This window comes from Lactuca virosa, chromosome 8 (genome assembly GCF_052849685.1).
Source record: "Lactuca virosa cultivar CGN04683 chromosome 8, Lactuca_virosa_CGN04683_v6, whole genome shotgun sequence".
Taxonomy (NCBI): domain Eukaryota; kingdom Viridiplantae; phylum Streptophyta; class Magnoliopsida; order Asterales; family Asteraceae; genus Lactuca; species Lactuca virosa.
The window spans coordinates 6073752-6145840 of record NC_136433.1 but is presented as its reverse complement, the minus strand read 5'-3'; the positions used below and the strand labels follow the sequence as shown (position 1 = coordinate 6145840).

Here is a 72089-nt window from a genome sequence, read left to right as displayed (position 1 = left end):
ATAACAAGTCCTTAGATGAGCTCGATGAAGAACTTCTACTGTAAAGGATACTTCTCTGTAAAAGCTTTAGCAGAGCTTGATGAAAAACTTCTACTGTAAAAGCTATCTTCATAATTCTACCACAAGCTTTATCAAAAATCTTCAACTTTGAAAAGTCACAAATCCAATTTCGAATGGCCATACCAAATTCTCCCCCGATTTATAATCAAAAACATGATTATAAATTACACTTCAAATGGTCATGAGAATGATCTTGAATGGATAAAAATTTACTAAGCTCCCCCGCGACAAAATGATATACACAATGAAGTATAAAATCCGAAAAAGTCGTGAAAAATTTGACGTTATCACGAAAAACGACTTTCCGAACCGCCAAGACTTGATGGAATCTTTATTTTGCTGTTCACGAAAAAATATGTGCGTTAAAGAATTCAAAACTGTTCACCAGCCCTTAAAATTGTAATCTTTTTCGAAAAATGGGCTGAAATTGTCACTTGCTGAAAGTCAGGGGACTAAATAGTAATTCTGCATCATTTTCCCTTTGATTTGCAACAAATTCTGAAATTAAACCAAAACTGCCAAGTTGCTAAAGTAATAGGGACCAATAATGTATATTTAAGTCATCTTCCCCAATTAATCAGACAAACGCAAACGGCAATTACCAATCGTTAAACATAAAATGAACCCCGAATCCAAACAACAAACAACTCCGATCAAACCTTCTTTCCGAGCATAGGTTCGATTTTTGATGTTCGTGGGAGTTACGAATCCGAGACCTATCACATTTCTTGTAACACCCCAAAAATTCAAGCCAATTTAAAACTTTTTAAAACACTTAAAACCATTAAGTCATTACAATTTGTTTTCAAAATAGTTTAGACATCAGAGTATCCCTAGAATCAATCATGAACATATAAGGAGGTGCACGATCACGCCTTCGCCTTCCCGCGATCATCAGAAATACCTGAAATAAAATCAACAACTGTAAGCCCGAAGCTTAGTGAGTTTCCCCAAAATACCAACGCCATACAAACATAACCATATCATATAACCAATACATAACAACATGCATAATGAGTCATCAGCCTGACTGGACCGCCTCACAGGCCTTCAGTCTATCTGGACTGCTCTTCGAGCCTTCGGCACGTCTGGACCGCCACGCAGGGCCAACAACCTATCCGGACCGCTCGTCGGGTATGTTGGCCTACAGCACAAAGCAGGACCGCCTCAACCCAACCCCCAAACAAAAAAACATGTGCACATAAATATCATATGCTAGCTCATTTCATATAACAGTCAAACCGATCTAACAGATCACCAATCATAGCAACATCCCAATAACCGGGATACAGACCTAACCGGTCACTAACATAGCATCATCCTATAACCAGGACAGTCATGTGCACATAGACATCATATAACACTAGCATGTATATATATAACAGTCAAACCGATCTAACAGATCACAAAGCATAGCAACAATCCTATAACCAGGATATCGACCTAACAGGTCACTAACATAGCATCATCCTATATACCAGGATACTGACCCAACCGGGTCACTAAAGCATAACATATCACCATCCTAACTACCAGGATATAAATCAGTATGCATAACATGCAATAATCCGAATACAATCCATAAAGGGTCGGCCTTGGTGCCGTAGACCCTGTTGATATAGTGAGGAGAACTCACCTGGCACTACTGAAGTCCCGCCGATAAAACTCCAACTGCTGGTTGACAGATTCCCAAACTGTCAACATCAAACAACACTCAATTAATAATTGGGTTCCAAGCCCAAAGTCCAACTCACACACTAAAGGCTCAATAGTCAAGTAATGGGCCAAAGCCCAACATATGGCCCAATTTTCCAAATTGGGCCCACACGCTCATATGGGCCTTACCCTAAGCCCATCAACATATTCTAGTCTATATGATTATTCTTGGATGGCCCATTAATAATCTGATTACCAAAGCCCAAAGGAAAGGCCCAACACGAAGCCCAAGTGAAATTAGGGTTTCATATAAAATGAAAATTAGGGTTAAGTGTTTCTCACCTAACCCATTAAGGACTTAATCCATTAAATCTCTCACTTTACTAAATAAATCATATGGTGTGATTGGGCTTAATACACAATTCCATTCCAATGGCCCAAATGTGGGTCCTAATAAATTCAAGCCCATAAATCCAATATTAAGGTTTTCTAAACCCTAATTAGGGTTTCCAACCCCATCTTAGCCCAATAGGCCCAATTGATATGTCTTTTGATCAATTAAGGTTCATTAGACTCATTAAGGTTTCACTAGGCCCATTAGTCATCTGTTTGGGCTTTTAGGTCCATTAATCTTCATTGGGCCCATTAGGGTTTATTAAGCCCATTAAGCCTCATTGGGCCCATTAGGGTTTCTTAGTCCCTTGTCCAAGCATCCAAACGAGTCAAAACACCATCAAAGCACACCGCCACCCGACACGGCGGCCGGTGGCGGCAGGAGGCGGCAGCCACCACCGTAAGGTGGTGGTTTTGAGTTTTTCTATTATAATTTCGGTTACAAATTACAAGAATACACACAGTGACCCAAATTACACTTCCCATAATTACACCCACCACCACCCTGTGGCGGCAGACGGTGGTAGAGAGTGGCAGCCACCACCCCAACGTGGTGGTGGTGGCCCTCTTGCGACTCCGGCCAAGGTAATAACACACACGACACACGCTCTGGTTGCAAAAGAACTCAGCCACCCACCTGGTGGCGTATGACGAACCGGCAGCGACAACACAACGGCAAATGGCGGTTTCTGGGACGTCATCAATCGCCGGCCGCCCATCGCATCGACTCTTTAGCCTCCTCAGCCCCGATAATCCTCCACCGGTCTTCATCCTCCGTCGCAATAGCAGTGGCGACACCTGGCCTTCAAAGAAAACGGCGACTGCGACTCCACAACGTTACGTCGGCGGCGGCAATAATGTAACATGACGAAGCAGCAGCGTCCGGAGGCTGTCGTCCACTCCTTGCTGGTCTCCGATGTTGACGGTAACGAGGCTGTCCGGTGGTGCTAGTTGATCGGAAAACAACGAACGGATGGTGGCCATAGGGTAGCGGCGGAAAGAGTGAGGGTGGTGAGATGACGGCTGCGCATATATGGTCCTTAGGGTTAGGGTTACGGGACCCTTAAATACCCGCTTCACTTAAAAGTTTCCCATAAAGACACAATTGATCCCTCTTTCCCTCTTTTCTTTCAACCTCAGTCCGAAAATTACCAAATGATCCCTCCTTTTCAAAATTCTTTCATCTTAGATCCATAACTTACTTTTTAACACCCGGCTTCTATAAATCTTTACAAAATAAATTCCGAAATTACACTTTAACCCTCGGAATTCAAAATTATATCATTTGGCTCCCCGAAACCAACACTCCACTAATTATTATACGATTTTGGGCTATAATAATATAATAAAATAATAAAATTACTTCTCGGGATTCCGGCTTATTATTTTAATTATAACATTTTAAATGGGCTGTTACATTTCAACTGCGAGCCCGTTCCTTTTGAATCGATCAATTCACAGTGCCAATTCCGAGCCGTATTCCACTTCCGAGTTTAGCAATTCAATTCCGATTCCGAGACCGTTCGTTCCGAATCAACCATCAACAAACGTTCGCAGGAAGACGTTCTCAGTTGTTCACCCTGATTAATTTTCGATTCAGATTTCATTTGATCGCATTACACATCCAAAAGCGAACGTTCGCAGGTGAGATCGTTCATACCATGAGATACACAATTTTGACTTTTCTGTTGACCACCAAGAACGTCCTTAAATCAATCAGGTTTCATTCGTTCGCAGGTAACTCATCATTCTTTCGATTTTGACAGTCTTCGTTTTTCATCACAATCCTTCTTGTTCCGATTGTAATCACGATTTTGATTCCAAGGTAATTCCGACTGCGAGACCCACTTGGCAACAAAGATCCGAATATAAAGCCTTTTTCAATCAGGTATCTGAGTTCCGATTCAGAAGCCTTACAAACACCCAATCGATTTACATAAAGCAATTTCCATATTGAACTCATTAGGTCAAACTTGATACAATCACCATCGTTATCTGTTCTTGATGTTCGTCAAAGCACACCCAATCAAAGATTCACAAATATTGTTCTCAAACAAATTGATTGAAACAGATTGGTCATTCAATCACAAGATTTTACAAGAAATAACAAGATTGATCGAATATTGATTACAGAATGAATCGAAAACATGAAACACGCAATAACACGAACTCAATTATCAAGAAGATTAAATCGATTGAAAGAGTTTGCGATCAAAACTATGGAAAACACGAACTTAACTTTGAATCGATTAAAATACAAGAACACTTAATCGAAACACATTATTTGAATCATGAGTTTTGTTTTGAGAATCCAGTACATGCGATATTGACACCCATATAATTTCTAAAGGATGAACAGGGATGAAAAAATTGGGCTTATTGAGTGAAACTAATGAACAGTAAAGAACCAGATCTATAGGCTAAAACGAATGAACTTGATCCACGAAGCAAACAATTGATTTTGGACTAAGCAATGATCAGATCCAACTATCAGAATGAATAAACAATACGAGATGGATAAAAAAAATACCCTGGTGAACAGAAAAATACACCATAAGTCATCATGAACAGTAGAACAAGCAAGAACCTTGATGCCAAAACGTCAAAACACTAAAAATCTTCAATATCTTGTGCATAAAATCATCAAATCAAGAACCGATACTTCAAAAATCAATAGATCTTCAAAGACCCGCTCTGATACCACTTGTTGGGATTAAAACCCTAATTGTGATTTGATGAACAAGATGCGGAAAATAAGAACAAACACAAATATGAAGATATGTCGAATGATCGCTCGATTTATTCAATTATGAGGAACAAATTACACTTTAAGGAGTAAGAATCTAACTCTACAAGAAACCTCACAACGTGGCGGCTACATTTTGTCTCACTCTTAACCCTAATTATGAATAATACATGACTATTTATAGGGAAAAGACAAGTTTTGGGCTTTTAACCTACACTTCATCAAGGGGGCCCATTGTCATCATCCATGGAGTACTTTGAAACCCTACACATAGATATGACCTCCTTTAGCTGGATTATCATGTAAAGTTGCCAACTTTACATCTATATATCACTAAATGAAGCTCTTAAGCTAAAAAGGGACTTAATAGGGGACTTGAAGCATGCATGACACCATTCTTCACATAAATCTTGCACCTTTATGCTCAAGGACACCAAAACAACCCATATCTGAAAGAACAAGCCCTTAAACAACCCCACTCATCCAAAGACCCAAAAAGGAGACCAAAATCATAATAAACTAGCCATGAAGAGATCTAATCATACACAAGCCAATATGCAAACTTGATACCTCAAAGAGACTGCAAGAAGTGGAGAGATTTTAGATCTATGATCTTCCTTCCAAGCTAAGCACCTTCAATCTTCAAAGCTTCCTTTGGAAACGAGCAAAATAACCACAAGAATCCACTCAAGGCTCAAAAACACCACCAAGAAAGTTTGAGGGACGAATTAGGGTTTAAGTGGCGATGGAGGTTGGTAAGGAGACCAGCCCTTGGGGCTTAAGGATATTATATAGGGTGCAAATTAGGGTTTCCTTCCCTCCTTCCAACACGCCGTGTTTAGACACCAACACGCCATGTTGGTCTTAATGATAACCGCAACTGTCCTTAAGTTAGACACGTCGTGTTGGTTCCTCCAACACACCGTGTTCCAATCCCCTAAAGGGGATTCATTCCGTACAATTGCTCCTCAAGATTTCGGTTGTTACAACAACATAAGAAAATATTATGCATTCCAACTCATTTTGACTCCTTATTATTTTTATATGGCCATAAATAATTTCAATATCATTATCATTTATTTCCTATTCTGAGGAGGTTATGATATTAAGTGTTTCTTTAGGAATACTTTTCTTATGATTAAACATATTTTTTGTTTTTCTTCTTTTCCGAGGATTTGTATCCTTAGAACCAAATGGTCTTCCACGCTTCAGTCGTGTTTTAGACTCTTGAGTAACTTTATCATCAGATTGTTTATCTAGAATTTCAATTTGAACTGGAGCGTTGACAGCTGGTATATATGATTTAGTTACCCTTTTCATGTTAGTAAATGCATCAGGTAATTGATTTTCCATTTCTTGGAAATGCATTATCTTTGGAACTTCCAATTCACATTGCTTTGTGCGAGGGTCAATATATGATAAGGAAGGTTCATGCCATGAAACATCATTTTCTTGGTTTTTCTTTTCTTCTCCTAATGGTAGGAAATTTGTCTCTTTAAATTGGCAATCAGCTAGGTGTCTTGTAAAAACATCACCTGTTAATGGTTCAAGATATCTTATAATAGAGACTGACTCATAACCAACATATATTCCCAACCTTCTTTGAGGACCCATTTTTATCCGTTGTGGTGGTGCAATGGGGACATATACTGCACACCTAAAAATTATAAGATGGGAAATATTTGGCTCTTGGCCAAAAGCAAGTTGTAGGGAGAATATATATGATATGAACTTGGCCTCATGCGTATTAACGATGCATCATGTAAGATTGCATGACCCCATATAGAAATAGGAAGTTTGGTTCTCATTATCAATGGTCTAGCTATTAGTTGGAGACATTTAATCAATGATTCAACTTAACAATTTTGTGTATGTACATGAGCAACTGGGTGCTCAACTACAATTGCTACAGACATACAATTGTCATTAAATGCATGGGAAGTAAATTCACCAGTATTGTCAAGACTCACTCTTTTGATAGTATAATCAGGGAAATGTGTTCTTAGTTTAATAATTTGAGCAAGAAATTTTGCAAATGCCATATTACAAGTTGATAATAAGAAAACATGAGACCATTTGCTTGATGCATCTATCAAGACCATAAAATATCTAAATGGTCCAGATGGTGGATGAATCGGTCCATATATATCACCTTGAATTCTTTCAATAAATCTAGGTGATTCCCTTTCAAATTTCATTGGTTGGGGTTTTATAATTAATTTTCCAAGGGAACAAGATGTACATGGTATTGTGTTACCTGATTGAGGGAACTTATGGTCCTTCAGTGAATGCCCATGTGTATTTTCAATTATTCTTCACATCATTGTTAATCCTGGGTGGCCCAATCTGTCATGCCACAAACTAAATGTCCCAGGATTGCAATATTTTTCTTTTACTACCATATTTGATTTAGTCATATGTATATATATGTAATATATGCCAGAATCAAGTGTTGGTAGTTTCTCTAGCACATGGTTTTTATCTATAATAAGCATATATTTTTTATTTCCAATGGTCACGGTTTGAGTGTCATATCCTTTGAAATATATTTCATTGAAACTCAATAAGTTTCTATTCGACTTTGGAGAAAATAAGGCATTTTCTATACAAAAGCTTGTACCATTTGGTAATGTGAAATGAGCTTTCCCAGTTCCCTCTACCAAGTCTGCAGGACTTGATATTGTATGTATGACTGCTTTTGTTGGTATCAATTTTGAAAAGTATTTCTTAGATTTCAGGATAGTGTGTGTAGTACCACTATCTGCTATACAAAGATCTCCAACATTTTCTTGGTGTTGTGCTTCTGTTGAGCTCATATCGAACTTCACATATAAAAGAAATAATGATATTATAAATATAATCATAATTATTATTATAATAAAGAAAGTTATTTATTGTAGAAAACACATTTTATGAAAACAAAAGGAAGGAAACACAAGTTTATAAGGAAATAATAAAAGTTTTAATTTGTGTCTTCCATGTCGTTGAAGAAAATCATAAGTAGTTAACTTAGTGAATTCAACATTATCAACGATGTTTGCTTCTTTTTCCTTTTCTTTTGTGGATTCCTGATAAAGTTGGCAAAGATGTGCAGGTGTGCGACAAGTCTTTGACCAATGACCCGTGCTACCACATCTATAACATGAACCTCGAGGGTTATGTGATGTTCCAACATCATGTCCCTTATTACTTGGTTGGACATTATTACCCTGTGGAGCATGGTAATTGTTATTTATTTGACCACAGTCATGATTATAATGATGACAACGTCCATGACCACGAGTATTATCACGTCCAAGATTATTGTTTTGGCTAAAATGGCTACGATCACGTCCATGACCGCGACCTTGTCCTCGTCCACGACCACGTCCCCTTATATGGATATTATTCCTAGGTTCATGAGTATTAGTAGCATTTACTTCAGGAAGTGTTACTGAACCTGTTGGACGAGACTCGTGATTTTTTATCAATAACTCATTGTTTTGTTCAGCAACAAGGAGAAACATATTACGTTCATAATACTTTTTGAAATTTTCTAATCAATATTGTTGTTGTAAGGTTATATTTGATACATGGAAAGTAAAGAGAGTTTTCTCTATGTTGGAACCTGAAAGTGAACCTCTAGCAATCATAAGTCCAAACGTCAATTCTGAAGTCAGCCAATGTTTCGAAGTGAAGAGTAGTCCGAAATCTGTCCAGACTTGGAGAGAAGAAGATGAGAAGTTTAGAAGTGAAGACATTCCGGAATGGATGTTGTGTCTGGAATGTGTGCTGATCCGGAGTCACTGTTTTTGTCTACTTGTGTATTAATTATTTTTGTCTCTTTGCATGATTAGACATTTCATAGGACTTAGTATGTTTCTCAACTTGGACAATCAGTATGTAAGAATCATTCCTTTTATCCTATCCTATGTATGTTTACCAGTTTGTACCATGTTTCATACACTCCTATTTATAGGAGCTTTCAATGAAATGTTAAGAGACGGATCTTTCACTTATTTTGGCATTTACTAAGTTACTTCAATTCCCTTTCAAACATTATTCTTGTTCTTCATTTATTAACTTTACTTTGATCTTTATTCTCATTCTTCATTTATGGCTTGATTATTTGTTAAATGCATTAACTCAGACTTGACTGGTCTATCCAGGCTTGACTAGAACATTTATTAGCAAGCAGACATTGATCTTAAGCATTTACTCAAGGTTTGAGTTTTCAAACCTTGTCCTTGTGCATCAGATCTATTTTTTCCCACAATTGGTATCAGAGCTTGAGTGGTTGTCCTTTGAATCCATAAGATCAAATTATAATTGGTTTGAAATTACTTTGGTACTTCAACCATTTATGTGTTAAGGATAAAAGTTCTTCTATATACCACTTTTGCTTAAATATATCTTAACTTCAATGGCTGCTTCTAATCCTCAACAAATGATTTCAATGCAAATCGCAAATAGCGTGGGTGGCCCTACACGTGCCCCATTACTAGTTGTGGAAGAATATGATCACTGGAAAGTTAGAATGGAAAGATTTTTACTAGCTAAAGAGAAAGGTGAAGAGATTTGGAGATCCGTCAAAGAAGGTCCTCATGTTCCTGTAAGAACGGTTGTGAGAGATGCTGCTGCTCAGCTTATGGGTCAAGATGAAACTCGTTCAGCTCCTCTAACTGCAGATGATATTGAGAAGTTGCATGCTGATCAAGTTGCTTTCTCAGAAATGGTGTTTGATGTTCCTCCTTCACTCTTCGAGCACATTAAACTGTGCAAATCAGCAAAAGAGATTTGGGACACTCTTCAAGACCTGATTGAAGGTTCGTAAAATATGAAAGACAAGCATCTCACCTCAGTTGTCAATGATTTTGACACCTTCACTACCATTCCTGGTGAATATGTAGCCTCAGCCTCTAACCGTTATCGAATCGTAGTCAACAACATGACTGCTCATGGGATTGTTCGAACTCCCTTGGAGTATAATCTAAAATTCATAAACAGTCTCGGTAAAGGTGGAGAAATGTGAAATCTTGTCTCCAAAGTAATGGTTCTTTGAAAAAGTTAAAGCTTTATCAAATCTTGGATGAACTTCAAGACATGAATCCAATGTTGCTCAGACCATAAGGGAACTCTCCGGAGGTCCTCTTGCTCTTGTCAGTTCCTTTGAACCAACCCTTCCGAACACATCCACCTCGGACCTTTTCAAACCGGTTATTACATCTGTTCAATCCTCCTTACCTATCTTACCCATACCAAACTATCCAGTCGATGATTCCGAAGCCATGGACTCTGAACTCCGTTTCCAACATGAGTTTGCTCTCCTCTCCATGAAATACAAACGTCATTTCAATACCTCTTACAAACCATACCAAAATTGGTTCCATGCTCCTCACCAAAACAATCCTCAAACATACTCAGCTCCGAACCACAACCAACTCCAGAAAATCCTCCATCATACAAACCAAACATCTCAAAACCAAACTCTACCTCGGAACCACAGCAGAATCCAAAATATGACAAACCAAAAATTATGTGTCACAAGTGTGGACATGAAAATCACTTTGCAAAAGATTGCTTGGCTGAAGCTCCACAAAAACCAAAGATCAAGGACTCTGCATACTACGCCCGAAGAGCTCAAGAAATGGCTGAAAGTGAAAAAGCTTTCGTAACAACTATATCAAGAGATGTGATGGGTTTTGAGCATTCTAACACTCCTAAGTGTACATTCAACCCTAAATACCTTGGATCTATGTTTTCTCTATTATACATGCAATTATGAACTTTCCAAGGTATTACCCTATCTAGCATACAATACTTGATACTTGGGTAATCAAATGGATAGAATACATACCTTTGTTTGATGTAGCTTGTTTCCATGAAGCTTGAGTGCCTAGTGCCCCAAGTGTGACACCTCAAATGGTTCACACAACACCAAATGCACATGGAATGACTTGAGAGAAATGGAACACTCCTTGAAATCGTCTAGCCCTCATATTCACACATTAGTGCACGATTTCTTGAGCCATGGGATTCTTTTATATGGTGGCTATTAGGGTTACACCATGTAACTCATAACTTTACCCATTCCTTATGCTCCATGGATTTTAACCTCCATGGAGTATCCATGGGTCACCCCGTGGACTTAGTCCAACATAAGGAATCTTGGATCACAAGCCCACATATATAAGAATGAATGATTTACACAATCAACCCATATATTTAATTAGTCTCCTTTTGATCACTTAATTAATTCCAAATTAATTCTTGATCAATACTAATTAAATAACCTTATTAATATATTAGAACTTATAATATATTAACCAACCTTAAGTGTTATTTCTCTCATTATAGTATATCCAAATGCATGATGTCATGCAACCCAAATGCACCATGTCGGGTCGGGTCAAGTCTTACCAATTATAGTTATGGACTTAGACATTAATCCAACAGTCTCCCACTTGGATAAGTCTAAAACTATTATTGCGTATGACTTCAGGAACCGATCAGCAATCGTAGCTCTCAAAAGCTTCTGTCGAACTCTGACCTTGTCGATGAACTCTGACCTTTGTCAATGACTTGTCCATTAGATAAGGGATCATATATTCCTCCATTCTAGATATCATATGGACTGAGACATGGATTATCAATCATTCTCTCTGTCCATTTGTTGTTTCCCGATTTCTGATTCATGATGACTGACTGATTGAACAAATCAAATCAGTCCTGGCTTGGCCAAGCACTCACATGTATCATCTTTAAATCATCGAGGGGCCCACAGATATCGCTTTTATCCCGAAGGTAAAAGGAATGGATAAACTTCGACTCATATGGCTTGTTCTACTACTTGTTGAATCATACACAAAGGCACGTTTTATAACATCGAGTTACCAATGCGTTTTTATGCAATCAATGTATAACCAACTCATGGTAACAACTCATATCTCTAGGTTTGAAGAATATAAGATATTATCGTCTCATGATCACTCGTGATAAAATCCATGAAGTGATTCAAATGAGCGCGGGTTGAATCCAATACTCAGAACTTATGAGCACTCATGAGTGTTGTAGCACCACTTTGTCCACCAACTTGGACCTCTACAAACCAACCCATGACAGTCTTGATTCATATCTACTTCCAACATATGACCGACTGTGGATGGTTTGAATAACTTAATCATTCAGGAAGAGCGACTTAGTTATTCTGGAAGTCAAAACATGCAAAGTGAAACACAAGAATAAATGAATCAAATATGGTATCAAACCCTATGAATATAAATAAACACTTTTATTTATCACCATACTGATTACTCATTATTCATTGTTTCGGTTTTATCAACTTTATACTTGAATTAAAAACAATAGTTGTCCCATGCTCCAAGCATGTACACTATGTTTTTCTTAAACAATAGCTTTGCCATACACCAAGTATGCACTCTATGTTTGTCTATGATCCTTACTTTGTGAAATAAACCAATTGAACATAATTTCAATGATTCTAATTTCACACTCCCAAATCCTTATCGAAAAATGTGAGAATTTCAAATTCCTATCATTTATCGAAATCTGTTTAGATTTTAAACTTATATGCACTGACCCTCCTGTAATGAATATGTACAAAGTCACAAAGACTTGTCAACAGTCATTATAAGGTATTCCAATGGAGATCAACTCCATGGAAACTAAGTCTCATATTCAAAGTACATTGCTTTGGACATGCTTCTTGCATTAAGTTTTCTAATCTTACACAGATAACTTCCACCTATGGAGACAACTCCATATTCTCATTTTGACTATCACTTCTGAATAAGAGATGCCGCTTTTCAGAATATGTCAATATGGTCCTTCCAAAATTAGCACTATACTTCCAACTATCCCTGAGCAACCAATCTTTGGTAAACCTCAGATTGTCCTCGACAATTGCTTAATCATTTTAGTCATATCCAATTCTAGACCTTTTCCCTTCTTAATTCCTCTGGGCATTTGGAAAAATTTAGAAATGACAAATATTATAGCACATGCAATCGATCCTGTACCCAAAGCAAATGGTACACGATTCATGATGTCTCACATAAAGACATGATTCTAGACCAGTCTTTTGCTACAATATTTTTATTTGCCATGTTTTCAAAATTTGACTATGAAGAGGGATGCCGTAATCATAATCGAATTTTGAGAACGCAATATATAGAATTTCCTTAAGTTGAACCAATCCAACATGAAATTCATATATATATACATATATATATATATATATATATATATATATATATATATATATTCTTGACTAAGGATGATTAAGGTCTCAATCTAAGCCTTTAGAACTGAAATGAAGTATATCCTCTCCCTTAATTATAGCAAAATAACTTTTTCAATCCCTGCAGCCTCATGAATTGAAACTTTTGTTTTCTATAATTAACATTGCTAACTTGCAACACTAACAATAATTATCATGCTCCCACTAACATGATGATTATTAGCATAACACGTATGCTCCTACTAGCTTTGACATGTACTCAGAAATCAGCTGGACTTCTAGAAATCAATACTTTATTGACTTTCTTACCAAAGTTCAGATTTCTGATACGAGATGCTTTGATAAAACTTTATCAAAATCATACACCTTTCCTTAGATAGCATGCATGTGTGTCTAAACAATTTCAGAACTATGAAAAGGGATGTCGTAATCATAGTCTCATTTGTTTAGACCTTTTGCCATCTGCTTCAAATCTACTTGGTGGAAGTGTTTCCTCAATCATTTTCATGAATCGGAGAGAAACCTTATGACCCTTAGATTTTATGGTGTATGTGTTCTTATCCATGTGAATCGTCAAAACCATAGTCACAAGACAAGGATAATGACAAATCCAAACTCATATGGACTGAACTTATGCAATCTTAACTTCTTGCCACCTGGCAGTACATGGCCTGCCATTGCTTCCAAGTTGTTATGCAACCAATTGAGAACTTTCAGAACTCCTATGCAAAGCCAACTTTAACTGGTATGGGCACAGAATATGTCAACATGATAGGTTATAAACCTCAAGTCGTGTGCTAGTGAAGAACCTCAGGTTTTATTCTTGATTAGTTCTTGAAATTCTTTTTAGGATCTTTAAGACTCCCACTGTCCTCTTGACATATAAGACTATCTTGCCAAATATTCAAGAGATAGTGCGGATTCTTTATCAAGACAAACACTTCACACAATTGGCCTTAGTTGGTCTTTGTTTAATCCAAAACATCAAAACTTACCAACTTCAAATGTACAAGAGTAGGACACTTTTACTCTTACATTTGACAAGTGTTATAAACCTTTCTTTAAGATATGTCACTCAACTTATAGTCTTGGAGTATGACTCTAAGACTTGTTTTGAAACGAAGTATGACTCATCTTCTTGATTTAACCATTTCAACAATTCATGACTCCTCTTCTTAGTCATAAGAATGCACTAAGATGTCCTTAGAAGACCAATTGTGATGTGGTTCTTAAATCATTAATATGATCACAAAACATGATACTAAAGTACTCTCCCATCTTTTCAGATTTGAGAAAACTTTTATCTTTCTGCCTAATTTGATTCTTCTTATTCGCTCTGCCATACATTGGAACCTTTTCCAATGTCTCAGAATTACACTTAAGCTTGTAAGTATAACCATATTTACTGAGCTATAGTAAATTATGACGAATAGTCTTATCGATCTTTTGTGGTGGACATGACCAGTGCACAAGAATGTGTACTCGATCCCTTTAGTCCTTCACTTGACTCACACATCCATGTGAACAAGTAATTAGTCTTGATTTTCCAATGCTTGAAAGTTCTCATTCATCATACTATTCAACTTGCATGATTCCAAGTTTCGGTCCAATTGAAACTTGGGCGATGAGGAACTTTCCTGATTTGGTAAATTTAGACACTACCACAAATGAAAGAATCAAATCCATTTTCCAATATTGCTGTCAGTGGAATCATATAAGCAATAATTTTCCACAAATGCCATTATAAGGATACTTCAAATAAATAAAATTAAACAATTTTCTTTTATTTTAAAACTTTGCGGAAAAACTTATCCTTACAATCCACATGGAAAATTGTTGTTATCTATTCCTTGCTCAAAATTCTGATGCGATCGAAATCCACCTTCGCGATCAGAATCAACATATACTTCCTTTAAGATTTCTCTCTATTCTTTGATTCTTAAAACATCAACATGTGACCCAGTCACATCATGTAATGAGGATCTCAGAATAGAACTTAACAGAGTTAGATAATGGGCTCTACCTGATGTAGAGTCAAACTTATTGACTTTAACATCCTTAGGTAAATTTGGCAGCTTTGCAATCAACGCCCCTTCCTTTGGCAAAATAAACATATGGACCCATTGGTAATGGGACTATCTCAGACTTAGCCTTTCTCTTTACCATTTGGTCAACCGAGTTGACTATGGCCAATCCCTTTCCATTGGGAAGAGAATGTTTTTTCTGGATTTCCAGTGTCACCATTGTCACTGTCCATAAAGTTTTTGGAAAGTTGATCTTCTAATCAAATTTGCTTTACTATCGTTCCAAATCATTGCTGATTCAGCAGCACCAAGCAAATAGATATGATCATGAAGGTTCATGTCATAGTCTGTTTCATAGTAGTCCCAAAGGAACTCACTATGTGACTTAGAAAGTGATTGAACATCCAACTTTCTCAAGACTTTGACACCCAACTCTCCCGGCTTGTCAATATGTGACTTCATCTCTAAGATGTGATCACACATGGAGATTTGGGAAGATCATAGATGTCTGAACTTGTGGGTTAGGGAGAATAATTGGAGGAGGTGGAGGAAGTAAAGTTCCAAGAGATTTGGGAAGATCATAGATGTCTGAACTAGACATCTTTTGGGAGATATTCAAGATAGTTGATCTAAAGTCCTTAATATAACACCCAATATGAAATATTAAGGCTAGGATCCAACAACCTATTTATAACTGGAAGAGGGATGCCGTAATCCGAGTTATAAAATAGTTGAAGGTAGGTAAATGACGATTTACCAATTTCCACCCTGAAAAACGAAATAATGTAATTAGGTTTTTAATTGGATTTGAAACTCCTAGATCTTTTGAGATTCATTGAACTTTTCAATGACATGTTTCAATCTCGAGTGTGCCCTTCAGGTTTTGTGACTGGGATGCCGAGGATCACAAAACAAGGTGTGAAGTAACCATGCAAATATACTTGGTACCCTTAATATTTACCCCTCAATCGATGTGCCGGTTAACCACACGAGCTCCACCGATACTATGATAAATATTAAGTTACCCTTTGCCTACTTTGTTAAATCCAGGTTAGTGTGCCGGTTAACCACACACGCTCCACTAACGGTTTAAACAAAGTGCAAAGTGTAATTTCATGGATTAGCACCTTATTCACATTTTCCTAAGTAACTAAGATTGGGAATTTATAAGTGTTTAGTTACTTAGTATTTATCATTAATACTTTTAATGAAGGGAGAATTATAGTCCTTGTCCTACCTGTTCGGCTAACGACCCTCCACCAGTCAAGGAAGCGGTGGGTGAGAGTGGACACCCATTAAACTGCCATTTTATAGGCAGTAACCTTATACCCCCCTTATAGACCGGCTTCGTGAATGAGGCCTACTAACGGTAAGACTGACTTGCTCTTATACATATATTTATTATTAACTTATAATACTATAAAGTATAAGGGTTGAATTTTAACTTTTAAAATTCTAAGGGCTAACTTGGAATTAAAGTATTCATGGGGAAAACTTTACAAATTCCAAAAATTGAGGGCAAGTTTTGAAAATATTCAAAACTAATTAATTCCATAACTTATGTGTTTAAAGTAGTTTTAATTAAAAAAAACTCTTCAAGTTCCATAACTTGAGGACAAGTTATGGAAGACTTTAAACTAATAAAAGATTGTAACTTTTCTTTATTTTTGTAACTTATGGAACTAATTAAGGTTACACATTTTATCATTTAATGAAGTGACTCTTGAACCTCCATAACTTGAGGACAAGTTATGGAGTCATAAAACCATTTAATGAGGACAAGACTCTTCATTTTTGTAACCATTGCCAACTTTTTATGAGTTTTATGAAACTTAAATGTGACTTTTCATATAACTTGAGGACAAGTTACAAAAACACATTTTAGAATCAACTCTTAGATTAAAATGGATTGAAAACACATAATCAATTAACTTTTCTATTAATCTAATAAACTCATATGAACAAAGATAATTCACATCAAAATTTTTTTCAAGTAATTAGCATAACTTTTAAACTAATACAATTCGATTTTTCAGCTAATTTTGCAAGTATAACAAGAAAACAAAACCTGGCTTTGATACCACTGATGGGTTTTGAGCATTCTAACACTCCTAAGTGTACATGCAACCCTAAATACCTTGGATCTATGTTTTCTCTATTATACATGCAATTATGAACTTTCGAAGGTATTACCCTATCTAGCATACAATACTTGATACTTGGGTAATCAAATGGATAGAATACATACCTTTGTTTGATGTAGCTTGTCTCCATGAAGCTTGAGTGCCTAGTGCCCCAAGTGTGACACCTCAAATGGTTCACACAACACCAAATGCACATGGAATGACTTGAGAGAAATGGAACACTCCTTGAAATCGTCTAGCCCTCATATTCACACATTAGTGCACGATTTCTTGAGCCATGGGATTCTTTTATATGGTGGCTATTAGGGTTACACCATGTAACTCATAACTTTACCCATTCCTTATGCTCCATGGAAAAAGTTGTTTTGCTATAATTAAGGGAGAGGATATACTTCATTTCAGTTCTAAAGGCTTAGATTGAGACCTTAATCATCCTTAGTCAAGAATATATATATATAAATTTCATGTTGGATTGGTTCAACTTAAGGAAATTCTATATATTGCGTTCTCAAAATTCGATTATGATTACGGCATCCCTCTTCATAGTCAAATTTTGAAAACATGGCAAATAAAAATATTGTAGCAAAAGACTGGTCTAGAATCATGTCTTTATGTGAGACATCATGAATCGTGTACCATTTGCTTTGGGTACAGGATCGATTGCATGTGCTATAATATTTGTCATTTCTAAATTTTTCCAAATGCCCAGAGGCATTAAGAAGGGAAAAGGTCTAGAATTGGATATGACTAAAATGATTAAGCAATTGTCGAGGACAATCTGAGGTTTACCAAAGATTGGTTGCTCAGGGATAGTTGGAAGTATAGTGCTAATTTTGGAAGGACCATATTGACATATTCTGAAAAGCGGCATCTCTTATTCAGAAGTGATAGTCAAAATAAGAATATGGAGTTGTCTCCATAGGTGGAAGTTATCTGTGTAAGATTAGAAAACTTAATGCAAGAAGCATGTCCAAAGCAATGTACTTTGAATATGAGACTTAGTTTCCATGGAGTTGATCTCCATTGGAATACCTTATAATGACTGTTGACAAGTCTTTGTGACTTTGTACATATTCATTACAGGAGGGTCAGTGGAACCACAGCAGAATCCAAAATATGACAAACCAAAAATTATGTGTCACAAGTGTGGACATGAAAATCACTTTGCAAAAGATTGCTTGGCTGAAGCTCCACAAAAACCAAAGATCAAGGACTCTGCATACTACGCCCGAAGAGCTCAAGAAATGGCTGAAAGTGAAAAAGCTTTCGTAACAACTATATCAAGAGATGTTGAAGGATATTGGTCATCCGGAGATGATGATGATGTGGTAACTGGAAGAAACATGTTCTTGATGGCAAGACAATTTGTTGAATGTGATGAAGGCTATTGGTCCTCCGGTTCTGAAGATGAAGATGATGTTGCTGAACCACACTACTGCTATATGGCCACCAATGATCCACCCGGTCGAAGCATCGTTCAACAGGTAAAATCTATGATTACTACTAATAACTTTGATCTATCTCTTTATGAACCTTATCTGACCCAAATCCAAACTGTTATGAGCACCATTTATAAAGCCTATGAGTCTGCCATAGAAGCCAGTGAGAAGAAGGAGTGTGAACTAAATCGTCTTAGGTTGCGTTTTGAGGATACAAAATTGAAAATCGAGTCTTTAGAGCATGAGCTTGTAATGTATAAAGATGAATGTATCATTTGAAAGACAAATGTGAAATTACCTATTCTGAAAGAAATATTTTGATTTCTGATAACAAACGTCTCAATGCTAAGATAGATTCTTTGCATAACTCAATTGACATCCTTGAATCGAATCTTCAGATCACTCATAATTTTCGTCATCCATGGTCTAAAGCACCTGGTCTCGGAAGCGAGTTTCCGAAACCAATTGCCCGTCCCTTGAAGGAATTGCAAAATTTGACATTCATGGGAGAGGTTCCGAACATTAAACATTCGGACACTCCTGTTTCTCCCTTATCACCTCTTCATGAGACCACAAACCACTTTGCGTCCTTAATCCCTGAGTTTCAACCAATTGTTGTCAAATGTCCCGATTCCACGCCTCTTCTGCCTCTGATAAACCTGGACCTGAATCGGACAACGGAATTTCATCACAGTGTTTCAAATTGCGTAGATTACGTTCCTCAGCATAATCCTCCTAACAACTGTTTTGTTGAAGAAATCATTCCGGTGACAACTAAAACTGCTTCCTCTGAGGTTGTATGGGCATCCTTAGATGATAAAGTTGAAATCTCAAGTTGTGTCTCCTCTGATTCTTGTGAATCAGACTCTTTAGTAATTTTAAAAACAAGTTTGGTTCCCATTGATCCCAAGTTTAGCAATCCTTCTGCAGGGCAAACTTCAAAATCCTCGTCTCACCCCAAGAGAAAACCAATGTTAAATAGAAAGGATATGGTGGATCCCAAAGTGGAGGCTCGAAATGCTCATAAAAAGGAAGTTAAGACTAGACAAAATTCTAGGTTCCTTGAGAACTCCAAAAAGAGTGTATCTCAGAATCCTCATTCATCAATCCATAGTCAAAACGCCTTCACACCCACTAAGATCCTCAAGAGACCTTCTGATTCTCTCAGTCCTGTAGAACCCAAGAAGGTAGTCAGTACTACTCAACCTAAATCTCGTGTGAATGTCATGACTGTCCGAACCACTTCTCCTCGGACTGTTTCATCTGTTTTCATTGCTAAATCTGATGGCACAATTTTTAAACCCAATCTTTCAAAAACAAATGTGTCATCAAGTAAATCAAAAATTGCCGAGAAAACAAAATTTTCAAAATCTTCAAAAAGGAATCTTGTATGGAAAGTCGAATCTCACATTGATGAAACAACAGTTCCGGAAGTTAAAAATGTTTCGACCACTCCTGAAGTCAAGAAAAATGTTCCTAATCCTCAAGTCATTGAATATGACTACTGGATAAATGAGAAGACATTAGCCTTTTGTCTGTTTCCTAAGAACTCAAAGAGTACTCATAGGAAACACAAAGTTGTTCCGAAGTCACAATCCAAGTCCAAAGCCCGTGCCTATGTCCCTAGATCTAACTCGGAGCCTAAAAACTCCATCACTCACTAATTTTGTAGGCACTTTATGCTTCGGAGCAAGAAACAATATGGTATATTGATAGTGCTTGCCCCATGAACATAACGGGACAGAAAGACTTTCTGCGGGATCTCAAGCTTTCTCCAAATGCTGGTTATGTGACATATGGAAACAACTCCAACTATCAAATTCGTGGTTATGGAATTCTCACCAATGGAAATTTCTCTATCTCAAATGTGGCTTATGTAGCTGATCTGGAACATAATTTGATAAGTGTAGCTCAGCTCACTGATTCAAATCGATGTGTGGAATTTTGCAAGAAGCACAACTATGTAATGACTAAAGACCAAAAAGAATGTTTAATCAAGTCCAACCGCAACAAGAACATGTACCCACTCGACATCAACATGATTATTGGAAAACCGCAACTCTGCCTTCTCTCCAAAGCATTTCCTGACGTCAATTGGTTGTGGCACCGAAGGCTTGCACATTTGAACTTTCAGTACATGAATGATCTCGTATCTGGTGAAATGGTGAGAGGTTTACCTCTTCTAAAATTCGAAAATGATCATTTATGTGCTGCATGTGAGTGTGGAAAGCAATCAAAGAAGGGTCATCCTATTATCATCGAAAAATGTATCTCGGAACCATTGGAGCTCCTGCACATTGATCTTTGTCGACCATCCACTGTAGAAAGTCTTCATCATAAGAAATACATTCTTGTGATTATTGACGACTTTACACAGTTCACTTGGGTTTTCTTCCTCAGACTAAAGCCCGAAACAACCTCTGAACTCATCAACTTCATTAAAGGAATTGAAGTCCTCATCAAACTTCCTGTTAGGCGTATACGAAGTGATAATGGTTCGGATTTCACCAATGGAACCATTGAGAAATTCCTCACCGAGAAAGGAATTGGCCACAACTTATCAACACTGTACACTCCACAACAGAACGGTGTAGTTGAAAGAAGCAATAGAACTCTTGTTGAAGCTGCTCGATCCATGCTTAACTTCGCAAATCTTCCACTCTATCTCTGGGCTGAAGCCGTATCAACTGCGTGCTTCACTCAAAATCAGAGTATCATCAATCGACTCCTCAACATGACTCCATATGAACCAATGAATGGTCGGAAGCCAACGATCTCGTTCCTTCATGTTTTCGGATGCAGGTGCTTCATCAAGAACAACCGTGATCAGCTTACCAAGTTTCAACCTAAAGCCGATGAAGCCATCTTCCTCGGTTACTCCTCTAAATCAAAGGCTTACAGAGTTCTTAATCGAAGAACTCGTGTGTTGGAAGAAAGCTTTGATGTTACATTCGATGATAATTTTGTTTGGAATTCTGGCCCAACTCATGTTACAACTCACATTATGGAGTCCGATGCTCCAGCGCCAGGATGTCCGAACCAGCAAACCATCCTTGAAGTCAACTTTGAAACTCTCTTTGGACCTTCCGAAACTGCCATTGATTCGGAATCTCGATCAAGGCAAAATTCAACTTCGGAAGCTCCTGTTTCTCAACCTGTTTTCGATCCTCTTCCCTCTATTTCTCCATTTGATTTCGAACCGTTTCAACCTTCTCAAGTTGAGGGGGAGATTGGTCAACCCTCTCTTGAATCAAATGTGGATGGTTTCCAAGATGCATCAGCTGATTTTGACGACTCCAATCCTATCAACAATGATGATAACGAAAATTTCTTTGAGTTCCCTTCTGATGATGATGTCAACCTCTCTGGTTCAGAAGTTCAGGGGGAGCATCACCCTCAGGTTCAAACCATTTAGGGGGAGCAACCCAATTCTACTGTAGTTATTGGATCGTCTGCCGCTCAAGAACTTCCAAGGTTACACGTCTGGACAAAGGATCATCCTCCAAACAAAGTTATCGAAAACCCTAATGCTGGTGTACAGACTCATTCTATTGCAAGTATTCAAAACGAATGTCATTTTTCGGCATTTATCTCCATGGTTGAACCCAAATACATCAAGGAAGCATTAGAGCATGCTGACTGGATTACAACCATGCAAGAAGAACTGGCAGAATTCGATAGAAATGAAGTGTGGACTCTCGTGCCTCCTCCTCAGAATCATCCCATTGTCGCTACGAGATGGGTATTTCGCAACAAGCTAGATGACGCGGGAGTTATTATTCGAAATAAAGCTAGATTAGTGGCAAAAGGATTTTCACAAATTGAAGGGCTCGACTACGATGAGACCTTTGCTCCTGTTGCTCGTATTGAAGCCATCAGAATCTTTCTTGCTTATGCTGCTCACAAAGGCTTCAAAGTTTGCCAAATGGATGTTAAGAGTGCTTTTCTTCACGGTGAACTTGACACTGAAGTATATCTTCAACAGCCCCCCGGTTTTGTTAACCTCTCTTTTCCGAACTATTGTTACAAACTCCGGAAGGCAGTCTATGGCCTCAAGCAAGCTCCTCACGCATGGTACGAGACCCTTACTGACTTTCTCAAGTGCTCCGGTTTCCAAAAAGGTATTCTAGATCCTACCCTGTTCCGAAGATCGAATGGAACGCATCTCATGCTGGTTCAAATCTATGTGGATGACATCATTTGTGGATCTACGGATTCATCTATGGTTGCTGACTTTGCTAAACTAATGATCAATTGATTCCAAATGAGCATGAATCGAGAGTTAAGCTTCTTTCTTGGTCTCCAAGTCAAACAAAATAATAGAGGAAGTTTCATTCACCAAGAGAAGTACATTTCAGAACTCCTCAAAAAATACTCAATAGACACCTGTGCCTCAGCCAAGGTACCAATGGGCTTCGGACACAAGATCTTTGCCGACCCTTCAGGTGTAGCAGTTGATAAAAAGAAGTACAGAGGAATGATTGGACCCCTGCTCTATCTCACAGCAAGTTATCCGAATATCATGTTTTCCACATGTTTGTGTGCCAGATTTCAAGTCAACCCAAATATGTCTCATCTCTTGGCTGTGAAACAAATTTTCCGATACCTCAAAGGTACAAAGAATCTCGGAATCTGGTACCCAGCAAACGAGAGCTTCCTACTTCAAGCACATTCAGATTCAAACTATGGTGGTCTTCAACTTGATAGGAAAAGCACATCAGGTGGCTGTCAATTCTTAGGCTGCCAAAACATTTGGTTTACGCGCTAGTGTACACTCAAATAGTTTCAGAAAAAGATAAATCTTACTAAAACTATTTTCCAGTACCGCATTTCTTACATTTTAGTCTTGGTTTAAGACTCACAACAAGGATAACATACATTCAAGTAGTTTTATATAAAGATAAAACTTACTAATACTACCTTCCAGTACAACATTACTTACATTTTTAGTCTTTGGATTATACTTACAATGCATTTTAAAGAAAATATCGGATTTTCTAAAAGTATACACTACCATTTTACACGAAACAGTTACAAATCCTCCTCATACAAAAACGCTTATGAACTCACCAACTTAATTGTTGACACTTTTCAAAATCACTTGTATTCTCAGGAAATCAGTAAACAGGTAACCACAAGAGTTTTTGGTGGATGGGACGTCGTCGCATCACGTTATTTACTTTCGTCATATGTATTTGATATCATGTAAACAATGTTTTTGAGTACTATGTAAACTTATTAAATATTCAATACAACGGTTATAATGCTTTGATCGCTACTATTCAATTGTTATGATACTGTACATAAAGTCATCCGCCCCAGACGTTTCCGCCGTTCTGGTTTGGGTGTGTGACAGTTTATTAATGTATTATGAAAATAATATATTAATTAGAAAAAGTATTCTTTAATTAGTAATTAATCAAAAATTAATTAGAATTAATTTTGGGATTAATTTAATTAATTAAAAGTGCAGGGTCTAAAGTGTAATTGTTCAATAGTTGAACAAGAGGCTCCAGAACCTTCCAACCCTAGGGGTGGACGGTTTCTAGGGGATATTCTAGGGTTTCTAGAATATCTCATGTGGATAATTAAGGAGGTGGATAATTACATTATTTGAAATATTATTATTATATGCATATTAGGGTTATCCAGGGTTTCCTTGTACCACTATATAAAGGACCCTAGGCCTTAGATTTTCAGCCACTCCTTCTTCTCAAAGAGACAACCGAAATTCTACTCTCCCCTCTCCTCTCTCTTAAGCCTCTTACTTGCTAGTTTGGGTGTGAGCTATTAGAGGCACGGAAATTGTGGTGTTTGATTCCAAGAGATCTACAAGGAATGAATTCTTATTATTTACCACAATAACAATAAGGTATGTAATCCTAAACCCTTGTTTATTTTTTTTGAAAATTGTCTAGGTTTTCTTATTTGATGTTCTTAGTTATAGGTTCAATAGTGAAAACATAGATCCTTAGGTTGCATGTGAACTTAAGGGTTTTAAGTTTATTTGTTTTACCTAAATCCTATCAACCCCCAAGGTCTTAGAACCAAGTGCCATGGGCTACCCCTATGGTCTTTCCTTGAAATGACATGGGTTACCCCCATGGTCTAACATTCAAGTGTCATGGGCTACCCCCATTGTCTTTCATACAAATGACACGGGCTACCCCCTAGGTCTTTTATGCAAGTATCACAAAGACAACTAGCATCCTATATAGTATAGTGAGAAGACTCACTTATCAGATAATGATCAACTGCTACCGCTCCTACTGCCGAAAGTATAGATGTTACACACCACCTATACGACCATACAAGGTACACCCTTATTTTACCTTCCAAAACTAGGGGTTTGACCAAAAGTCAACTCATGTCAAAAAGTCAACTGTCAAAGTCAATGGTCATAGTTGACTCGCTCCAGAAGAAGCACTTAATCCCTTAAGTCATTAACCCATTCACTCCTGAAGAGCTTATAACACTAAAACCAACTTAAAGGTTGGTGCTTTTTAGACATGTATGTCCAATGCATGTATTAGACTCATATTTTGTCAAAATAGGGATTATGACCAAAATCTTATGCATGGTTCAATCAACCAACCAAACTTCAGATCCAAACCATGAATTACTCCAAATGATCCACAGATTCATAAATTTGCAACCTTTATGAAATCTCACCATCCCAACTAACAAGATCTAGAAGAAACTGGGATAAAACTCAAGATCTAGCAACCTAGTAACAAAAAGGTGGAGCCTTGAACACTTATAAGGGTCCAGAATCGAGCTAGGAAGGGAGAGGGGGACTTTCTTGTTGATCATTGGCTAACTCTTTCTTGCTTCTTCCTTCAAAATCTCTTAAAAGCACTCAAGAAAGATTCAAAAATGGAGGAAAAGGAATTAGGGTTTCTTCAGAGCTTAAGAGGGTGGTGGAGGCTGAGGGTGAGCAAACCCTAGCCTCTTCATTCCTTTAAATATGTTGCGAAACCCAGAAAATTAGGGTTTAAGGACCTAGCGGTGGCCACATTGTGGCTTATACCTGCCACATCCTGGCGAGTCAACAGAGACCTGGGACCGAAAATGCCTCGCCACGTTGTGGCGATCCTTTGCCACGTCGTGGCATCCCCCAAAAGCCAAACTTTAATTTAAATAAAATGTACCACTAAATTTGGATGTTACAACTCTCCCCCACTTGAATCAGACTTCGTCCTCAAAGTCCGCTGATGCTGAAAATAATTTCGGGTAATGATCTCTCATTTCTTCCTCAGGCTCCCACGTACACTCTGAACCTTTTTGCTGATGCCATTGCTCCTTAACTAAGCTACCACCTTGTTGTGCAGAGTCTTCGTCTTCCTATCGAGGATTGCCACCGGTCTCTCTATGTAGTTCTCACTACGGACTCGGGGTTGATACGGACCCGATGGAGCTGATCTGGGCTCGGAGTCATTATGGACTCGGGGTTGATATATACCCGAGGTTGTTATGGACCCGATAAACTATGTCTTGTTATATATATATATATATATATATATATATATATATATATATATATATGTGTGTGTGTGTGTGTGTGTGTGTGTGTGGTATTTTGGGGAAAAACTCACTAAGTTTCGTGTTTACAGATGTTGATTTATAAAAGAATGTCAACGACCAATAACAGAAACTTGTAACATAAAAACACACATATGTGATGTAGGGATGAGCATATGGACCGGGGAACCGGCCGGAACCGGTACCGGAACCGGAACCGGCACCGGAACCGGAACCCGATGGAACCGGTCGGGCCGGGACCGGGACGTTATTTTTGTGGATTTTTGGAACCGGGAACCGGTAGGAACCGGAACCGATATAACCGGAACCGGTAGAACCGGCAAAAACCAGTAGAACCGGCAAAAACCGGAACCGTATGATGCTATTTTTCGAGGACCAGTTCCAACATTTGAAGACACGACAAGAACCGGTAGGAACCGGAACCGGTAGAACCGCCGGGCCGGTTCGGTTCTTGATTTTGGCCGAAGCCGGTTCCCGGGTCGGGTCCGGTTCGGGCCGGTTCGGTCCTTTTGCTCATCCCTAATGTGATGATATATTACAAAAACTTATCCATCCTTATAGAACATATATAATGCATTGAGTTTAATTTACTTGTACGATTGAAGTGCATGATTTTGATAGAAAATGTCTCTTTTGCAAACATTGACGAAACCAAAAATATTATTAGTGATTCACGATTTATCACTTTTAAATGGTATGGTTAACCTTTCACCATTTTTTAGCAATGCACCGAAATTTATAAAGTTTAATGGATTGTCAAATCATTATTTTTTTTTAGAAATTTATTATTTAATTTTTACAATGCATTGAACTCTATTAATTCAATGAAATATATTTAGAAAAAGATATAAAAAAGTTTGTTTTTTCATTGAACATTTCAATAGTTATTGAACTCAAAATTTATAAAATGTCAATTATAATATGAGTTATGACTACGATTAAGGGTGTGTTTGATACAAATCATTTGAGAGTGTTTGAGAGCTTGTTGCTTCCAGCGTTTGACAAAACGTCTCGTTTTGAACAAAAACCATCGTTTGACACTACAAGTTTGTAGTGTTTAGTTTAAACAAAACGCTATAAATCTAAAAGCTATCTCACGTAGCGTTTAACAAAATGCTACCAGCTATCAGCTACCTGTTATCCGCTACTCGTTAATTTTACCGAACACGTCAATGTCAATTATAATACGACTATGATTGGATTTGATACGTTAAATTACAACTAAATATTCCAACTTATTCGGTTATTCCATTAAATAATATTAATGCAGATGCTCTTAGGTTGATTAATGTGTGTCCGTGATTATTAACTTAAAAACTAAATATCTAATTGTTTTATTATTTTAATATAACTGTTAGTTACGAAATAAAGAATATACGCCGGCTACCATTTTGGAGTTAGTCGCTCATAAAATAAGTATGACTTAGTAGTCCAACTAATTGTTTATACAAAAGTTGAATCTCTCAATTCCATTACTTAAAACTACAAGGTATGGGCAACCGGAATGTGAATGTTATAACATTCAAACTTTGCCACATCACCTTCCAACATGTTATAACATGAAATGTGAGTGGTGTTCCTATGTTATAACATGGAGAGAGAGAGAGAGAGAGAGAGAGAGAGAGAGAGAGAGAGAGAGAGAGAGAGAGAGAGAGAGAGAGAGAGAGAGACTGTTTCAATACGTTATCAAGTCAACATCTCTTAAAATAACACCCCTTAACATGAAAGGTGGATGGTGTTCCCCATGTTATAATGACGTTAAGAGGTGTCACCTCATCCATAACACCTTTTCTTGTAGCCCACACCGTATGGTCTTAAGTTTCTAAACATTTTGTTGGTTAAAGTAAACGTTAAGGTAACCTATAATTTTATTACCTTTAATTTAAATACCGACAAACATATACTTAATAATGCTAATACTATTAATTAAGATCGTGTCTTATATACTAGAAAACGATATCCGAAGAAATCATTGTAGAAAATATATTGAGCAACAAAGAATATATTGTTGTAAATAATTGGTGGTGTTGTAAATAATTGGTGGATGACATAATAATTGGTGCATGGTACATTTGTCAACATTTCTAACTAGTTACAATTATATGTTACTAAAATTTGTAGTATAAATACTCCTCCATTGTAAAGAATGTGATACACTAAAAAGTTATAAGAGATATAACTTTCATATTCTCTCTAAATATTCTTTCTTCTCAATTAAAGTTCTTATCAAAGTTTACTAGTTTGGTTTGATTTATAGTTACATTAATTACGCTTAATTCATAACACGTTATCAGCACGAAAGCTCTAATCAAGGTTATTAAACAAGTGGAAAATCACATCTATCTTAATCAATGTATGTATTACTTATTAAAAACACTATTAATTATAAAAACCTCAATCATATTAAAATAATAATAATACTAATGAATTAATGAAACTTATACATTATGGACTACTAACAATTTTTATTTCTTATAGTAACATTTCTTTATGTATTCTAATTTTTATACTAACATTTACATTATGCAACTAATTTTTATTTATGCAAACTAACATTTACATTATGCAACTAACTTTTATTTATGCATACTAACATTTATATTATGCTACTAACTTTTATTTGTGCATACTAACATTTAAATTATATTTATTTATACATGTCAATGTTTATTTATATTTTAGATACTCTTCATAATTTTATTTAAACATTTACTAATATTTATTTATGTTTCTAATTAGTAAAGTTATGTATTTGTTATAAGTCTTATTACATGATTTATAAAATACATATACATATATACACAACGGGAATATATATGCAACGGTTATAAACAACAAAAACAACGGCTATATTTTTTTACCATAAATAAACATCTTTACCCTGCTTATTTTACCCACAACAAATTTTTCTCTCTTGTATCAAATAAATCAATTTCAAGAAATCAAGCTTCAAGATGATTCATCCTTTTGTGATAATCATGACTATAATAGTCATGTTACTTTTCATCCCAATCCTTAACATCGAAGATAATATGGAATTTCATCTACTTTTAGGCTTGTATGCAATGTTAGCTTTACCGCTTCTTTTTTGTGTAATATTTATTGAAATAAATGGATTTTAATTTTAATTTTTATTTTGTTTAAAATTTATAGTTACATTATGTCCAACATTGCAAAGCTCGAGTTTGCAGCACTTGAAGTTAGTGGGAAAAACTATGTGCCATGGATGATAGATGTAAAAATGCATCTTGAATCCATGGGTATCTCAAATACTATATATGAATTTAATAATTGCTTGACACAAGACAAAGCAAAAGCACAAGTTTTCCTTCGTAAGCATATTGATGAAATGTTGAGATTTGAATATCTTGATGTTACTGATCCAAGTATTCTCTGGAATCTTTTGAAAGAAAGATTTGATCATCAAAAGGAAGTTATACTTCCAAATGCTAGAGATGAATGGAGAACACTAAGGTTTCAAGACTTCAAGAAAGTAAATGAATACAGCTCAGCTTTGTTCAGAATATGTTCACAACTCAAGTATTGTGGACAAGAGGTTACTGATGAAGATATGTTGGAGAAAACTTACTCAACATTTCATGCAACAAACATTACTTTGATGCAACAATATCAGATGCAAAAGTTCACAACATATTCTGAATTGAATGCATGTCTGCTCGTTGCAGAGCAAAACAATGAACTCTTGATGAAAAACCATGAATCTCGTCCAACGGGATCAGTAGCACTTCCTGAAGCAAATGCTACAAATATTGATGGTCATCGAAACAATACACGTGGACGAGGGCGAGGTCGTGGTCGAGGACGAGGCCATGGCTATTTTAATCGAAACCAAAGCCATAATCAGAACCATAATTCTGGTCGTGGACAAGGTAATAATCGTGGTCGTGGCCAGAAAAGAAATAATTACCAATATTCACAAAGAAACAATGTCCACACACAAGATAAGGCCAAAGTGGCAAGGCATGACACTGGGACATCACAAAAATCTGATGGTTCATGTTATAGATGTCGTAGCACAGGCCATTGGTCAAGGACCTGTCGCACACCTGCACATCTTTGTCAACTTTATCAAGAGTCCATTAAAGGAAAAGGAAAATAAGCAAACCTCATTGATAATGTTGAATTCACTCCGCTAAATGTTGCTGATTTCTGCAATGACATGGAAGACATAAACTAAAAAAAAAATCTATTATTATTCTAGTAAAACTGTTTTTCCTTCGTTTGTTTTTCATGTAATGTCTTTCCTACAATAAATGAACTTTATTTTTAATAATAATTATGATTATGTTTATTCACTTATTATTCCTTTTATATGTGAAGTTTAATATGAGTCCAACTGGAGCACAACACCAAGAAAAGATTGGAGATCTTTGTATAGCAGATAGTGGTAGTACACATACTATTCTGAAATCAAAGAAATATTTTTCAGAATTAGTACCAACAAAAACAGTCATACATACAATATCAGGTCCTGCAGACTTGATAGAGGGAACCGGGAAAGCCCATTTTATATTACCAAATGGTACAAGCTTTTGTATAGAAAATGCCTTATTTTCTCCAAAGTCTAATAGAAACTTATTAAGTTTCAATGACATATATTTCAAAGGATATGACACAAAAACTGTGACCATTGAAAATAAGAAATATATGTATATTATAGACACAAACCATGTGCTTGAAAAACTACCAACACTTGATTCTGGTCTGCATTATACATATATACATATGATTGAATCAAATATGGTAGTCGAAGGAAAACATTGTGATCCTGGGACATTCAGTTTATGGCATGATAGGTTGGGCTACCCAGGATTAACAATGATGCGAAGGATAATTGAGAATACACATGGGCATCCATTGAAGGACCAAAAGTTCCCTCAATCCAATAGCATAAAACCATGTACATCTTGTTCCCTTGGAAAGTTAATTATAAAACACTCTTCAATGAAAGTTGAAAGGGAGTCACCTAGATTTCTAGAAAGAATTCAAGGTGATATATGTAGACCGATTCACCCACCATCTGGACCATTTAGATACTTTATGGTCTTAATAGATGCATCTAACAAATGGTCTCATGTTTGCCTATTATCAACTCGTAATATGGCATTTGCAAACTTTCTTGCCCAAATTATTAAATTAAGGGCACATTTCCCTGATTATACTATCAAAAGATTGAGACTTGATAATGATGGTGAATTTACTTCACAAGCATTTAATGACTATTGTATGTCTGTAGGAATTGTTGTTGAGCATCCAGTTGCTCATGTACACACACAAAATGGTTTAGCTGAATCACTGATTAAACGTCTCCAGCTAATAGCTAGACCATTGATAATGAGGACCAAACTTTCTGTTTCTGTTTGGGGCCATGCAATCTTACATGCTGGATCATTGATACGCATGAGACCAAGTTCATATCATGTATATTCTCCACTACAACTTGCTTTCGGTCAAGAGCCAAATATATCCCATTTGAGAATTTTTGGGTGTGCAGTATATGTCCCTATTGCACCACCTCAACGGACGAAAATGGGTCCTCAAAGAAGGTTGGGAATATATGTTGGTTATGAGTCAGTCTCTATTATAAGATATCTTGAACCATTAACAGGTGATGTTTTCACAGCACGCCTAGCAGATTGTCAATTTGATGAGGCAAATTTCCCATCATTAGGTGGAGAAAAGAAGATTATGGAAAAGGATGTGTCATGGCATGAGCCTACTATATCATATCTTGACCCTCGCACAAAGCAATGTGACATGGAAGTTCAAAAGATAATGCATTTCCAAGAAATGGCAAATCAATTACCTGATGCATTTACTGACACAAAAAGGGTGACTAAATCATATATACCAGCTGTCAATGTTCCAGCTCGAATTGACATTCCACATGGACAATCTGATGATAAAGTCACACAAGAGTCTAAAACACGCCTGAAGCGTGGAAGGCCATTTGGTTCTAAGGATAAGAACCCACGAAAAAGAAGAGGAGCAGAAAATGCACTAGATCACGATGAAAGTGTTCATGGAGAAACACGAATTATTCAAATTCCCCCAGGAAAGGAGGATGATGCATTAAATTATGGTCAGACAAATAGAATATGTGACCAAAATGAAATTGACAATATAGGTGCAATATTTTCTTATTCAGTTTCATGTGATATTATGAATGATGATCCCGAACCACAATCTGTCATTGAATGTCAAAGAAGAAATGATTGGGCTAAATGGAAGGAAGCTATGCAAGTTGAATTAAATTCTCTTAACAAGAGAAAGGTTTTTGGGAACATTATCCTCACACCTGAAGTTGTGAAACCATTAGGATATAGATGGATCTTCGTACGAAAAAGAAATGAGAAAGACGAAATTGTAAGATACAAGGTCAGGCTTGTTGCTCAAGGTTTCTCTCAAAGACCTGGAATTGATTATGAAGAAACTTATTCACCGATAATGGATGCAACCACTTTCAGATATTTAATCAGCTTGGCAGTATCTAAAAATTTAGAGATGCGTCTTATGGATGTTGTTACAGCTTACTTGTATGGATCACTTGATAGTGATATCTATATGAAAATCCCTGAAGGATTTAAAATGCCTGAAGCGTTAAGTGCAAAACCCAAAGAAATGTATTCTATAAAATTACAAAGATCTTTGTATGGTTTAAAGCAATCTGGGCGAATGTGGTACAATCGTTTAAGCGATTATTTGACAAGTAAAGGTTATAAAAATAACACTATTTGTCCATGTGTATTTATTAAGAAAACAACATCTGGATATGTGATCATAGCAGTCTATGTTGATGATCTGAACATCATTGGAACGAATAAAGAAATCCTTGAAGTGATTGAACTTTTAAAGAAAGAATTTGAAATGAAAGATCTTGGAAAAACCAAATATTGTCTTGGTTTACAGATTGAGCATATGCCTAACAGAATACTTGTGCATCAATCAAATTACACAGAAAGAGTCTTGAAACGTTTCAATATGGAAAATGCAAATCCTTTAAGCACTCCAATGGTTGTTAGATCATTAAATATTGACAAGGATCCATTTCGTCCATGCGAAGAAAATGAAGAAGTCCTTGGTTCAGAAGTACCATATCTAAATGCAATTGGAGCTCTTATGTATCTTACCAATTGTACTAGACCTGACATTTCTTTCGTTGTAAACTTGCTAGCAAGATTTAGTTCAGCCCCAACAAAAAGACATTGGAATGGAATCAAACATATTTTTCGATACCTTCGAGGAACTAGTGATTTAGGGTTATTTTACCCTAACAATTCAAAACAAGGCTTGATTGGTTATGTAGATGCAGGTTATTTGTCTGATCCTCATAAAGCTAGATCTCAAACTGGATATGTATTCATGAATGGAGGTACTGTAATTTCCTGGCGTTCTCAAAAGCAAACATTTATTGCCACATCCTCAAATCATGCTGAAGTAATTGCACTAAATGAAGCTAGTAGAGAATGTACATGGTTAAGATCGATGACACAACTAGTTTTAACTTCATGTGGACTTGAAAAGGATATATGTCCAACTTTAATTTATGAAGATAACTCAGCATGTGTCACTCAAATGAAAGAGGGATATATCAAGAGCGACAGGACAAAACATATACCTCCAAAGTTTTTTGAGTACACTCAAGAGCTTATAAAGAACCATCAAGTTGAAATCAAATATGTTCAATCCAGTACCAATGCAGCAGACCTTTTTACGAAGGCACTTCCTACTGCAATCTTTAGGAAACATGTCCATGACATCATGCGACATGTGCATAGAATATAATGTGACGGGTGTCTAAATAAGGGGGAGTCAACTATACACTGCACTCTTTTTCCCTTCGCTAAAGTTTTTTTCCCACTGGGTTTTCTTTAGCAAGGTTTTTAATGAGGCAGTACGTCAAAGTTGAACGCTAAAATGATGTCATCCAAGGGGGAGTGTTGTAAATAATTGGTGGATGACATAATAATTGGTGCATGATACATTTGTCAACATTTCTAACTAGTTACAATTATATGTTAGTAAAATTTGTAGTATAAATACCCCTCCATTGTAAAGAATGTGATACACCAAAAAGTTATAAGAGATATAACTTTCATATTCTCTCTAAATATTCTTTCTTCTCAATTAAAGTTCTTATCAAAGTTTACTAGTTTGGTTTGATTTATAGTTACATTAATTACGCTTAATTCATAACATATATGACATTATATAAAGTGGAAGTTAGTATTTTTTTTTTGCTAACGGACGTGAAGTGGAAGTTAAACAAATTAGATAGTGTTTGGTACAATAAAAGAAAATTGCTATTGTGCTTCGTTGTGCTACAACGAAGTTTAGTTATTTGATCTATTTAGTCACTAAAGTTTTTTATTTTCGTATTATAGGTCACTAAAATATTATTATATGACTAGATACCAGAAGAGCATGTGCCTTTAGTAATTTGACATTTTAAATTAATTTTTTACATATTTTTAAGTGCCACTTCTATCATCATCATCCACACCAAGTACCACTCCTCCTCTCTGAATCCAACATTTGTAACCTCCGATCTGAATCTGAAAATGACGTTAGGATTCTCCGACGAACAGAAACAACTGCCGCCTTGGTTGATTACAAACGAAACGTTGCCTTGGTTTATTCAAGTGGAGTTCACATTTATTTAGGTTTGGTTCTCCTAATTGAAAGATGAACCCTTTGATTAATGGGGTCTTCTCAGCTAGTAAGTACGCATCTAATTTAATTTGCACATTTTATGGTTTTGCTAGTTTCTCACATTTTGATTTTGTTTGAGCAGCTTATATTTTGTAACCATTTTAAAGGAAGTGATTCGTATACAACAATTTTTTTATTCGTATACAAGAATTTATGTTTTTATAGTGTTTATATTATACATTTCAGGAAAAATAATACTAAATGATGTTGTGATAAGAAGAGTTAATACTCATTATTCATTTGTATCAACATTTAGGTTAATACTTTCCAAGTAGTCATTTACATCTAGCAACAATTCCCTTTCATACATGTCCTTATTTATACAACCATGTAGCATGCAAATACATGAAATAACATTTGTTAACAACAAACATAGTTATGTAAATCAACATGGACTCATCCCTTTTGGACATGATGATCTAGAGTATAGTTACAGTTGTAACCCTCCAATCTTATACACAATTATAACTATAAGCAAACTACAAAGAAATACCATCGTTACTTACTGTTGTTTGTTATGTCATAATATTTGATCACAAACCTTTTTATGCACTTCCTAGATTTGGGCCGATTGTTCTTCATAGGGCCCAAAAGTTTTAAGGGCTCAATTTTTTTTTGTTTTCCCAGAACAAAATCGAGAAGACGGTTTATATAAAACGACGCATTCCTGAATCTCGATATCAGTTTTGTAATCGACATCGTCTAATTGCCTTTCATTATTTTGTAATTCAGAAGTTCTGATTGAGAAATCGACACTACCGTTGCTCTTCTGTGTTGTATCCTGTAAGTTTCTTGACTTCGTTTCCTTGTGATTTTTAGTTTTTTTATTTGATTTCCTCCAATTTCCAGTTGATCAAGTTATTATTTGGGATTTAGGAAGTTTTTGGAAATGAAACTGATGATGTGCTAGTTGAATTGCATTTTCATTTTTTACTTGCTAATTTGTTTCTACAAATGTAAAAGGGTTCATTTCTTACTTGATAGTTAAGGGAAGGAAATACATCTTGGCTTTTAATGGTTGAAACATTCTAACCTTCATTTCTAAATTTATAGGTTAACTAATACTAAAAGTAGACCCACACTTTGTCTAGACTCTTGATTTTCTTTGAAATTGAGTTTTGAAATTTTATCTGAAATTCGTTACTCGAAAAGTTAAAGGATAATTTTAAGGATGTCAAAATTTTCCGTAGAACCCCAATTTCGTAGTGGACTAATTTTTTTAAAAATTCGGAGGCGGCGGCGGGGTGGGATGGGTCGGGGATGAGTATTTCCCTCCGGTACTCCCGCGGCCCGTTGTATATTTATATAAAAAATATATTTAATTTAAAAATATATAAAGATACTAATAAATTATATGGTTTTAGGGTTCTTTGACTTGTCGTTCACTACGCCCGCATCACAGACGCAGATTAAGCTGACGTGAGTTGGTCTGCAAGCAACATCTCGATCCCTCTCGGTCCGTCGTCTTCAGCCGGTAATCGGATTTTCAGGCCACACGCCTCAGGCCTCACTGCCTCAGCTTCAAAGTCGACAGCGAGTAGGTCAGCCTTCGCCCTTCTTTCTGATTTCTCCTCTTCCAGTCTGTCAAATACCGATTTCTGTCAAATAGTCCATGGGATTTCAATTACCGATTTCTTGGGTTTATCATATGAATGTTTGGGTAACTGATTTGGTAATGCTTGATGGGATGTCGATGAAAAGTTGAGTGATTGATGAATCTCAAGAGAAAGATCACATCTGAGCCTTCGTTTTTACTCAAAGCATTTGGAATTGTGTTCCTTTATGATTTCTGTCAAATAGTCCATGGGATTGTCTGTATCATATGAATGTTTGGGTAACTGATTTGGTAATGCTGAGTTTATCCGAATCTGATGTTGAACTTGTAACTTTTTAGCCTAAAACATAGCAGTTTTTTTAAGCAAAAAATCCAATTATAAGCCTATAAACCCGGGAACGGAGGCGGGACCCGGGCGGGGGCAACAATTGAGTTTTTGGTATTCAATGCTAATGCTTCTTAACATATTGAGTTTTTTGGTATTTCATAATTTTTACATTTTAAACTTGATTTTTACCATTGAAAGTGACTTGCTCATTATTTTCTAAGACCAGATTGCAGAACCTCTCATCGACAAAGGTTAGGTTGGTCATTTACATAATTTCCATTCCAATGCCTTTGAAAATTTTGCAAACCAAACAGAAAACAACAAAGAATTCAATCCAATTGCATGTCAACCAAAAACACATAACAAATTTCAATTCCTTTCAAAACATTTTTTCAAACCAAATATGCCCAAAAGTTTGCTAATACATTGTGAAATTATTTTCACTTCCATGATTCATAACCTTCACAAATACTTCCCAATTTTGTTTATAACCCAAATAATCTGTTCTACAATAAATTCCAAAATATAAAATGTTACAATGCAATGATGAACATCTTTAAATTTGTTGTAATTGTTTAAATTCTTAGGGTTTTTAAGGAGCTGAAAATATGTCCAAAGTTCGAGCAATATGGCAAGCTTCTTTAACTGCCACTAAAAGAGGTATGCACACTCTTTGTTTGCTACTAACAATAATAAATATTGATATTAAATAATAGCAATATATACTTCCATTGATTTTGTTTATTATATTTATAGCCTCCTACTTTCATTTCTTCCTATTACAACATTCTACTTTGAAAGAAATGAAAGTGGAATTCTATAGTACAAAAATAAATGAAAGTACGTTGCTATTTCTTCTTAATTTTAATAATACTCGAAGTAATCTTATTTTTTTTATTTGTTTCTTGTTTTGAAGCTCTTTCGTGGAATGTTGATGACATGTTTCCTCCTAGTGAGAGATTTATATACAACTTTAATTCCAAAGAAGAGCTTAAAAAATGGCATTTATATTCAGATTCTGAATATGGAGGTTCGTATTTTTTCTTTTATATAAATGTATTATTTTAATTACATCATGATTAAAAAAAAAGATTCTTTTACACTATTTATTATTTTACAGGTTTATCAGCAGCAGCATTGGAGATCACTGATCCTGGAAATGAACAGAGTGGTGGCACTGGTTAGTAAAATTCACATATATTTTATAAATATATATATATATATATATATATATATATATATATATATATATATATATATCTTTTTTTCTTTTTTTTTTTAAATTATTCTTGAAATGTTTAAATGATTATAGGAGTATTTTCTGGGAATCTTTCTCTGGATGTTACCGATAGTACAAAATGGAATATTAGCCGGAGTGGATTCTGTGGAATGAGGTCTAAAAAGGTCAACATCAACCCTTTTACTTTTGTTATTTACACGTTTACCCCCTGATCTTTCTAACAATTTTTCTTTCTAATTCTCACCCCTATAGTTTGATGGGTTTATCGATTTAGACCCTTATGATACCATAGCACTAAAAATTAGAGGAGATGGGAGGAGTTATATATCCACTGTAAGTTGTCATATATAAAATATATGTAAAACACATTTCGATTTTTTTTTATAAATCTTTTTATAAACTTGTTTCAGATTTATACCGAAAATTGGGTGAATTCGCCTGGACAAATGGAAGATAATTCATGGCAAGCTTTTGTGTCTGTGCCTAAACACAATTGGGTTGTTGCAAAGGCAAGTTTCGGATACATTTTGATAAACATTTTGGGATGTTAATGATGAACAACTTTGGAATGGAATTGCAGATTCCATTGGCGCATTACCTTCCAACATGGAGAGGTAATGTAATTGAGGTGGATATAGAAATGAATCCATCAAGAGTTGTTGGAATGTCATTCTCTGTCAATGCTGAAGGTGGTGTACCTGGTGCTCAAACTGGCCCAGGTGATTTCAGATTGGAAATAGATTGGATCAAAGCCTTGAGAACACAATGAATTAAAAAAATATATAAAACATTTCTGTTTTTAGTATAATAATATCAACATAGGAACTTACCATGAGTTTATTAACCTTGTAGTAATTGTATCTTATATTTAAGATCAAATAAAATAAAATCCACACTTGTTTGTTATATCGAGATTATTTATCATTAGGGAAGTGCATATTTATTGTGCGGTATCCTTTGGTGGATGGAAATTTCCTTTTATAAATTAATTTTAATTATTATTAATTGTCTTGATAAAATCTAGTATAACACGTTAATATCACGTTGAGATATGAAATGTACATGTTTTCTATCTTTTGAAATAAGCGTAATGCTCATTTAATGTATATAAACCCCAATAATTGAGCAGATAAGTTATGCAGATGCATGCACATTTTTAGAAGCATATGACAAATTGGATGATTGGAGTTAAGAGTTATCTTCCTAACCATTCTACGATTTTCTATATTCCTCTAAGGCTCAAGTAATATGGAATACTTAAATTATCCCAATTTCAATCAATAGAAATAATTTCAATCACGATAAGTATTCCCACAATCATTGAAGTTTTTATTAATATACTCACTTGAAAAAAGATGTAATTCTTTGGTGAAGTGCATATATTATAGGGGTGAGCGCGGTGCGGTTACCGGCTAAAACCTCACCATTAACCGCAAATGCGGTTAATCCATTTTCAAAATTGTGCGGTTAGGCGGTTATTTTTGCGGTGCGGTTTTGTTCTTTTGTGGTTCGGTTATTAACCGCATGGATTTACTGCGATTATTTTGTGTGGTTTTAACCGCAGTTAAAAGTTCAAACGGTTTTAAGAGTTCAAACAAATTACTTATAATAATAATAAAAAAACCATAAGGTATAAGACAATTAACTTAAATCACAAACAACAAATACATTAAAAACGTCAAATCACTAGTAATTAACAATAAATATCTTAAAATTGTCAAATTTCATCATTTTCTAAAGTTAAACATAACAAAAAACCAACACTTTCGTCTTCTACAATTTTATCGTTCTTTCATCAATGAAACTTGTCATTGAAACTCTTTCTGCTTTATATACTACAAGTAAACAACCAAAATCATTACTTACTCAAAATTTGAGAAAACCATTAAAACATATATAAGCAAAGATATAACATGTTAGTTACATGGTAGCAAAGCAATTCCATCACTCTTTTTGTTGAGCATCATCGTCGCCCCGCCGATCGGAGTTAGAACAGGTCGGAGTTGGAACAGAAGGCAGGAGGCAGTTTTGCTCAGCCGGTTGCAAACATATCGATTGAAAAGTCTCACTCAGCTCAAAGACTAACTTTTAGTTCTTTTTTATTTTTTTAATAATTTATATATTAATAATTATAAAAAAATATTGTATATAATATATGCGATGCGGTGCGGTTTTTGAAAACTAATAATAGCAGCGCACTACAAATTTGCGGTTTTTGAAAAACAGAAAACCTAACCATCGGTTTTCATTGCGGTTGTGGTTTATCGGTTGCGGGTTATGTGTTTTTTTCGGTTAATTTTAGTTGCGGTGCGATTTTTGCTCACCCCTAGATGTAGTAGTTTTTCTACTACGAATTGTTTTTTTACTCTATTTATAACGTAATTTTGAAGAACTAGTATTTAGAAGTATTCTTTGAATCATTTAACACGTTTTTTCATGAATATCGTAGATTTCACAAATTATGGTGTGAATTTATATATATATATATATATATATATATATATATATATATATATATATATATATATTTCATTTTAAGTCGATGTTGTGCTTACCCAAACCGTTTCTTAGTTTAGGTAGATTTTATGAATTATGACGTATTGGTGAATTGTTTCACTAAGTGTATTTAAGTGTAAATGATTGACTTGTTGACCAAAATCAATCTTGATGAATATAAAATAAGGAAGGTGTGGAGTACACACTTGTTTAAGTTTATACAAGATTTTAAGTAAGAGCAAAATGATTTAGGAATGAAACTGATATTGGAACTGAAATTGATCTCAGATTGTAATTGGCATCAGACCGAAAATGACTTCGGAATTGAATTGATCTCGGAGTGAAATTGGTCTCAGACCAAAATTGATTTCGGAACGAAATTGATCTCGGACCTGATTGTGATGCGGATGCACTTTCGCAACGAAGGTGGCTACTGTTCAATTGCGATCGTTCAAAACTCGTTGGACCACAACGCATCGAAACGATCGCAACAAACTTGTGTCGCAACCATGCATCACAACTAACTTGCATCGGAACGAGTGCAACTCGGTTTTTTACCCATCTGTTTGGTGTTATATCTAATGGTAAAAACAATTGTTTAGTGTCAGGTTTGACTATTGGTGAACATCCTTCGGTTAAACTAATTATCCAGTGATTAAAAGCCCGTTTTATGTCAGTTTTTGAACGTTACAACTGTCTTGTGACGATTTTCAACTAAGTGACATATTTAAGAAAATTTAGGTCAAACATTTGGTAAGAGAAAATATATTATGGTACAACACGTTGAAGAACACAACGGAAAAAAACTGTTAGGAATCAAGCAGGGTACAACGCAGCGGAAACACTATCACACTCACACATTAAAGCAAAAAATAAAGCAAAAGAGTTTGTAGATGCGAGATCGATTTGGAGCACCCTGGGAAGAGAGGGTCGTGCCAGGTGCGTATAGTAGAGGGTCCCGAGAAGAGACCCATGACTTCTGATCATCGGGTAAAAGGCCAGCAGGGCCGGAGTCAGTGCAGCACGTATGGGAAAGTGCACAAGGGAGTTTGTCGCTCCAAGGGTTTAGGCTGCTACAAGGTAGCGGGGTTGGTCATGTCAGCAAAAGGTGATTAGGATTCCTTCAGATGTTGCGGGTATGTCATCTTCTACTGCTACTAGATGGATGTTGGGAATTGTACCACTTTGGAATTTTGATTGAGTTTGGACAAGTTAGATCTCGGGTCGGTTCTGTGCCATTGTCTAGGTTATAAAGGATTGTTATATGCCATTCTGCATGCCGAAAAGTCCTTGATGAACCCACAGAGGGATGTATCTTGTGGAGTGGGTTCCGTGTGTACCGTTATCATTCCGGATCTTTGTCGGCATCTGTGCAGGAGTATTATTTAGAGGATATTTGGTCAGGATTAAAGCGATAGTTCTCCAGTGAAGTCAGAGTTCAATGGTTCTATCATTGTTCAGGTATGGTCGATAATTGTCTATGGAGGAGCTTTGGAGTTCAAGACACTATTGTTGCTAGGAAAGGACTGGTAGCAGGAAGATAGTGGTGTCAGTTGCGAGCGTTAGATACATAAGTGGTTGGTCATTGGATGTTCAAGAGAATTGTATTTTCGCATGGGTTGTGTTTAGTTTGAGTTCAGTGGTGGTGCAAGATTGGAAGTGAGAACGAGGATTCGTCAGCTAGGGTGAAGATTAAGGCCTCCAGCTGTCAACATGGGAGGTGGATTGAGGTGTCAGACTAGACCAGATTTCAAGAGTACTCATCAAGATTTCCGAGGATGGGCGATCTCAAGGTTTAACCGGTGATTAATCGCTAGCATTGGTAAGCACAGGTTGTCATCAGTGGGATATTAGAAAGCGAGAAGGATTGGGAATCCTTCAATTTTCATGTGCCGTGAAGACTTAGTCGAATCTAAGTAGGGGAGAATCAATCAGGTATCCAGGAGCAGAAATAGGTGTGCAACTAGGATGAGTTTCGCATCCCCGTCAGGGGGAAAGGCGGTCGAGTGGCCGTCTAGGTTGAGGATTGGGTGAGTTGGGAGTTCAAAAAACGTTCCAACATTTGGTTCACGCTTTTCCTTGGCATCAAATAGCAGGTTTTGGGAACCAGGTTAGAGCTTCAGTTAGGACTCAAGTTCAGTTGAGAGACAGGTCGAGTGCGTGTTCGACCCGGTTTGGAAAGTGTTGTAAGACTACGGGGGTAGCCGTAGCATTCACTAACAGTTAGATAGTGTGGAAAGTGTTGTAAGGCTACGGGGGTAGCTGTAGCATTCACTAATAGTTAGATAGTGTGGAAAGTGTTGTAAGACTACGGGGGTAGCCGTAGCATTCACTAACATTTAAATAGTATGGAAAGTGCTGTAAGACTACGGGGGTAGCTGTAGCATTCACTAGCAGTCAGTTAGCATGGAAAGTGTTGTAAGACTGCGGGGGTAGCCGTAGCATTCACTAGCGGTCAGATAGTGATAGAATGTTGTAAGTCTGCGGGTGTAGCCGTAGCATTCATGAGGTTGACAGATAGTGATAGAGTGTCGTGAGACTGCAGGTGTAGTCGTAGCATTCACTAGGTTGGTAGATGGCACGAGCATGTTGTTAGAACGTGGAAGGAACAGTAGTACCCACCAGTTCGGGTGTAGCAGTGAGGGCGTGTAAAATCCACGGATTGGTTTATGGATTTCCCAAGAGGGATTAGACCTGGTTGAGCCAGAGATAAGACTGTAGGAACGTCACTACAGTTATGAGATCAGGGAAGCAATGGACTGCTTAAGGACGTGTGAGATAAGTCTACCATTGGTCAGGTAGCAATCACTTTTAGTCTTGGATTTGATGACGACAGGATTCGATGCATGGACCCGATCGGTTAGATCAGAAAGTTGTTAGAGTCGCAGTGGCATGATAACTAGTGGCAACTAGTTCCAGAAAAGGATTTCGTTCGGAAGTCGTATAAGGCGACTTTGTAGGGGTCCTTTGGCTCCGCAGCCGAACCGGAACCCGGTATTTCAGATGATTAGCGAACGAATTGAGACCAGGGAGGTCTCGGTAGATTTTGGAAAGCAGCCATGTGGCAACATACCGTTTCAGACAGTTCAGCGATCCGAGCAGTTTCAGCGTTTGGGCGGTATTAGTATTTGTGTTTAGGTTGCAAGTACGGACGGAGTAACTGATTGCTTGGGTGATGCTAAGTCACTCACAGCGGAATTATCTGAGTTTGGCCAAGAATAGGTGATCTGCAGGGATAATTGGGTCCGTGATCCGGTCTTATAGTGGGAACCTCGAGTTATCAGAAGTTGAGTAGTTAGTTGAGAGATAAGTGGACTGGGTTCAACAATAATGATCCAGTATGAGCGGTCTAACAGGGAGTTAGACCACCTCGAGACAACAGATTTCAGACGGAGTAGACATGATCTTGTTGCAAGGAATTCGTTCATCTGCGGATTTTAGGGCCTTACGAAGGTTGGACACGATTACCGTGGGAAGGCTAGGGTGTGCCTAGGATTGTGGCCATGTTACTTGAGTGGTTTGGCGTGTAAGGAATGGTAAGGAATGATTTCAAGGACAAAATCTAATTTAAGTGGGGGAGAGTTGTAACACCCCGTTTCCAAGACAAGATCTAAAAGCTGAAGATGTGTTTTAAGTATTATTTTATTCCGATATATGAATATAATTAAATAAAGAGGTTAGTGAAAAAGTGTGTAATTGGCATTATAATTTCTTTAGGAGGACTAAAGAGTGCTTTTGGGGTTCGTAGTGGAAAGAATACTTGAACATATGGCTAAAGGATAATCAATCGGGCTTGTTTGGTAGTTCGTGGACTTATATTGAAAATATTTTTGTAGAGGAGGGGCTATTTGGGTAAATATGGATTTAATTTGAAAGAAAAGAGAAAGGAAGGGCTGAATATTTCATAATTGAGAATTAGGGGTTAAAAAGGTAAATTCTGGATTAGTTTTGCAAAGATTCTCAAAATGGAGGGTTGTTTGGTAAATATTGTACCTGAATTGTAATGGGTTTTAATGCTGGGGGATGAAAGGGTAAAATTTAGGGTTAGTTTCGAAAATATTTCTGAAGGGAGGGGCCATAAGCGTCATTATGGCAAAAGTTGAAATGGGACGGGGGTATATAACCATTACCACCCGTCTAACCCTAACCCTAAAAGAGTGCAGCCGCCATCTCCCCCCCCCCCCCCCACCGACCGCCACCCTCCTTCTTCGTCACCGGTCGCCACCTTGTTCGTTCTGCTGATCAGCCGTGGTTGCCAAAATGGATGTCATCCCTAGTCGAAGACGTTGCCATCGGTGAGACTTGTCAACCCTCCAACACCGTCGCCGCTCCAATCGCCGGCGAGGATCGCGTACGTCTCTCCGCCGCCGCTGCTGCTGCATTATTCGGTGGGTTTTGCACCGCCATTTTCCCTCTCCAATTCTTTCCGTTGTCGCATCGCTACTTCCATCCCAAGAAATTACTTCTTGCGCTCCGGTTGCCATCCGTCACACCCGTTCTCCTGTTACATCCCAAATCGCCGCTATGCCGCTTGAGTTGCTGCTGCCATCGCCAAACGCCACCAGTTGGGTGGCTAGGTACATTTTACAAACATAATCACGTGTGTGTGTGTGTGTTTCCGGTTGTAGTGTGTGTTGTGTGTGATTTCATTTGGCCGGAAAATCGAGAACAGCCACCACCACCACCGTGAGGTGGTGGCTGCCACTAGGGTGGCTGTGTGTGTGTTTGTATTAGTGTGTGTGTGTGTGTTATTTGGGATTTAGCATTGTAAATTGTAACTAGAAAGTGGAATAATGAAAAGAAACTCATAACCACCACCGTGAGGTGGTGGCTGCCGCCTCCTGCCGCCACCAACCGTCGTGTTGGCTGTCGGTGTGCTTTTGCTTGCGTGTAGTTGATTTTTGGATGCTTGGACAAAAATGGACTAGAAATCCTAACCACCACCATGAGGTGGTGGCCGCCGTTGACCACCACTACCTGAGGTGGTAGTGGGTGGTGCCTAACTAGCGAAACCCTAATGGGCCTAGTGAAACCCTAATGGGCCTAATGAAACCCTAATTGATCTAAAAATTTAGTTTTGGGCCTATTTGGCTATGATTGGGATGAAAACCCTAATTAGGGTTTAGAAAACCCTAATTTTGGAATCATTGACTTGGACTTATCGGGACACGCATTTTGGGCCAATGGAATTGGACTATGTACTAAGCCCAATCACACCATATGACTTATCTAGTAGAGTGACAGACTTAATGGATAAAGTCCTTAATGGTTTAAGTGAGAAACACTTAACCCTAATTGTCATTTTATCTGAAACCCTAATATCACTTGGGCTTTGAGTTGGGCCTTTCTATTGGGCTTTGGTGATTGGGCCAATAATGGGCCATTCAAGAACAATCATATGTACTAGAATAATTGGATGAGCTTTAGGGTAAGGCCCATATGAGGGGTTGGGCCCAATTTAGAAAATTGAGTCATAGATGGGCCATAATTTGGGCTTGATGATTATGAGATATTGCGCCATTTGAATGCCAAATGTTTGGATTGGACTAAATGGTCGGGCCTTAGGGGAAGACCATGTAGAGGTTTGGGCCTAATTTGGAAAATTGTTTGAGCCATAGTTGACTTTTGGGCCTTTGGATTGGGCCTTGGGCTTGAATAAAGCTAAGTTAGGGGTAAAGTAGTATTTACCCCAAGTATGTACTTATGGTTATGTGTTGGAACCCAATTATTAATTGGGTATTATTTTGATGATTGACAGTTCGAGAACCTGTCATCCAACAGCTAGAGTTTTGTCTACGGGACTTCAGCAATGTGAGGTGAGCTACCTTCCAATAGAAGTGGGTCTACGACCACAATGTCGGCCCACTAGTAGGAGTTGCTTGAAAGATGATTGTCTTTGTGATAATTATCTAGGTTTGCTACTACCTGATATGTTTTTATGTGCTAGCATGATATGATGTTATGTGATAGTGGTAGTAGGGGGGAATAGTCCCCGGTTACCGGTCGATAGAGCCGAAAGGGTAGTTTAGTACCCAGTTATGCCAGACAGATTATGATATGTGATATGATATTATGTGGTAGTAGTAGGGGTGAAATAGTCCCCAGTTACCGGTCGACAAGACCGAAGGGGTAGGTTGGGCAACCAGATATGCCTGACAGGGGTACGTTGGGCACCCCGATATGCCTAATAAGGGTAGGTTGAGCACCCCCGGTATGCTCAGCAGGGTAGGTCGGGCACCCAGATATGCCTGACATGGGGTAGGTCGGGCACCCCGGTATGCCTGACAGTATGTGATTTGTATGGTATGTGGTATGATGGGGGAACTCACTAAGCTCCGTGCTTATGGTTTACAGTTTTGGTTTCAGGTACTCATTTTCAAAGGAAAGGAACCGGCTCGATCGCAGCGCATCACACTATGTTTTCCGCACATGAGATCTTTGGGATTACACTCTGATATGGTTTTATGATAATATGTTTTGATTATTGACACTTTGGTTTTGACATGAGATATTATTATGAATGTTTTTATACTGTTGGTTTTATATAATAACTTAATTAAAATGAAATTTTTGGTCTTAAATTTTGGGATGTTACAGACAAGTATATACTGTCAAGACATGGTTCTTTTATGGGTTTCAGATATATATGTAATGGAATGATTAGGCTTAATATCAATTATCCTAGTTATGATAATTCTATTTACATGGCTTATTCTATTTCTAGCAATACTTTTGATAAATATGATTTATGACATGCTAGACTAGGACACATTCATGAAAAGAGATTAAAAGATATGTCAAAAATGAGTTTAATTCCTGCTTTTGATATAAATAATGAAAAATGTAAAACATGCATGTTAATTAAAATCACAAGACAACATTTCAAGGATGTTGTTAGAGAAAGCAAGGCGTTGGAACTTATTCATAGTGATTTATGTGATTTCCGTGCAACACCTTCTCTTGGAAACAAAAAGTATGTTGTTACTTTTATTGATGATGCATATATATATTGTTCCGTCTATTTTCTACATTTAAAAGATTAAGCTCTTGATAAATTTAAGATTTATAAACAAGAGGTTGAACTTGATAAATATGAATCAATAAAAGTTTCACGTACTGATAGAGGTGGCGAGTATTATGATCCAGTTTATTTTGAATCAACTGAAATAATACATCAAACCACAACTCCTTATATACAACAACAAAATGGTGTTGTTGACAGGAAAAATAGGACTTTAAAAGAAATGGTTAACTCCATGTTCTCCTACTCAGGTTTGAGTGAAGGTTTCTGGGGTGAGGTTATGTTGACAGCATGTTATATTTTGAATAGAACTCCAAACAAAAGGAGTAAGAATACTCCTTATGAAATTTGGTGTAAAAAAGTACCAAATTTGAGTTACCTCAAAGTTTGGGGTTGTAAAGCAGTTGTAAGCCTCACTGAACCCAAAAGGAAAACATAGGGTGAAAGAGGTATATATTGTATCTACATTGGATATGTTGAGCATTCCAAAGCATATAGATTGTATGTTTTAGAATCTAATGACTATGTGTCTGTGAACACTGTTATAGAGTCTAGAGATGCTATCTTTGATGAAGAAAGATTTACATCTATTCAGAGACCAAGGGACATGATTCAGCAATCTTTTAGAAAGAGTACAAATCAAGCTGAAGATGTTTCTAGTGGTACAAGTTTTGTGCCAGAACTTAGAAGGAGTACTAGAATAGAAAAGCTAAATCTTTTGGATCTGATTTTCAACGATATTTAGTTGAAGGAACAAGGGATGGGACTTTGTCTCAACATCAATCTTTTTTTTAATATTGAGGAGGATCCAAAGACTTTCAGTGAATCTATCGCTTCTAGGGATGTTCATTTCTGGAAAGAAGCAATTCAAGATGAGATTGATTCTATCATGCATAACAATACTTGGGTATTGTCAGATTTACCTCCTGGTTGAAAGGCATTAGGATGTAATAGGATCCTAAAAAGAAAGATGAAGGTGGATGGCTCAATTGATAAGTATAAAGCCAGATTGGTTATCCAAGGCTTTAGGCAAAATGAAGGAATTGATTTCTTTGATACTTATGCTCACGTTGCTAGAATTTCCACTATCAGATTAATGTTAGCTCTTGCAGCTATACATATCCTTGTGATTCACCAAATGGATATGAAAATTGCATTCTTGAATGGTGACTTGGATGAGGAAATTTATATGAAACAACCTGAAGGGTTTGTGATGCCAAGAAATGAACACAAAGTGTGCAAGTTGAAGAAATCATTATATGGTTTGAAACAAGCACCAAAACAATGGCATCAAAAGTTTGATGATATTGTCTTGTCTAATGGTTTTGAATTAAACCAAGATGGAAAGTGTGTGTATAGCAAATTTGATACTTATGGTAAATGAGTTATAATTTGTTTATATGTGGATGATATGTTGATTTTTGGTACTGATTTGGAAGAAGTTAACAAAACCAATAAATTCTTATCATCTACTTTTGAACTGAAAGACTTGGGGGAGGCAAATGTAATTCTTGGTATAAGAATTAAACAAGGAAACAATGGGATTTCAATTTCTCAATCTCATTACATTGATCAGATTTTGAAAAAGTTTAACTTTGAGAATTGTTCTCCTGTTATCACTCCTATAGATCCTAGTCTTAAGCTTCTACCAAATAAAGGATCTCCAGTGTCTCAACTTGAATACTCAATGGCTATTGGTTGTCTGATGTATGCCGTGATTAGCACTAGGCCTGCTATAGCATATGTTGGGGGAAAGCTTAGTAGATATACTAGTAATCCAAGTTCACATCATTGGCAAGCTGTGAGTAGAGTATTTAAGTACTTGAAAGGGACCATGAATTATGGTTTAACTTATAGGGGATATCCTTCTGTTTTGGAAGGATATTCTGATGCCAGCTGGATTAACAACTTAGAGGATCACTCCTTTACAAGTGGTTGGGTGTTTCTTCTTGGAGGAGGAGCCATTTCTTGGGCATCCAAGAAACAGCCATGTATTACCAACTCAACTATGGAATCTGAGTTTGTAGCTTTATCTGCTGCTGGTAAAGAAGTCGAGTGGCTAAGGAATTTGATTTATGAAATTCCATTATGGCCCAAACCGATATTTGCCATTTCTATAAGATGTGATAGTGCTACAACCTTGGCTAAGGCTTATAGTCAAGTGTATAATGAGAAGTCTAGACATTTAGGTGCTAGACATAACATGATTCATGAGATCATCATGACTGGTCTGATATATGTTGAGTTTGTGAGAACTCAGTTAAATTTGGCCGATCATTTAAACAAAGGGTTAGAAAGAGATCTTGTGCACAAGGCGGCTGTAGTGATGGGTTTAAAGTCCATTTAAAATCTTTTATATTGTGTAACATCTCAAAAATCACGATAAAATTTTTCATTTTTAATTAAAGAGAAATCATTGTTTTCAATCAAACCCAAGTCATAAAACCCAAGATCAAGTACAAATGTTCGAAAATCAATGTATCATAACATCTCCAAAAACATAACACCAAAGGATGTGTACGATCATGTCTTTGCTTTCCCCCGATCATCTGAAGTACATGAAACATAAAACTTAAACTGTAAGCCAAAGCTTAGTGAGTTCCCCCAAAGTACCACACACAACCATACAGACAACAACATGCATATATGAGCCTTCAACATGACTGGACCGCCTCGCAGGGGAACATACCTCATGTGAAATATCTCCGAGAACTGCTCCCAGGTCATAACAGTCCTCTGCTCAGGAGTGTAGGAACCGACCTTGACCTTCTGGTCATCCTGGCACGAACATGTGAAGAAGCAGCCCTCCATATCAGACAACAACCTCATCGCTACAATCGGGTCCTTGACCGCATCAAACTCTAGGGGCTTCGTGTTGCTGAAGTCCCGATACTGGAATGATCTCTCTCCCTGAATACATACAACAACAACAGTTGCGGTCGCTGCAGCTGCAACCTCAGACACAACGGCGTACCGCTCATCAAACAACTCAATCATAGCGGTCTTGATAGACCCAAAAACCCCGGGGATGACACCCCGGGCAGCAGCAGCTACCTCAGTAACGATCAACTCAAGGATGTCATCATCTGTCAATCCTGGCCTATCTTGGCCACCATCTCAAAACCAGATCCTCTCGTGATCACTATATTGAAAATGAACCAAAAATATATCAAAAATGCCATAATCATACTATTACCATTATCACAGAGAGACTAAACCCTCATGGTTTGTGATTTCCTTGCTACACGTATGGGTCCTGTGCTTTCAGTAGTACGGGCCCATACTACCTTCCACACGTACCCGTATTTGTCTCAATAGATCATCACAAACTACCCGAAACAGACCCACAAGTAGGATGTGCATACATTCTATACTCACTCTATCTCAAGAGTGGTTAATCACTCCTCATCTGGCCGATTGCTCACATGCTCCCTCATGAAACTTCCACCAACCTTGCAGACGCTCGTGCATGCTAATCATACATAACGCTAGATTACATATACAATCGAATACTTGATTCTACCATAAGCCCACAACCAAACAAGGAATAGGAAATAAGGCTCAAACAAACATTCTCATGCTATAAAATCTTAGTTATATACAACTATGATGTACATACTAAGAAACTGCAATAATGATGTCAATTTCATATAAAATACAAGAAATTCTCCTAGGTTATCAGACATCATACATCAGACAATTCTATCATGCAATTCCTGAAGATCCCTGTAGCAGTCCAGAGTCCTGTTCTCCAACTATTTCATGAGATTTCAACCACACAACATTCGATTTCGACCTCGCCACTTCTATCACAGGGGAGTTTGTTCCATTTTCTCCCTCTTTACTTTTATATGATTTAATTTTTTATTCATGAAATAGGGACATTGCATGAGTTAAGTGTGGGGTAGGGGGTCGAATATAGGAATGCAAGCATACTGATTTGAAAAAGAAAAAGAAAAAAATGACTAGGATTAAAATAATTTAGAGACTTGAAATAATGGTCTGATTTTGAAATCTAGTTAAAAAAATTGTTATATTGTTGTGTTGGGACCTAGGCTGTGAGACGATCCGATGCGAGCTTCGATGTTTACTTGAGCCAATATATGTTCTAGTGTATTTGTGGCTTCCCTATCCTAGTGAAATCATGAGACAAAAACACAACCTTGCACAGTTTGGGGGATGTAATAAGTTTTACTTTGGGAAAACCTAAACCTAATAAAAAACCTACCAGTGATTGATTTATCTCCTAGGTCCTTTCTGTCAAAACAAAGCGAGTCAATTTTCCAAGTTTATTTGTTTACTTTTCTGCATTGTTGAGTTTAGTTATTATATAAAATAAAGTAACAGTTCAGAAATTGAGTCAATTTGTGACCTTTGGAACTTGGCCAGTAAACCCCTCAGATATTTTATATATGTCCACCTGCAGTACATTAATGCGGATCGGACCAGGAAGAATGCCGCTACACGGGTTTCATCGAAATTCATGGGCTCTATTAGTGGTCTAAGGGATTCCGAGCACTTCAATGAAGTCCTTAAGTATAAGTAAAGTTGCAACTAAGTTAAAGTTAAAGTTATTTATTTTCTTATTTGTGATAATTGAAAGTTGAAATATTGAGAAAAGATTAAAAAATTTATAAAAAAATAAAAAAAAAAGGAGAAAAGGTTCCACAAAAATATATAAAGTTGCAACAATAAAAAGTGTAGTTATATTTTTAGGATAATTATTTTATACAATATTTTTCTTTTAAAATTGAGTCACTTGGAAATCGACAATAAATTTTGAGACGAAAGGGGTAAATAAAAAGGTATAGGAGATAAGAATGCCAAAAATGAACATTGTTCAAATTGAGTGTGAAGTGTTTATGAGGATTATGAGTGTTTAGGATTTGCGAAGTTCTTAAGAATATTAGACACAAATACATGCATTGCGGTCTTAATGTAATGGATGAGTTCAAAATTGATTGTCTTGTGCGATGTTGGTAGCTAGGGTTTTGATGTAATGGTATGATAATAAAAATCAGTTCTGCTTGGGGGAAAGCAAAAGTCAAGTGTGGGGCATTTTGATATGTGCATATTTAATCATATATTTTGCGCGCTATCTTAATATTTTTCGCTACAATTGTGCTTATTTTAGGACAAAAAGTACTTAATATGTTTAAATTATATTTTGTAGCTGCAAAGACATGCTCGGGATGAAAATGAAGCAAATGCGGAGTTGGAAGTAGGAATATTGGACCAGGTTAATCGAAGTCAAAGAAATCAAGACTTCTGAAGCCCACGGCGTGCGGCATTCTTGCCACGCTGTGGTGAGTTGGTTTTTCGCGATTTGATTTATGCCTTGGAGAATACGCGTTTTAAGTGATCGCCATACCGTGGGGCTTATTTGCCACTATGTGGGAGGTGAATTTTGGCAACTATATATAGATCGCTTTGGCTCTTAACCCTAACTTATGCTTCAAGTTATTCTCGAATTTTGAAGACAAGAGACGTACCGGAAAACCCTGGGAAGATCTGAATTCGTTTGGAGCCTAATTGTTGAAGATCTAGAAGAAAACATCATTAAATCTTTCAGTTTGCTAGTTCTAATCATGTCTAGCCTTATTTGTTTTGATTTTATGTGTTTTTGTGCTATGATTATGGGCTAAAACCCTTCTACTTTTGTTGGTGATGATAAACTCTTTGAAATATGTGTTGATTTCAATCTTATGACTAATAATTGTTGGTTCTTTTAGTGTTGATAAATTGTAATCCTTACATGTTTAAGTTCTATTATTAAATTGCATTGTTACAAGTTTTGTGTAGTAGATGATCATTCTATTTTCATGAATTTGTTTACCTAGTAGTTTATGATCATTAAATTTCTAAAGCTACGATTACCTAAATCTTAGGCTAGGTAATTAAAGCTAGTAAATTAAATTGTGTTAGAGAGCATAATTAATCCATAATTTGTGCTTGGTTGCTTGACTTGATCATAGAAAAATAACTCTTAGATTTCTCGTGCATAGCCAAATTTATCTTTATATCAATTCCGTGTCTACTCGTATCTGATCATTATATAGTAGGTCATAAATTGGTAACAACTAGGAATTTGATCATAATAACTAGTTTTATAATAATTTGGTAACCAACATAAGTAATCTAATACAAATCAACCATAGGAAAAGGGGGATTTCAGATCTAACGAAAGTAATATTTAATATTGAACTCAATCCTTTTCTTGTTTCTTCTTTAGTTTAAAGTACTTCTTTGTTAATTGCTTTTAAGTTTCTAGACTTGCAAAACTAGAAAAAAAACACTTTTATTTGCTTAATTTACTTAGATAACTTTAGTAGGTATTTTAGTTGTTATTTCCATTCCCTATGTTCGATATCCGACTTACCTGAACTATCCTATTAATCGATTAGGTACACTCCCTATCGCGTATTAGTTAGTTTAGATTAGTTGGTTTTAAAACTAGTACTTAAAATACGTATCATAACGTCCCAAAAATAATAGGTAAAATTTTTAATTTGTTAATCAACCAAAACATTCATTCATTACTTTCAAAAGATAGTTAGAGTATCAAAAAGTGTTTCCAAATAACGTCAGGGTAGTAACAAAATCATAAGTGCCTAATCTCTAATGGATGCGATGCAATCATGCCAGACCCTTCCCCTTAGAACGAGAAATACTTGAAACATTTAAACATAAAACCGTAAGCACAAAGCTTAGTGAGTTCCCCAAGATACCACACACCATACATATCAGTGGGTCCAACCCCTAGGGGTATATTTCAACCCATGAGAATGCAATGATCCAACCATAGTCTTACAGTCACTTCCGTTGCTACAGCCCAACTGCAATCTTTCCTGCCATGATCCAAACATGGTCTTCCATGCAAGTCACAAAGACAAACAAGTGATGTGATCCAACCACAATATTTCCTACATGTGCTATGATCCAACCATAATCTTTCATGCCAGAGTTACAAAGACAATCTAGCAACCTACATATTATAGTAAGAAGACTCACCTCACAGACGTAGTCAACAACTATCAAGCTCACACAGTCAGAAAGCAGTGTTGCACACCTTCTACGATAACATACAAGGTAAACCTTTAGTCTTTATTCTAAAACTAGCCCTTGACTAAAAGTCAAACTATGTAAAAAAGTCAATGGTCAAAGTCAACTTCAGCCAACCTCCACGACGTGACCAATCCATAACCACGTCGTGGCATCCAACACATCCGTGATTAAAATCAGCCACCACGATGTGGCAAGCATTCTACCGCGCCATGGCAGAGTCCAGACAAGTCAGTCGCAATGTCCTCATTCGCCACGTCGTGGCACACAACTTGCCATGACGTAGCTACTGCACTTGAATAGCTTAATGCGTTAAGCTCTTGTTCCTCAATGCCGTCAGCTCAAAATTTCCAGAAAGCTTCTTAGGACTCTAATGGTGCATAAAAATCCAAACTTTAAGGACATGCATGACCCATGCATGCCCTCCCTCAAACTTTATGCCTTTCAAACTCATACATGGCTTTGAAACTCAACCAACTTCTCGATCTAGGACATATAATGCATTTGGGACCTTGGTGAGCCATAAAGTTGCCAACTTTATGCCTTTCAACCATATAAATCTCAGCCATGAACCAATACATGCCAAAGAGTCAAGATCTAAAGGAAGAACTCAACAAGATGAGATCTTGAGAACTTACAAATGGTCTAGAAAACACACACAAGAGATGGAGGCATATTGCTTGCTTGCTTCTTGCACTAAACCTCTTTCTTCTTCCGTCAAATACCATAAAGGCACCAAAAGTGAGCTCAAATCTTCCAAAGGAGGATAGGGTTTAAGTTTCTGAGTTTGGAGAGTGATGGAGGCTGAGAATAGACGAAACCCTAGCCATCACTTCCTTTAAATAGGGCTTACGACCTGGAAATTTAGGGGTTGCCATCAAACAGCCGCCACGTCGTGGCCATTGCAAGACCACGACATGGGGATCCAAAGACCTTTGCGATTATTTAAGTGATGCCACCCCGTGACAGCCCATCAGCCACACCTTGGCCATAGCTTAAAAAAATGAATAATTCATACATGAAATCGGGCGTTACACTTAAGCCTTAAAATGAAGCAATAGCCCAAAATCATATTTAACGAAAAATCATGATGAAATTCATTACCCCTTTTCAAAAACCAAAAACAAACCTCTTTTTTAGCTATAGTAAAGCTAAAAAACATAAGGAAAACAAAAACAAAGCCGATTTAGAAGATGATGTATGATGACGTTAGGTTGCTAGACGTGACTGCCAGCGAGACAATGAACCAGCGAGTCGGCGGGCCAGCGAGCCAACGCTGCTTGACAGCTCCATTTGGCAGCCCTTCCTGACAGCCCATCCCAACACTTGACGGGCTAGGTCTGAATTATGTTGGCCCATGGCCTGACCTAATGGTCCCTATAAATAGAATATGTCCTCCTTGAGGAGGCATTTTCTCTTACCTTAGAATATATATATATATATATATATATATATATATATATATATATATATATATATATATATATATATATATATATATATAGGTTAAGGAATATGTGGTTGTAATGTATCTAATCATAGGTATAGAACAATCAAAAACTACATTGTTTTAAGTAATTAATTAAAGTTATACCTTTTCTATTATAAATATTTCATCTTCGTAAACATTTTCCATCATATTCATAAATATTCTTAAATCCTCAAGATTCTTAAGTTTCGAAATACTTTATTCGAATTAATACTTCAAAATTTAAAGATACCAAGAAAAACAAAAATACATTAAGTTTCTTTCATTCAAAATGAATATTTAAGATTTCAAATTCCAATTATTGGTTATTAAATGATCGATGCAGTTAGTAATGGTGGAACTAATGCAATAAAAAATCTTAGTTTTATATTCAATAAACGTTGTTGCAATATGTTTTTAAACCTACAATAAGTTATTTTGTTATAAAAAACGTGAATTATTGGAGGCTGTAATAGAAAATGATTAGCTGGATAAATTCAATTAAAACTTAATAAGTTAGTTTAAAGCAAAACTACTATCGTTTTAGATGCTTCTGTACCTAAGGTTATATACATGATAACCACATATTATATATATATATATATATATATATATATATATATATATAGCGTTCAATCGAGAACATTTCTTACCGCGAGAACATTTGACAACAAATTTGAAAAACACAATTTTTTTAATTAAAATTATAAAATAATATTCATATAAATCAAAAAATAGTTACAAACAATTAAAAAACTCACTAACTAACATCACTCACCACCCAACCAACACTACCCACCACTACCCATCACTAACCACCACCACCACCTACCACCCACCACCCACCACCACCACCACAACCACCCGCCACCACCATCACCACCCACCACCATCACCACCCAACCACCACCACCTGCCACCACCACCCACCTCCACCACCCATCACCACCGCCCGCCACCACCACCAACAACCACTACCTACCACCCATCACCACCACCCACCACCACCACACACCACCACCACCACCTACCACCACCACACGCCACCACCACCCATCACTAACCACCACCACCCACCACCACCACCACCCATCACTACCCACCCACCACCATCACCACCCAACCACCACCACCCGCCACCACCACCCACCCACCTTCACCACCCATCACCACCACCAACAACCACTACCTACCACCCATCACCACCACCCGTCACCACCACCCACCACCACCACCACCCACCACTACCCACCACCACCAACCACTACCCACCACCCATCACTACCCACCACCCACCACCACCCACCATCACCCATCACCCATCACCACCCACCACCCACCACCACCATCACCACCAACCACCACCTACCACCCACAACCCATCACTACCCACCACCCACCCACCACCACCACCACCAACCACCACCATCACCACCCAACCACCACCACCTGCCACCACTACCCACCACCACCACCCATCACCACCACGTGCCACCACCAACAACAACCACTACCTACCACCCATCATTACCACTACCCACCACCACCACCCATCACTAACCACCACCACCACCAACCACTACCCACCACCCATCACTACCCACAACCACCACCACCACCAACCACCACCTGCCACCACCATCACCACCCACCACTATCACCACCCAACCACCATCACCACCCACCACTATCACCACCCAACCACCATCACCCGCCACCACCACCACCACCACCACCAACCACCACCCGCCACCACCACCCATCACTACCCACCACCACCAACCACCACCCACCACCCATCACTATCCACCACCCACCACCCACCTCCACCACCCACACCCACCACCCACCAAAACCATCACCCGTCACTATCACCACCACTTGCAACCACCGACCCACCGACCCACCACCACCCATCACCACACACCACCACCACCAATCACCACCACCCCGCCTATACCACCCGCCGCCACCACCCCCACCCCCACCTACAAAGATTTGTTATTGTGTTTTTGATCCATTAGGTTTTCTCTTGTATATAATCACATGTGATTATATGTATCGAGTCACATGTGATTATATTTATCGAATCATATATGATTTAGATGTTATTAAATACATATAATCACATGTGATTAAATACACATGAAAAACTAGTGAATCGAGAATGCAAAAATGAATATTGTCCACGTAAATCATTTGTGATTAGATACATATACATACATGTGATTAAAAGTATTTAATAAAATATTATTTACGCGGGCCGTATTTATTTTCGTGTTTTCGATTTAATAATTGGCATCGTGTATCTAATCACATGTGATTATATGTATTTAATCACATATGATTTATATGGACAATATTTGTTTTCACGTGTTGATTCAAAAGTTGTTCTTGTGTATTTAATCACATGTGATTATATATATTTAATCACATATGATTCGTACGGAAAATATTTATTCTTGTGTCGATTCAATAATTGTTCTAATATATTTAATCACATGTGATTATATGTATTTAATCACATATGATTTATGTGGACAATATTCATTATTTCGTTCTTAATTCAGTAGTTGTACTCATGTACTTAATCACATGTGATTATATGTATCAAATCGCATATGATTTATATTGATAATATTCATGAGTCAATATTTTTTCTTATGTATTTAATCATATGTGATTGTATGTATTAATCACATATGATTAATGTATAAAAAGAAAAATTATTTAATCAAAAACGCGAAAATGAATGTTGTGTACAGATTCATATGTGACTAAATGTACAAGAACAACTATTGAACAAGAATGTGAAAATGAATATTGTCCATATAAATCATATCTAACTAGATACATATAATCTCATGTAATTAAGCACACAAGAACAACAATGGAATCGAGAACGCGAAAATAAATATTTTCCACATAAATTCTATGTGATTAGATACATATAATCACAAGTGATTATATGCATTTAATCACATATGATATATGTGGACAATATTTATCTTTGTGTTCTCGATTCAATAATTGTTCTTGTGTATATAATCATATGTGATTATATGTATCTAATCACATATTATTTATATAGACATCATTATTTTTTGTCCGTATAAATCATATGTGATTAGATACATATAATCACATATGATTATATGTATTTAATCACATATGATTACAGTGGACAAAGAACAATTATGGAATCGAGAATGTGACAATGAATCTCATCCACATAAATCATATATGATTGGATGCATATAATCATAATTTTCGACTGAATAATTGCTTTTGTGTAATTAATCACATGTGATTATATGTAAATAATCATATATGATTTGAGGTGGACAAGATGCATTTTTTCCTTCTCGATTCAATAGTTGTGCTCATGTACTTAATCACATATGATTATACCTATAATCATATTTGATAAAATACATGAGAACAACTATTGAATCGACAAAGCAAAAATGAATTATGTCCACATAAATCATATGTGATTAGATTCATATAACCACAAAGCAAAAATGAATTACCTCCACCACCCACACCCACCCACCACCCGTCACTATCACCACCACTTGCAACCACCCACCCACCTACCACCACCCATCACCACACACCACCACCACCAATCACCACCACCCCGCCTCCACCACCCGCCGCCACCACCCCCACCCCCACCTAGAAAGATTTGTTATTGTGTTTTTGATTCATTAGGTTTTCTCTTGTATATAATCAAATGTGATTATATGTATCGAGTCACATGTGATTATATATATATATATATATATATATATATATATATATATCAAATCATATATGATTTATATGTTATTAAATACATATAATCACATGTGATTAAATACACGTGAAAAACTAGTGAATCGAGAATGCAAAAATGATTATTGTCCACGTAAATCATATGTGATTAGATACATATAACTACATGTGATTATATGTATTTAATAAAATATTATTTACGTGGGCCGTATTTATTTTCGTGTTTTTGATTTAATAATTGGCATCGTGTTATAAATCACATGTGATTATATGTATTTAATCACATATGATTTACATGGATAATATTTGTTTTCACGTGTTGATTCAATAGTTGTTCTTGTGTATTTAATCACATGTGATTATATATATTTAATCACATATGATTCGTATGGAAAATATTTATTCTTCCGTCGATTCAATAATTATTCTAATATATTTAATCACATGTGATTATATGTATTTAATCACATATGATTTATGTGGACAAGATTTATGTGATTATATGTACCCACCACCAAGGTTGTAAAACTCGTTACTCGGTACCTGTTCGGCCGACTACAGAGTAGCGAGTACTCGGGAGTACTCGGGGAGTACTCGAATTCGGTAATTCATGTAGAAATATTTTTAGGGAAATTATATATGTCAAAATCATAAGTTAAAATAATAAGTTGACAGAAATATATAACAAAATTAGATATATGTGAATACACAAAAACTGAAAAACACATAATGGTCTCACTTCGTGAATAATTACTGAAAATTTAAGATATATATGTAGTAATAATCATATATGTGTGTTAAATAATAAATCACTAAGTATATTATACATATTAATCACCGAGTTGACCGAGTTTTACAACATTGCTCAGTTCAGTAAGGGGCCGATCGGGGAGTACTCGGGAATCTGTAACTCACCTCAGTAAGCGGCCGAGTAGCGAGTACTCGGAGGAGTACTCGGCCAACTCGGCGATTTTTACAACACTGCCTACCACCATTACCAACACACAACACTACCACCAACCACCATCCATCAATACCACCACCATCCATCACCACCACCCACCTCCACCACCCATTACCACTGCTCGTCACCACGACCACCACCCATCACCCACCAAAACCACCACCACTACCACTCGCCACCACAACCCACCACCATCACCCATTACTTATAGCCACTAACATTGTATGTCATTGAATACATATAATGACATAAATCATGTGTGATTATATGTACTTTTTTATATGTGATTAAATACATATAATCACATGTGATTATATGTATCTAATCATATATGATTATATGTATCTAATCACATATAATTTAATCGCATGTGATTATATGTATTCAATCATATGTGATTTATTTGGAAAATATTTGTTTTTAACGAAACTTGTTTATATAAATCATATGTGATTAAATATATATAATCACATGTGATTATATGTATAATCACATGTGGTTATATCTATTTAATCACATATGATTTATGTGGATAATAGTTATTACTCATTTTCGATTCAATAGTTGGTCTCGTGTATCTAATCATATGTGATTATATGTATTTAATCTCATATCATTTGTATGGAAAATATTTGTTTCCGTGTTCTTGATTCAATAATTGTTCTCGTTTATATAATCACATGTGATTATATATGTATGTAATCACATATAATCTATAGACAAAAATTGTTTATGATTAAATACATTCACATATGAATAGATACAAGAGAAAAATTATTGAATCAAAAAAGCAAAAATGATTATTGTCTAAATAAATCATATGTGAATAGATACATATAATCACATGTGATTACATGTATTTAATCACATATGATTAAATTTGACAAAGAACAATTATTGAATCGAGAACGTGACAATGAATCTTCTCCACAAAAATCGTATGTGATTGGATACATATAATCACATGTGATTATATGTACAATCACATGTGATTATGTGTATTTAATCACATATGATTATATGTGATTAAATACATATAATCTAATCACTTGTGATTAAATAATGAGAACAACTATTGAACCGAGAAAGTATAAAACGAACAATGTCCTCATAAATCATATGTGATTGGATACATATAATCACATGTGATTAAATGTATTTAATCACATATGATTTATATGTACAATATTCACATATGGTTAACGTTGTAAAAAAACAACTATTGAATCAAGAATACAAAAATAAATCATGTCTACATAAATCATATGTGATTAGATACATATAATCACATGTGTATTTAGTCACATGTGATTATATGTATTTAATCACATGTGATTTATGTGGAGAAGATTCGTTTTCGTGTTCTTGATTCAATAGTTCTCGTGTATTTAATCACAAGTGATTAAATGTATTTAATCAAATACGAATAAAATGGACAAAAAATAATTATTTAATTGAGAACGTGAAAATGAATCTTTTCCACATAAATCATATGTGATTAGATACATATAATCACATGTGATTAAATATGATTAGATATATTTAATCGCATATGTCATTATCGCGCTCTCGATTCAATAATTATTTTTTTTGTCAACTTTAATCATATGTGATTAGATACATATAATTAAATGTGATTATATGTTTCCAATCACATATGATTTATATGAACGATATTCATTTTTGAGTTTTCGTTTCAATAATTTTTCTCATATATTTAATCATATGTGATTATAAGTATTTAATCATATGATTATAAGTATTTAATTATATTTAATCATATGTCATTAGATACATAAATCATATGTGATTAGATTCATATAATCACATGTGATTTGATGTATTTAATCACATATGATTAATGTGGACAAAGATTTGTTTTCGAGTTCTTGATTCAATATTTGTTATCGTGTATATAATCACATGTGATTGTATATAGCTAATCACATATGATTTATATAGACAATATTCGTTTTTTCCAAATAAAATCATATGTGATTAGAAGCATATAATCACATCTGATTAAATGTATTTAATCACGTATGATTAAAGTGGAAAAAACAATTATTGAATCGAGAACGTGAAAATAAATCTTGTCTAGATAAATCATATGTGATTAGATACATATAATCATATGTGATTATATGCATTTAATCACATATGATATATGTGGATAATATTTATCTTTGTGTTCTCGATTCAATAGTTGTTTTGTGTATATAATCATATGTGATTATATGTATCTAATCATATATGATTTATGTGGACAATATTTATTACTCTTTTTCCATTCAATAGTTGGTCTCGTGTATTTAATCACATGTGATTATATGTATTTAATCACATATGATTTATATGGACAATATTCATTTCCACGTTTTCGACTCAATATTTAGTCTCATGTATTTAATCACATGTGATTATATGTATTTAATCACATATGATTTATATAGAAAAAAATATATTTTCGCGTTCTTGATTCAATAATTGTTCTCATGTATATAATCACGTATGATTAAATTTATCTAATCACATAGGATTTATATGGACAAAATTCAGAGTAATCCTTTGATTAAAAGAGTTGCGGAATTTGTTCCCAAAACGAAATATGATAAAATAAGATTTACCAAGGCATTTCATAAAGAAATGTATTTTCATTGTATAACAAAACTCGGGATGTCATGTTCCGATAAACTGACCAAAAGCATAAACATTACAATACAGACCTTACAACAGTTATATATATATAACAACAGGTCTATAATCCAAAAATAACTTGACAAGTCATCCACTTATGCTCTGGTGCCACTACCTGTAATACAAAGAAAAACTGAGTGGGTCAGGCTTGGGAGCCTGGTGAGCATATAGGGTTTTCAACCCACAATAAATAATTATATTTAATTCCACCAACCAACAATAACCCAATTACCCATTCCCGTTATTCTCACTTTACGTCCCTAAGACAACTAACATAAGGGACCTAGTCTAAGAATATTTCATCGAGGCGACAACACATGCATTCGGGGGTTTCCCAGCAATATATGTCAAATAAGGCAACCATGAGGGGGATGGAGTACAACGAATGAACACCCAAGTTCATTAACACCTACAGGTGGCGAGCCTGCTAGCGTTCCACAGGACTGTCTAGAAAAGTCCGTGGTCGTCATCTAAACTCCGCTAGATGACTAAATCAAAAACAACATCGAGGCCTCTCATCTTTTTATCACAAGACAACTTCTACCTATGTTCTACCCAACATTTTAGTAAATAAAATATACATTTTTATACATAGTTTAAAACCTGTATAGTATGTTCATTCAAAACACATTCCAGATAAAAGATGAGACACATAAACATAACACGTATTTCATAGAGAATAAATCATATCTATGAGATTAGAAGATAACATCGATACACTCACATAACACATATACTTAATACGTTAAACCGATACTTGTATAAAATCGTGCATTTGAAAGAGATTATGTACCCCCTTCAAATCAACACCAATATATAAACACAAAACACGTATTTCATAGTAAATACTTCGTATTTATGTATTAGAAGAAAGTAACTACACACTCACTTGATCAGAAGATGATCGGACAGCACTACGGCTTGTAGAAGTAGTATTCTTCGGTGAAACCGGGATCACTTCACACACCGGGCTTCTCGCGGGCAGAGCTTCGGCTCGGAAACTCTTTTCTTCTCGGGATCTTCGGGCTTCGGGACTTGCTTCGGGTCTCGGTATGAACACTGGGGCTTCGGGGGTTAAAATAGGGCTTAGAGAGAGTATCGGGAGTGGGAGAGAAGAGATGGAGCAACCATAATCGGCTGACCCTTGATTTCTATTTATAGGCTGAGATTTCAGGGTTCACGTCGTGAGTTTTAAGGGCTCACGTCGTGGGGCTTGATCGTCACTGCATGCATCATCACAAGTGGGGTCTGACAGAGTCCAGGTGACGTTTTTCTGAGTTCACGTCGTGAACACAGTGTTCACGTCGTGAGTTCTGACACAGGATCGGATTTCGTGCCCCGAACTTAAGAAATTAATATCTTTCGCATACGAGCTCCGTTTTCGACGTTCTTTATATGCATGCGTAGTTGAGATTATGCTCTACAACTCTTGTTTAGACTCCGTCGGCTAATTTTGACTTTATTTTTATTATATTTTTATTATATTATTTTTAGTAGGCCGGAACAGGAAAACTCTGTTAGAAATTCATAACTTCTTCATCCGACGTCCGTTTTCGTCTGTCTTTTTACCGTTGGACTACTATCGACGAGATCTTCAATTCTCGTTAAGATTGTTTCGGCTATAAACCGCTCGATCTCAAATCGAGTATTCGGGCTGCATACCGCTAAGTCGAAACTTCGGAAAATCATAACTTCCTCATACGAAGTCAGATTTGGGCATTCTTTTTATGCACGCTCTCGGTTTAACGAACTCTACAACTTCCGTTTAGATCACTAAGGCTAGATATCGCTCTATCTTAAATTCATATTTTACGTCATTCAGCATCGTGCCGGTTCTGTCGCGAAACTTCGACAGGTCATAACTTCTTCGTTATAACTCGGATTTCGGCGTTCTTTATATCTCCGAAATCCTTGTTTCAACCACTACAACTTTATGTAAAGATATCGGGTTTATCTCACACTTTAATTTTGACCCTTATTTTATTCATAATTCAATTAAGCCACACAACTAAGCATAAAAACACATAATACTCAAATATTTCATCATTAATACTTCAAAAGAATTACAAAGGTTAACCTAGACTTATTACATCAACAATAATGCCTAGCCTGAAAACGCGGGCGTTATAATGCTCTCCCCTTAGGATGATTCCGTCCCCGGAATCACACATCAACAAACAAATGCGGATAGCTACTCAACATGTCACTTTCCGTTTCCCAGGTGAGATTTGGCATTCGTATGTTTCCAACGGACAAGCACTAATTCGACCATCTTGCGTCGCAATTTCTTAGTCTTTCGGTCAACGATTGCCTCAGGTTCTTCAATTAACCTTTTGTTTTCATCAATTCTCAATTCAGAAATTGGAATTATATCGGGAACTTCTCCCGTGAACTTCCTCAAATAACACACATGAAAAGTGTTATGAATACCATCCAGTTCTTCTGGTAGTTTTAGCTTGTAAGCTTGGTTCCCAATCCTCTGAAGAACTTTAAACGGTCCAATAAACCTTGGACTCAACTTTCCCCTTTTACCAAATCTTATAAGTCCCTTCCACGGCGAGACTTTAAGCAAAACCGAATCTCCAACTTCAAAAGTCATCGGTCTTCGCTTTTTGTCAGCATAACTCTTTTGACGATCTTGAGCTGCTAACATTCTTTCCCTGATCACTTTCAACTTCTCAGCAGTCTGATGGACCATCTCGGGTCCCATAAACTGCTTTTCTCCAGCCTCTAGCCAACAAGACGGCGTACGACACTTCTGTCCGTACAAAGCTTGATAAGGTGCCATCTTTATGCTCGAGTGGAAACTATTATTGTAGGAAAATTCTACCAAAGGTAAATGTTCATCCCAGTTACCTAGGAATTCCAGGGTACATGCTCTCAGCATATCTTCAAGTGTTTGTATCGTTCTTTCACTCTGACCATCAGTTTGTGGACGGTAAGCTGTACTTAAACACAACTTGGTACCCATTTCCTCTTGTAGACTTTTCCAAAACCTTGAGGTGAAACGACTGTCACGATCCGATACAATCGTTAACGGAACACTGTGAAGCCTCACAATTTCCTTTACGTAAGAATTCGCAAGCTTATCCATAGACCATTTCTCATTGGCTGCTATGAAGTGTGCACTCTTAGTGAAGCGATCAACGACCACCCAAATCATGTCGTGACCGTTCTTTGTTCTAGGCAGTTTAGTGACAAAATCCATGGCAATGTCTTCCCATTTACCCATGGGTACAGGCAAAGGTTCTAAACTCCTATATGGTTTCTGATGTTGTGCCTTAACCCTCGCACAAGTCACACACTCGGCCACATTCTTTGCTATATCAAGCTTCATCGTCGGCCACCATAGTAGGGTTTCAGGTCCCTATACATTTTAGTGCTGCCAGGATGAATCGAGTACATGGTTTTGTGAGCTTCTTCCATCAGAAGATCTCTAATTCCTCCGGACTTAGGTACCCAAATCCGATCTTGGAACACCTTCAGTCCGTGACTGTTTATACCGAACACTAACGTTTTACCCAAATGTTCCTCCTTTCGGTCATTCTTCTCTAAAGCTTCTTCTTGAGCTTTCTTTATACTCTCCACAATCGTCGAGACAACTTCTATTCTTAACGCTCTTGGCCTCTTTCTTTCAACATTGACTTTCCGACTGAGAGCATCAGCAACAACATTAGCTTTTTCCGGGGTGGTAAAGTATCTCACAGTCGTAGTCCTTGAGCAATTCTAGCCAGCATCGTTGCCTCATATTCAATTCTTTCTGGTTAAAGAGATATTGGAGACTCTTATGATCAGTGAAAAGCTTGCACTTCTTGCCATAGAGGTAATGCCTCCATATTTTTAGTGCAAATACTACCACAACCAGCTCCAAATCATGAGTGAGGTAGTTCTTTTCGTGCACTTTCAACTGTCGAGACGCATATGCTATCACCTTTTCTCTTTGGGTCAAAACACAACCCAACCCAACACCTGACGCATCGCTATATACAGCAAAGTCTTCGACTCCGTCGGGTAGAGAAAGAATCGGTGCTTCACATAGCTTCTTCTTTAGCAACTCGAATGCTTCCTTATGCTTATCACTCCAAGCATAAGTAGCTCCTTTGTGGGTCAAAGCTGTTAATGGACTAGCGATCGAAGAAAAGCCTTGGATAAACCTTCGGTAATATCCGACTAATCCTAAAAAGATTCGGATCTCCGTCAGACTTTTTGGTTGTTCCCACTTCATTACAGCCTCAATCTTTGCTGGATCAACCATTATCCCTTCTTGGTTGACCACGTGACCCAAGAATTGGACTTCTCGAATCCAAAAATCACATTTGGAGAACTTAGCATACAGCTTCTCCTTCTTCAAGACTTCTAACACTTCTCGCAAGTGTCTGCCATGCTCCTCTTGGCTTTTCGAGTAAATCAGAATGTCATCTATGAACACTATCACAGATTTATCAAGGAATGGATTACAGACCCTGTTCATTAAATCCATGAACGCTGCTGGTGCATTGGTTAGTCCAAATGACATAACCAAGAACTCGTAGTGTCCATATCTCGTTCTGAAAGCAGTCTTCTTTATATCCCGCTCTCTTACTTTTAGCTGATGATATCCTGACCTTAGGTCGATCTTTGAAAAATAACTTGAACCTTGTAGTTGATCGAACAGGTCATCAATCCTCGGCAACAGATATCTATTCTTTATTGTTGCCTTGTTCAACTCTCTGTAATCGATGCACATTCTCATACTTCCATCTTTCTTCTTCACGAATAACACCGGAGCTCCCCAGGGTGATGAACTAGGTCTAATGAAACCTTTGTCCAATAACTCCTGAAGTTGCATCATTAGCTCCTTCATCTCCGTCGGTGCTAGTCGGTACGGTGCTTTTGTTATTGGCGTGGTTCCTGGTAACAAGTCTATTCTGAACTCCACTTGTCTATCAGGTGGTAATCCAGGAAGATCTTCGGGAAATACTTCCGGATAATCACATACCACTGGAATACTCTGCACCTCCTTCTTTTCCTTCTTAGCATCAATCACGAATGCTAGATATGATGTACATCCCTTGGCCAAACACTTTCTGTCTTTCATTAGCGAAATGATTCCAGAATTTACTCTGCTTTTGTCCCCATACACCATAAATGACTCTTTCCCTGGTGGGTTTACTTTTACTATCTTCTTCTTGCATAAAATCTCGGCATCGTTGGCGCTAAGCCAATCCATTCCCAACACGATGTTGAAACCATTAAGTTCGATAGGCAATAATTCCTCGTGAAACTTATTCCCATTCAAGTCAATTAAGATGTTTTTCATACGATGGCTAACAGGTACAAACTTGCCACTAGCAACTTCGACTAATAAAGCATTATCTAGTCTATCGACAGGCAAAGCTAGTTTTCTACCAAATTCATGCGATATAAAGGAGTAGTTGGCTCCAGAATCAAATAAAATTTGGGCAGGCAATTCGTTTACGAGAAAGGTACTTGAAGCGACATCAGCTTCATCCTTCGCAGCTTCCAGTGTCATCTGAAAGGCTCTCGCCTTCGGCTTTGGTGGAATGTTGGCCCTAACTGCCTCCTTCTTCTTCGGACAGTCTTTCAAAATGTGCCCCTCTTCATTACAACCAAAACACATCCTTTTGTTGGACGGACACTCATTGGCAAAATGCCCAGTTTTTCCACACTTGTAGCAAGTTACATCCTCACTACATTTCCCAAAGTGCTTTTTCTTACACTTATCACACCATTTCGCTTCGCCTCCTTTTCCTCCAAACTTCTTCGAAGTAGACTTCGAAAATTTACTTTTCTTATTGGAACCTGAAGTTCCTTCAAACTTTCTCTTCTCGCCAACTTCAACCTTGCTGACGGTTCTTCCCTTGATCATATCCTCAACAGACTTGGCAGCCCAAATAGCTGCCTCTAGAGTAGGTGCCTGACGAACTGGAACTGCGTACTCCCATGGGAGTCCCTTTGCGTACCGGTCAACTTTAGTCAGCTCGTCGGGGACGATGCACAAAGCAAATTCCATCTTGTCTGTGAAGTTATTAGTGTATTCATCAACTGACATGCTGCTTTTCATCAATGTCAGAAACTTGTTTTCCAACTCCAACAGATTTTGAGCCGAGCAGAACTTGTGCTTGAATTGCACCAAGAACTCTGCCCATGTCAGTTGCAGTGGCTCGTTAGGGCTTATGGTCTTCCCTAAAGTGTTCCACCAACGAACAGCTCTACCCCTAAACTAGCGTACTGCGAAAGTGGTTTGCAACTTGCCTCTGCAACCACATGTCATGAAGGCTAGCTCCATTTCTGATATCCAATCCATGACTCCGATCGGATCCTCCTTTCCAGTGAAGGTCGATGGTTTGCAAGTCAGAAAATCCTTATACTTGCATCCCATTCCATCATTCCTTCCATATTGGTTGTTCTGCCTAATTATCGGTGGGTTGGCTTGACCAACATATCCACTGAAGTTTCCTCCTTCCGAGTGCCCTTCATTTAATTCGGGCTCTTCCACTTGAATTGACAGTTCTTCACGATTCTGTTGAAGTAACCGCCTAGTCTCCTCCATCTGACGATCCAACATTGTTTGAATCCTCATTTGTACACCAGCCATTGTCATTGGCTCAGGTGCTGCTGCTACAACATGTATTTGCTCAATCACTGGTATTTGATTCCTGTTTTCATCAGCATTTCCAACTCCACTCCTCGTTCTCACCATTTTTGATCTATACACCGAATAAGGTGAAATTAGATCCTCATTCACGATAGATATTCAAATCACCCTTATCACTCCGAAACGTTTACATGCTAGTTCTAATATCGTAGACGTACGCTTAGAATCCTACACACATAAGGTTTCCAGATCCGGTCGGCAACAGACCATAGATCCGAACAAATAATATCATATATGGCAAACATATAACATTTAGCACATAAAAGCATTTTAGGCAATTTTCCTAAAATAAGCTAGTGCTCGTGTCTAAAATATAACAGACACACATCTCACAATTTTACTTAGCATTCTAAGTTTAAGTCTAGAAATCCTACAAATTCCTAGTTCGCTTAAACTAATGCTCTGATACCAACTGTGACATCCCCAAAATCACGGCCAGAAAAGACCGGTTTAATTTATGCTTTTAAAATAATTTCAGAGTAATCCTTTGATTAAAAGAGTTGCGGAATTTGTTCCCAAAACGAAATATGATAAAATAAGATTTACCAAGGCATTTCATAAAGAAATGTATTTTCATTGTATAACAAAACTCGGGATGTCATGTTCCGATAAACAGACCAAAAGCATAAACATTACAATACAGACCTTACAACAGTTATATATATAACAACAGGTCTATAATCCAAAAATAACTTGACAAGTCATCCAACTTATGCTCTGGTGCCACTACCTGTAATACAAAGAAAACTGAGTGGGTCAGGCTTGGGAGCCTGGTGAGCATATAGGGTTTTCAACCAACAATAAATAATTATATTTAATTCCACCAACCAACAATAACCCAATTACCCATTCCCGTTATTCTCACTTTACGTCCCTAAGACAACTAACATAAGGGACCTAGTCTAAGAATATTTCATCGGGGCGACAACACATGCATTCGGGGGTTTCCCAGCAATATATGTCAAATAAGGCAACCATGAGGGGGATGGAGTACAGCGAATGAACACCCAAGTTCATTAACACCTACAGGTGGCGAGCCTGCTAGCGTTCCACAGGACTGTCTAGAAAAGTCCGTGGTCGTCATCTAAACTCCGCTAGATGACTAAATCAAAAACAACATCGAGGCCTCTCATCTTTTTATCACAAGACAACTATCTACCCATGTTCTACCCAACATTTTAGTAAATAAAATGTACATTTTTATACATAGTTTAAAACCTGTATAGTATGTTCATTCAAAACACATTCCAGATAAAAGATGAGACACATAAACATAACACGTATTTCATAGAGAATAAATCATATCTATGAGATTAGAAGATAACATCGATACACTCACATAACACATATACTTAATACGTTAAACCGATACTTGTATAAAATCGTGCATTTGAAAGAGATTATGTACCCCCTTCAAATCAACACCAATATATAAACACATAACACATATTTCATAGTAAATACTTCGTATTTATGTATTAGAAGAAAGTAACTACACACTCACTTGATCAGAAGATGATCGGACAGCACTACGGCTTGTAGAAGTAACTACACACTCACTTGATCAGAAGATGATCGGACAGCACTACGGCTTGTAGAAGTAGTATTCATCGGTGAAACCGGGATCACTTCACACACCGGGCTTCTCGCGGGCAGAGCTTCGGCTCGGAAACTCTTTTCTTCTCGGGATCTTCGGGCTTCGGGACTTGCTTCGGGTCTCGGGATGAACACCGGGGGCTTCGGGGGGTTAAAATAGGGCTTAGAGAGAGTATCGGGAATGGGAGAGAAGAGATGGAGCAACCATAATCGGCTGACCCTTGATTTCTATTTATAGGCTGAGATTT

General features: G+C 36.9%; 1 protein-coding gene and 1 pseudogene across 1 annotated transcript; both read left to right on the top strand.

Annotated features, from left to right (window-relative positions):
- The first annotated feature begins 36344 nt into the window (after positions 1-36344).
- LOC145128668 (NADH:ubiquinone oxidoreductase intermediate-associated protein 30) lies at positions 36345-39005 on the top strand. Its single transcript, XM_079063486.1, has 8 exons — positions 36345-36517; positions 37447-37519; positions 37776-37889; positions 37980-38039; positions 38172-38263; positions 38352-38432; positions 38510-38608; positions 38680-39005. Exons 2-8 carry the CDS (start codon positions 37468-37470, stop codon positions 38866-38868), a joined length of 687 nt encoding a protein of 228 aa, XP_078919612.1. The 5' UTR covers positions 36345-36517; positions 37447-37467; the 3' UTR covers positions 38869-39005.
- A 10298-nt stretch (positions 39006-49303) lies between these two features.
- Positions 49304-53354, top strand: LOC145130047 (secreted RxLR effector protein 161 pseudogene; annotated as a pseudogene).
- Positions 53355-72089: the final 18735 nt, after the last annotated feature.

What these genes read in the sequence shown, in the direction of transcription:
- LOC145128668 (XM_079063486.1), top strand. Translation starts at nt 37,468, where the DNA reads ATGTCCAAAGTTCGAGCAATATGGCAAGCTTCTTTAACTGCCACTAAA. An exon ending in TGAACAGAGTGGTGGCACTG is followed by an intron (nt 38,040 to 38,171) that starts GTTAGTAAAATT and finishes AAATGATTATAG; the next exon opens with GAGTATTTTCTGGGAATCTT. An exon ending in ACAATTGGGTTGTTGCAAAG is followed by an intron (nt 38,609 to 38,679) that starts GCAAGTTTCGGA and finishes ATGGAATTGCAG; the next exon opens with ATTCCATTGGCGCATTACCT.